This window comes from Pongo abelii, chromosome 13 (genome assembly GCF_028885655.2).
Source record: "Pongo abelii isolate AG06213 chromosome 13, NHGRI_mPonAbe1-v2.0_pri, whole genome shotgun sequence".
Lineage (NCBI taxonomy): Eukaryota > Metazoa > Chordata > Mammalia > Primates > Hominidae > Pongo > Pongo abelii.
In genome coordinates this window covers 66,037,728-66,109,816 of record NC_071998.2, presented here as the reverse complement: position 1 = coordinate 66,109,816, position 72,089 = coordinate 66,037,728, and positions in this window count along the sequence as shown.

Genomic DNA, 72,089 nt, shown 5'->3' with positions numbered 1-72,089 from the left:
GAATACACAAAGAAACGTTCTGATAACATGAAAAATTTGATGTTAGCTTACAAAAGGAAAAAAATAAAAAAGCAGAGAACAGGAAGCATTACACGAGGATGAGGGGCAGTAGGTGTAATAAATATCTTCCCTGATGATGTGTGCAATCAAGCCTTTTCCTCGATTTGTAACTACAAAAGCAAGATGGATTTTCTGACTCTCATTCACAGCAGTATGTGATACAAAGATAAAAACCCAACTACTAGAACACGTGCAGTTTAACTAAAACAACCACTTTGTCTTCCATAGGACCGAGGTGGCATCAATAGAAAGCAAAGCAATTCTCTGGATCTGAAGCATTCAAGTTCTGTTTAAAATTCATATAGCAGCTCTTGAATTCCTGACCATTTAAGTGGTCCCATTCAAATTCTCTTTTCCTGTCTGGTTGAATCCACTTAAACTGATAGCCAGTGCAATTAATCATCTCAAGTCAGTACCAGCACTCTTAAAGGGGCATGACGCAACATGATTTAATGCTTCCTCTTGGCCTCATCTCTTCTTTCTTTAAAGGTCACTCCTGGCCTGGTAGTTGGAAGTCCAGAGAGAATCCCTTCTGTCCCTTGAGGACAGTAACAGCACTGAGCCTTGTTAACAGCAGCTTGCAATCAGTCACTCCCAGTCTACTCTGGAATACTGGGGGACCAAATTCAACCAACCAAAAACTAGAAAGCCCTGCTTGGGTGGCAGGTGTGAAAGTTAGCTCTTCAATTTTGCACATCACTAAGTTCTCTTTAATACAAATGAAGAGTAACAAATGCATTAATTTCATGCCACAAGTTTGAATTTGCTTTCTGGTGCTGACAATGCCGTGGTTTCCAACACCATATAGAATCTCTTATCTTACAGGCTATATATTTTTAGCATATCCTAGATACAGTGACATTTACACAGAGGTAAGACTTTAGAGCGGTTCAATTCATGCAGGTAGGAAACAAAGCCCATGCTTGAGCGGTTTGCTTTTTAACTCATAGTCCACAGCTATTCCTGGAGCCTCTGCTCAGTTCTCAACTGAGATCTGCAAAGCTGTTGATGCTTTTGCCTGCCGGATGTGTCCTTTTTACTTCCAACAGTAATTCCTTGTTAACAGTCCTGGGAACATGAAGCCAGAATCCCACAGATCTTTTCTCTAGTTTCTTTTGTCACATACTGCTCTGTAATTTGGGGAATCTGGTCATGTGCAGCACATTTAGCCAGGGCAGATGTTTCTTGCCAGAATTCCCAAGGTTAAGATTTAAGAAGATTCGGTTCAGCCCCTTAACATTTATCTCCTCATATTTAGTCACTGAGTTTGGCAGAAACATCTTTTCCAAGTGTTCAAAGGAAAAATAAAGATACAGCTGAAAGCTCAATGCTTCCAATACTAATCATTCATTCATTTTACCTCTTGTAAAATTCTACACCCAAAGTGCTAAACTGGATACTATGAGAACTAAAATAAAGACACACCAACCTTCGCCGTCGACAAGTGAAATAAATGATTGAGGGGATGACAAAAGGGACAACAGACCATCCAACATGAAAAAAATGCCAAGACAGTAGAAGATTGTGGCTTCAAATTATTAACAGTTAGAGAAAGACTGAGGTCTCTGTGACTAGTCAAGAGACACTTATGAGAAAAGGTGAGACTGCGAGTAGGGAGGATTTTTCAGTTGGTGGTGCTTAGAGAAAAGAATGAAGTCCTGGTGACCATTAAGAGTTTTGGACTTGGATAAATCCGGGTCAAGTTCTGGCTAAGCCATATCCTAGTTGTCATTTTAAATAAATTGCTCAACCTCCCTAAGCTTTAGTTTCTTAATCTGTAAAATGAAAATCATAATATAAGTTGTATAGTATCGGTATGAGAAATAAAAGAGATGAAGCATAAATGTTAGCCAGTGTTATATAAGTGCTAGCTAAAGATGCAAGAGCAGGGATGCATGAGACCTAAACAAAAGCCATTTGTCAGCCTGATGGGGTCAGACACAACAATGCTGAGAGGTGATCCTGAAAATTTACGTCAAGGCCAATTAAAAGTGAGCCTTAGATATCCAGCCAAGGAATTTATGTTTGGAGATAGGAACTCATGAGGAGTCATAATTACGTGGGAAATATGATAAAATAAATGCTTTTGAAGTCAGGCTAGAGGGATGAAAAATGGTAGCCAAACTTTTTGACACCTTACTCTGTGCCAGGCACTGTATTAAGTGCTATAAGTGCTATCTGATTTAATGATGCTACAGAGGAAGATCAGAGAAGGGCTGAATCATTACGGAAAGCTAAGGGGCAATGGGATGAATATAGCAGTAAGGGGGTGAGAAGCTCAAGAGGCATGATGGCTATAGAGGAAGAGAGATGGAGACATATGGTAGATACCTGGAATGGGGACAGATGAGAGAGAAGGGTCTTATGTGGCTGATACCCTAAAGCTAGAGAGCATGATTCCTTAATTGAAATGAAAGCAATAGAAAGCAGATGTTGTGCCTAAGAGAACCTCCTGCTGACTCTCCTTTTTTTCTATCTTGGTTTAGTTCTTCAGCCTCCTCTACTGCAGCTTTTCACTTGCCTTTTTTTGTGTTGTTCGAAAGGATTCAGTTGAGTCCCTTGCATTTTTTTTTTTTTTTTGACAATGTGCACGTCCCAAAGCCCACTGCTTTTTTTTTTCTTTCAGTTGTTGGTTTTCACCACTCATCCTCCAAAGTGATGTAATGAAAAAAATGTTTTTGAGCTGAGAAACACTCTGGGCTTTTCATTCCACAAGAATTCTTTTATAGAAAAGTCATAAAGTAGTGAAAATAGAGGTTTTCTCCTGGTTACGTGGTAAGTGATAAGATGGGTCATAATTTTAATGAACATGTGGCACACCCAATTAATTATCCTTGGATGTGAATGTGACCAGGTGGGTTTGCCATAGCTTGACGGTGGATAATTTCAATCACTGCACTCCTGTCCTTGTATCTACAGTTGTCAAGAATCTAAATGACCCATACTAGATAAAATTCATTTCGTGTTTTAAAAAAACTTCACCTGCATATTTAAAACACTTAGATTTAAAGCCATACAGAGAAAATTACAGAGTACTGCTCAGTAAAATATGGGATTGAAGTATAGTAATGGAGAAAGTGGGGAGAAAAACAACTGGGAATTCAGAGCTACGGAAGTTAAAACTATCAGTGGAAACTCATGTTGTCATGGAAACCTGATGCAACTGAGGGGCCAAGAAAGCCACTGCTTGGTGATAGCACACGGAAAGGTTCAGATGCTATTCAGAACAACTGGAATTGTCTGGGCAGACGACTCTCCCAGAAATCAGTAATTGAGTTAGTGAGGCTCTAAAATTTACAAATAAGAGATCTGAATAATGAAAGTAAAGAAATGAGAATTTAGGTAGTCCCAACTAGGAAAAAATAAATAATAAATACCTTGGCACATGTAGTACTAAGTGGAAAAGAAATAGGTGAAAAAACCCAACTAGGACCAGTGGTAAAAAATTAAGGATAACACATAATTTATATGGAAAAGGGAAAATGGCAAAATCAGTAAGGAATATGCTGTCACTGTAGTATTAATTACACTATAGTGTGTTAATTATTAATATATTTATCTCCCCAAAAGACTGTGAGCTTCTTTAGAAAGGGACTGGACATGTTTATCTTTACAACCCGTGGGGCCAGCTTGGAGCACCCAACCAATATCTGGTGAATGGTAATAATCCTACTATTTATTTAAAAATGGACAGTGATACAGTCACAGTAGCAAGTATATAGCTTATTTCATCCAGTCCTCACCACCTCACTGATACCATATCACCATTTTTCAGGGGAGACAATTCGAATCTCAGAAAGGTTAAGTAACTTGTCAGTGGTCACAGAGCTAGGAAAGAGCCAAATGGGGATTCAAACCCAGGTTTATTCACCTCAAAGCCCATGTTCTTTACAATACGCTCCAATGAATAAATAAAAGAGAAGACACTTAAAAAGTGAACTGGGGAAGTTAGGCTAATTGGTATAGTGCTGTCATCATTAGGTTTAGAATTGAAAGGGAACCTAAAGACTGTCGGACCCTTTATTTCATGGATGAGGAGACTGGACTTCAGGGAGGCAGGGCAGTTTGGTCTCTAAAGTCGCATTTTGTGTCTTAAACACTCCAGTTCTGCTTCCAAAGAATTGCTCCCTGAGTCAGGCTCAGATACATTCTTCTAGTCTTTATGTGAAGGACTAGAAATCAAGGGTTTATGAGTGAGAAGAAAAATGAGAACACGTTGAAGCCAGCCTCATACAGTCAGTACAAAGCACATTATGGAGATCTGTGCAAACACAAGACTATTTTTTATTTCTAGCAGTCTAACTCCTCATGATGACAGCATGCTTCTTTGCTGTTTTTCCTTGCTTCAATTTGCTTTTAAAACCAAAGGTGATCTTTTTCTATTAAACTCTCTGATTTCCTCCTGTTCATTTAAATAGAATTTCTCTAGAAGTAAGTGTCAAAATTGTAGCGTGTTTTCCTGAATAACCAAAAGTAAAATAACTTTTAAAAATTTAAGGCAATCCACTTGTTTCTCCAGTGAAGAAAATGATGGTGCTTTTGTTCCATTGCTAGAGATGTAGGCGTCCCCTAAGAAACTTACCACTCTCCAGGGCTCTCTCATTTGTTGAGGGCTCATGAAGGTCACATTTATGAACAGAGAGAAAAGGTTGCAGCTGACAAATCCTATCTTGGCCTCTCACTGTAACCTGTTCTCCACTACCTTCGGCATATTTTCCAACTAGAAAAAACCTATTTATAGAATTCTCCTCATGGGAAATAAAAGATTTTTAAGAAGAAAATCTGTCCTTCAGGCTTATGGGCATCTAAAGTTAATGGATTGATTAAGGTTCCATAACCTTGGGCTTTATGGCATCCCACAGCCCTCCGCATTGCCCATGGCTAAATCAGCAGAACCGAATAACAGGATACTTACTGGGATTTTTGTGCTGATTGTCGGGGCTCTACTGTTGCTAGCTCCATTATTTACTCCCTTCCTTCACCCACTTTGCTCTCCAGGCAGCTCTAAAGTCAGCTTCCAGGAGCAGAACCAGGAATGACCCAAGAGTTTTTCCCAAAATAATGACACTAGCACTGAATAAAACTGACCTAATAGAGCTCTTTGGAGAGACAGTTTGAAAAATTTGTAAATTCCAGCCATTCCTAAAAAATGATCTTGCTACCACACATTTCACAGCACACAACCCTCAGTGAAATGCCGTAAAGCCCCATTATAAAACATCTTGCCATCGAAGGGGTTATGCCGCAGACAAGGCCCCACAAGGCAATACTTGAAGTAACTTGGAGAATAAAGATTTTGGATGGATGAAAGCAGAGAAAGAGATGCTAAAAGTGAAATAGAGAAGCTCTCTAGGTAATTCTGTAAGCTCCAATATTTACTAAACATCAGCCATAGTCCGGGTACTGCGCTATGTCTGGGCTTAGTGCCAACATACATAACACAGGCCCTCCCTGGGGGGTGCTCAGGGCTGAAAACTAGCTCTTTTTTCTCAAATGAATTTTTGATAATGAATGAAATAGCATATACTAAATAACTCAGAAAGTTGATAACAAAAAACTTTTGTATAACAAGTACAGTCATGGGAATCTGCTTTTCTCCCTATTTATAAGTCCACTTCACAGTTTTTCAAATGATATCACTTTTTAAATATCACCTTGGATATTTAAAAAGGAATTTCTCAAGTCCCAACAAATTATTCCATTCTTAAGTTATGAGTTTTATGAGAAAAATATATACAGGCATACTTCCTAGATAGAGCGGGTTCAGTTCCAGACCACTGAAATAATGTGAAAATCTCACAATACAGTGAGTCACACAAATTTCTTTGGTTTCCTGGTGCATAAAAAAGTTATGTTTACACCATGCTGTAGTCTATTAAGTGTGCAATAGTGTTACATCTTTAAAAACCATGTACACATGTTAATTTCAAAATATTGCTAAAAAGTGCTAACAATTATCTAAGCCTCCAGTAAGTCATAATCTTTTTACTGTAGAGGGTCTTGCCTCTATGTTGATGGTCGTTGACTGATCAGGGTGGTGGTCGCCAAAGATTAGAGAGGCTGTCGAAATTTTTAAAAATAAGACAACAATGAAATTTGCTGCATCAGTTGATTTGTCCTTTCATGAAAGATTTTTCTATAGCATGTAATGTTGTTTGATAGCATTTTACCCAATTTTAATTCTCTATCAAAATTGGAATCAAACTCCTCAAACCCTGTCACTGTTTTATCAACTAAGTTTATGTAATATTCTAAATCCTTTGTTGTAATTTCAGCAGTGTTCACAGCATCTCTACCAGGAATAGGTTCTATCTCAAGAAACCACTTTCTTTGTTCATCCATAAAAAGCAACTCAATGTGTTTGAGTTTTCTCAGGAGATTGCAGCAATTCAGGCACATTTTCAGGCTCCACTTGTAGTTCTAGTTCTTTTGTTATTTCTGCCATAATTTTAGTTACTTTCTCCACTAAAATCTTGAATCCCCAAAGTAATTCATGAGGGTTGGAATCAGCTTCCTCCAAACTCCTATTAATGTTGCTGTTTTCATCTCCTCCTGTGAATCACAAATGATCTTAATGGCATCTAGAATAGTGAATCCTTTCAAAAAGGTTTTAAATTTACATTGCCCAGATGCACTGGAGGGATCACAATCTATGGCAGCTATAGCCTCACAAGATATGTTCCTTAAAAAATAAGACTTGGAAGGAGGAATTACTCCTTGATCCATGGACTGCAGATTGATGTGTTAGCAGATGTGAAAACAATATTAATCTCCTTCTAAATCTCCATCAGGGTTCTTGAGTGACCAGATCATTGACAGTGAGCCATATTTTGAGACAAGTCTTTTTTGGGGGGCAGTACGTCTCAACAGTGGGCTTACAATATTCAGTAAACCACGCTATAAACAGATGTGCTGCCATCCAGTCTTTGTTGTTCCATTTATAGAGCATAGGCAGAGTATATTTAGCATAACTCTTAAGGATCCTAGAATTTGGGGAATGGTAAATGAGCATTGCCTTCAACTTAAAGTCATCAGCTGCATTAGCCTCTAACAAGAGAGTCAGCCTGTCCTTTGAAGATTTGAGGCCACACATTGACTTCTCTACCTATGAAAGGCCCAGACAGCATCTTCTTCCAATAAAAGGCTGTTTCACATACATTGAAAATCTGTTGTTTAGTGCAGCCACATTCATCAGTGAACTTAGCCATATCTTCTGGATAATTTTCTGTAATTTCTATTAATACATTAGCACTTCCTGCTTTACCTTGCACATTTATGTTAAGGAGACAGCTTCTTTCTGCAGACTTTATGAACCAACTTTTTCTAGCTTCCAACTTTTTTTCTGCAGCGTCCTCACCTCTATCAACCTTCTTATAATAGAATTGAAGAGAGTTAATGAATTGCTCTGGATTAGATTTTGGCTTAGGGGAATGTTGTGACTGGTTTGATCTTCTATCCAGATCACTAAAATGTTCTCCTTATCAGCAGTAAGACTGTTTTGCTTTCTTATCATTTGTGTGTTCACTGGAGTAGCGTTTTTAATTTCCTTCAAGAACTTTTTTTTTTTTTTTTTTTTTTTTTTTGCATTCACAACTTGGCTAAGTGTTTGGTGCAAAGGCCTAACTTTTAACCTATTTTGGCTTTAGGCATGTCTTCCTCACTAAGCTTAATTGCTTCTAGCCTTTGATTTAAAGTGAGAGACATGTGACCCTTTCTTTCACTTGCTGACTTGTTGGCTATTGTAGGGTTAATAACAGACCTAATTCAACTGGCCTATAGTTGTCTCTCAGGGGAATAGAGAGGCCCAAGAAGAGGAGAGAGATGGGGGAACAGCCAGTCAGTGGAGCAGTCAGGACACACACATTTGTTAATTAAGTTCACTGTCTTATGTGGGTGTGGTTCATGGAGCCCCAAAACAATTACAGTAGTAACATCAAAGGTCACTAATTATAGATCACCATAACAGATATAATAATAATAATGAAGTTAGAAATATTGTGAGTATTATCAGAATGGGACACAGAGAAATGAAATGAGCATATACTGTTAGAAAAATGATGCTCATAGAGCTGCTTGGAGCAGGGTTGCCCTAAAACTCAAAGTTGTTAAAAACATATGATGTGAAGTGCAATAAAGTGACGCACAATAAAATGAGATATTCCTGTACATCTGTATCTATAGCTATATCTAGAGAGACAGACAGACAGAGACAGAGAGGGAAGCAAGTGTTTCTATACATTGTATAGACGCAAAACATTTTTTAAAGACTAGTTTTTTTAAGAGTTCAGATTTTATGGTTAAAGAATAGAAGGTGGAAATGGGATGACTTTTTTACCTTCCCCATTTTGTACAAGAAAGGAAGGATTATGCCAACCTCAAGAGAAAAGCTCTTCATTGCAAAAAGCCTCTTGCTTTTCTCTCTACAAGTTCAGCTTCAGCTTCAATAGAGCTTAAACCATACATATGACAAATAGAGCTCAAGCAATTAAATAATTACTGTGTCTGCAAGCTCTACAGACAAGAGACGGAATGCTAGGCATCAACAAAAACTAAGTCAGAAGAAAAACTGCTTTCACTGAAATTATAAGATGCATCCTGTTTCTTGTCATTCTGTCCCAGCTAAAAGAAGAGACTGTCACTAATCTCAAAGAGAAAGCAAAATGAATGACACTTATGGTGTCCAGGCCTGGCCAGAGCATCTTAAGAATGAGCAAGAAAGCCACTTCATGGAGAAATTAAGCCTCCTCTTTACAGCCTCTGAAAAGGAACTACTAATGTTCTTTCTCTTTCTGACACACTTGTTCTCTTCTTGAGGGTTCATTTCAATCCTTACTGCTATTGTCATTATTTTTGTTCTTTGCCAAGAAAGTTGGATGAGTTAAAAGTCATTTTGGATTGAAGTTAAAGATCTGTTCTACTCCAAGTTTTACCTCACTTGTCTCATGTTATATTTTCTCTTTAGAAAGGTGTAAGTGGTGAACATAAAAAGAAGATTATTAGAAGTACTACAGTAATGCTTTTTATTTTAAATGAACATCAACTTTAAAAGTCTAGAGTGGCATTTGTTAAGTGTGGCAATTAGACTGTTGACATTAGAAGAATATGAGGATTTTTTTATAATAGCCTTATTGGGATATAATTTACATACCATACATTTCACTCGTTTAAAGTGTACAATTCAACGGTTGTTAGTATTTCCACAGTTACGCAACCATCAATACAATCAATTTTGGAACATTTTCACCATCCTCAAAAGACCTCCCCCTACCCATTAGGGGTCACTCTCTATATCCCCCCAACCCCCTTAGCCCTAGGCAACTACTGATCTACTTTCTTTTCTATGAATTTACTTATTGGGGACATTTTACATAAACACAATCATAATATATTTGGTGTTTTGTGACTGGGTTCTTTCACTTAGCAGAATGTTCTCAAGGTTTATCTATGTTGTAGCATGTATCAATACCGCATTTGTTCTTATTACTGAATAATATTCCATTGTATGGATGTACCACATGTATTATTCACTTATCAGTTGACAGACAATTTGGATTGTTTTCAACTTGGGGGCTATCATGCATAATGCTGCTATGAACATTTGTGTGCGAGATTTTTTTTGTGGAGACATATTTTCAAATCTCTTGAGTATATACTTAGGAATAGAATTCCTGGATCATATGGTAACTCTATGTTTAACGTTTTGAGGAATATCCAGACTGTTTCTAATGTGGCTGTACCATTGGGTATCCCCACCAGCAGTGTGTGAGGATTCTAATTCCTCCACATCCTTACCAACGCTTGTTGTTATCTTTTTCAATATAGCCAGCCTAGTGGGTCTGAAGTGGTACCTCATTGTGGTTTGGTTTGCATTTTCCTGATGGTTGGGATTATTGCTAAAATGTATATTCTTGGGGCACAACCTGACTCCGAATTATAATCTGAGTCTGCACTTTACTGAGACTCATGTATCAGTTATCTGTTTTTACATAATAAATATTTATTATTGCTTACAGTTCCTATGGGTCACATATTTGGGAGAGGCTCACTTGAGGTGTTTTGGTTTGCTGTTTCATAAGGTTAGATTAGACATCAGTCAGGGCTGCAAAAATTTAAAGACTTGACTTGGACAGGATGCAAAGTCTGCTTCATGGGCATGTAACTTGTGCAGTCGCCTAAGGCACCATGCTCAGAAAGGCCCTGCATGAAATTTAGTACCCTATTATTGCCATCTTGAAATTCGTAATAACTTTATATCTTTGAACTTGTGCTTTTGTGTTAGTTTACTTTGTATTACTATAAAGGAATAACCAAGACTGGGTAATTTATAAAGAAGAGTTTTACTTGCCTCATAGTTCTGCAGGCTGTACAAGCAAGGTATCAGCATCTGCTCAGCTTCTGATGAGGCCTCAGGAAGTTTACAATCATGGTAGAAGGTGGAGGGGGAGCCAGTGCGTCATACAGTGAGAGAGGGAGCAATAGAGAGAGGGGAGAGGTGACATGCATTTTTTTTTTTTTTGAGACAGAGTTTCACTCTTGTTCCCCAGGCTGGAGTGCAGTGGTGCGATGATCTCGGCTCACTGCAATCTTCACCTCCAGGGTTCAAACAATTCTCCTGCCTCATACTCTGAAGTAGCTGGGATTACAGGCACCTGCCACCACCCCTGGCTAATTTTTTATATTTTTAGTAGAGACAGGGTTTCACTATGTTGGGCAGGCTTGTCTCAAACTCCTGACCTCAGGTGATCCACCCGCCTCGGCCTCCCAAAGGGCTAGGATTACAGGCGTGAGCCATGGCGCCCAGCCGTGACATGCATTTTTAAACAACTAGATCTCATGTGAACTCAAGAATGAGAACTCACTCATTACTGCAAGGAGGGCCCCAAGCCATTCACGAAGAATCTGCCCCCATGACCTACACACCTGCTACTAGGCCCCACCTCCAACGTTGGGGATCACATTTCGACAGGAGAATTGGAGGGGTCACACATCCAAACCATGTCAACTTCAGAAATAAATTTCAATGAGACAAGAAAGCATGTGTTTACAAAGGACACATGTGCAATATGTGTGTCTGCTGTTCCTTGCTGCCCCTTTTACATATAGTAATTGTGATATCCCATGAATATGAAATTCCAGTGGACCCATGACATGTGGGAGTTCAGAGGGACTCAAAGCAAATACAAGGCTAATTATATCATGTTTATGACTGAGTAAGTGGGGGTATTGACAATTCATAGAGGCCACCCTTTCTGTTAGAACCAGAGCTAGCTAGGGCCAGGTGCAGTGGCTCATGCTTGTAATCCCAGCACTTTGGGAGGCCGAGGCTGGCAGATCTCTTGAGATCAGGAGCTCGAGACCAAACTGGCCAACACAGTGAAACCTCATCTCTACTAAAAACATAAAGATTAGCTGGGCATGGTGGTGGGAGCCTGTAATCCCAGCTACTCAAGAGGCTAAGGCAGGGGAATCACTTGAACCTGGGAGGCAGAGGTTGCAGTGACGTGAGATCGCACCACTGCATTCCAGCCTGGCGACAGAGCGAGACTCCGTCTAAAAAAAAAAAAAAGAGCCAGAGCTTGCTATGAATACAGAAAAAAGGCAATGGTGTTCTAAGAAGCTAAATGACCAAGAAACCCTATCATGTCCCTTCTTACCCAGCTTACTTCCCTGTTTTAGCCAACCACTAATGCTTAAAATATGCATAGAGGGAAAGGGTAAGACAGGACGACTATAGTTTATTTTCAGTCTTTTCTTACTCATCAGTAAGCTGACAGTAGAGAATGTTGGTTGAATGTGTGCTTAACAAGCAGAAAAAAACAAACATCCAGCTGAGTTAGTTTTAAGCAGTATTTCCAATGTTTTGGTAAGAGTAAAAGGCATATGCACGTAAGAGCTATGAAATAGGAATTGTGTAATTTTGGTGTTTTCACATCTGAGATAAATGCTCTCATATTTGTATTTTAAAACTGACATTGTGCAATATCATAACAAATGGTGAAATTCCTGATAATAATTTAAAAATTTAATTTTTCTTTACTTAGACATTAAGTGCAAAAGAAAAAAACACTATGGTAGGCAGAATTCTAAGCTGGCCGCATGATCCATCTTCTTTGTTATGCCCCATATAATCCCCTCCCCTTAAGTGTGGCCAAGATCTCTGACTTGCTTCTAACCAACAGAATATGGCAAAGATGATGAGCTGTCACCCTCATTATTGGATATATATGTATATTTATATATATAATATGCCATAAATATAACACATGTATATGTACAAACATAAAAATACATGTGTTATATTTATGGCATATATAACCTAATATTATATTATAGACTATAATGTAATATAGTCTAGCTGGCATGCACTAGAGATTTCCTCCCCTTGGTTTGAAGAAGCAAACATTTTAATGGAAGAAAGCTGAAACAATTGCATGGCTTCAGCATGCCAAAATCTATCAATAGTCCTCCTACAACTTGTGATGTGGTCCTTATTACAAGCCAGCTCATCAGGTGATTCACTTTGAAAACCTCATTTTAGAGGTGCTTTCCTAGAACCATTTATGGTGCCAACCATCTTAGGTTGGTTTCCAGGAAAGACTCTAAGGGTAATCTGTGTATAGGAGATTTACTTGGGAATCCTCTTAGAAACAATCCCTGTAAACAGTGAGGGAATCAGGACTGAACAGAAGGAGAAGTTGAAAAGCAATGTAGTTGCAAATGTGGCCTGAGCCACAACCATGGGAAGCCCTGGTGCTGAGATGGGCCTTTCCAGCTGTCCTGAATTGAAACAAGGACTCAGACCTCTGTGGCCTTGCCTAGACCAGTCACTGGATGTGGGCTGCCTCTGGACTGGGGGTCTAACCTTAGGTGAAGTGACTCTCTTTGGAAGGGCAACTCTTAGAGGAGGACTCAGCTATAAGCTTTCAGCAGCCGGCATTTCTGCTTAGCCGGGAGAATAAGTACATCAGCCCTCAAAAGGAAATCTGGCTCATGAATCACATCAACTATAACCAATTCATGTGTAAATTGTAGCGTGTAGTGAGGACCCTGTAACGTGGGAATGAATAAGACAGCAAGATTACCTAAAGCATGGTTGCACTGCAGAATCAGTTCATACTAACATGTGTATTATAACAATGCAGAGAAATTTTACAAAGAGTTTCAGAGTAGGCATTCTTATAAAAAGAGCATGCCAGTAGTTCTCAGGACACAAGCAATGATACCCAACAAAATCATCTAAAAATGCCTTCAGAATGCTCTTATAGCAGAAAACACGTCAGTCTTTAATAAAGTCTAGTGAAGGTAAGAATAATGTGTTATCCACCTAATACATATATACTGAGCAGAGCACTTGGGGTGAATAGCATGAGGGTTATCAATGTTAGTTTTTGAGGATAAATTTATTAATTCATTTAAAAAGTTAACATTTGACATACCTGCCATGTCAGCATTTGAGATTTTCTCTCCACCAAGGAATATACCTAGAAAATAAACATATTGCAAAGTTTTATAGTGTTTACATGGAAGGGACAACATATGTAACATAAGTAATGACGATTGTTGTAGTCATTACATGCTTCGCAAATTTGTATTCAGTTTCGTAAAAGAATAAAGCAGTCGTATTTTATTTAACATGAAAGTAATACAAAGAAAAAATATACATTTATAAGTGGTGGGGTGTGAGGATATGGTTCTAAAACAGAAAAAAAAAAGTGAATGGTTAGGACAATGTTTATCAATATGTGTTCAATAAATTATAGTGAATTAATAAAATAAATGTATTTTGTTTATTGTGTTGTTTCTGCATTAAGAGGAATAATTGGAACTCAAGGAGGCAGGAGTTATTCAAGCAGATTTGAATAATTAGGAGGCAGAAAAAGAGGAATAAGTGAAAAGCAGAGGAGGAGAATTAGCTCAGCCATGGACAAATTCTAGTTGAATTGGGTATGCAGCACATTTTGCCAAGCAAATTCTATCTCCCTTTTCCCCCCACATTATATTAGGCAATTTTTTAATAAGGGAAGGCCCTGTCTTAGTCCATTTGTGCTGCTATAACAAGATACCACAGACCAGGTAATTTACAAACAAAATTTATTCTTCACAGTTCTGGAGGCTGGGAAGTACAAGATCAAGACACTGTTTGGTGCCATTTAGTCTCCCTGTTTCCAAGGTGGTGGCTTGTTGCTGCACCCTCTGGAGGGAAAAGTGCTGTGTCTTCACAGGGCAGAAGAAACAGAAGGGGCAAAATAGGTTGTGAACTCCCTTCTCAAGCCCTTTTGTTAGAGCACCTAATCCTATTCATAACAGTGGAACTCTCATGACCCAATCACCTCAATACTATTGCACTGGGATTAAGTTTCATCATGAATTTGGGAGGGGACAAAAACGTTCACACCATAGCAATTCCTAATAGGATTGTTATGGTGTGAATGTTTTTGTCCCCTCCCAAATTCATGAGGAAATATAGAGTAAGTTGAAATACCTTGGTGGACATATCGGACAATTTGTCTTCTTAGCCATGGTTTTGTGTGCAGACTAATTTCACATCTCCTTCAAAGGATTGTTGCTATTTCACCTTCCTTGCTTTCGCAGACTCTTCCTTACATATAAAACTCATCTGACCTCAAACTCCTAGTAATTCCTTTTTTCTTTCTTCTGTTTAGACAATTTGTAAAGATCTAGTATAATAGACTTCATCATTGAACACACATAAAAATTACCTGGAAAGCTTTGAAATGTGTTAATATCTGGATCCCACTCACAAGAAATTGGCTTAGAGTGATCCTGGCCATTAGGATTTTTGAAAGCACATCAAGTAATTCTAAGGAATACAGCCAAGATCGAGAACAACTGGTTCAATAGACAAGTGGCATCTATGCCAAAAGGCACAATGCAGAGCTCAGTGGTTCTAAATTCTGGATGCAGAATTAAGAAACACTAACTTAACTTTCATGCAAATCTCCCTCCCACCAAAAAGTAGAAGTTTCACATAACAGAAAATTAATTCGAGTCTGATGTAATAAGATGGAGAAAATGATGTTTCTTGGCAGCTAATTTTAGATTTTTACTTAAGAAGAGAGTTGCTTTCTATTGGGATTAAAACACTGATAAATTTGTTAGAGATAAGCAAGTCCCTATGAGGCATGGTTGTTGGCTGTTGGCATCCAGTCTTTGAAGAAGATAATGCAACTACTCTGCCCAAGACCAGTAAAAAATGCATTTGGCCTTGAGGGTGAAGGAGGGGGAGGACAGCAGGGATAAACCAGTGAGATTACCAAAGCTGTGTAGTGAACAACGTGCAATGCCCCTCCCACTACCCACCCCCCGCAACCTGCCTGTTACCTTTTGAATCTAGTAAAGCCACTAAACCCACAAGATGTTTTGTGGGAGTAAATCTGTTTTGTGAAAGTTAACGAAAGGTTTCAATTTTGAGCATGAGTTGACGTGGGGGAAAGGAGAGACAGTGCAAGTGAACACAGGTACCAGGGATAGAGAGGACCATGAAGAATTAAAGATTTTAGGACCAATTGAAATTACAGGAGGAAGATCTTGGATTGTCTCTGGCCATGGAATGGGAAGAAGGGGGTTGAGTTTGAGTCAACATTGAGATCTGCAAAGGTCATGGAAACCTCAGTTTACATTTGGATTTTACTTATAAATTCTGCACAATGGACATAATACATAGCTTCTTGCTTCCAAATGGGTAATGTCTATCATTTATCCCTATATTTAGACATCCTTGTGATAAACATTTTGTATGACATGTATCCCTGCCTTTTTGTGAGGCATATGGGAATGGTGCTTATTTTCTACCTAGGAAGAGTTATAATATTCCATACTCTGAATTGTGTCATGTAGCTTGGATTTCCACAAGGTCACAAGTTTTAGCTGCTGTTGGGGCCAAATTTTGGCCACGAGTCACAACGTGGAGCCTAACTGAAATCCACAGATCCCCTAACCTCAGTATTAATCAGAAGTGGGAGGGCAGAAAGAGGAGGTCTGGCTGAGGTGCTGCTTGGGACTAACATTAACATGAAACCTTGGCATTTGAGCCAAATGAGACAAAGATGGAGAGGGAATGGAATGTTCCTGTCTTTAGGTGCAATTGCCACTGAGCTTCTGCACAGTTCACCCTGCAGCCCACCATCGTTCACTAATTGGCAGAATTTTCTCTTTGTTATTCTGCTCCACTGAAAACACACTGCAGGAACAAACTGGCTTGTCAAAGCACTGGTTCCAAGGACACAGTGACTCTTCAACCTGCAGGGCCTTTATGTTTGAAAAACACTGGGTATGACAGAAAGCTGTGCACAGCCAGGCGAGCAAGCACAGGGTTCAATAAGGATCTCACCTCCGTTCTGTGGAGTCTTATTGATAAGCCCCTGCTTTGCTGCTTAAAATTACCACACAGAAGGACAATCCCACCACGGCTTTGAACCAGAAATTTTTCTCCGTGTACATACATTGAAAGAGTAAGTTGCTTAGAAAGAAAACTGTTCTTGAAATTTATTTTCTATTTTGAAAGCAGTGGACTATTTGGTAGGGAAGAATATTCATTATTATTTTAACCTGTGTTACGTTACTCAGCTTTATATATATTTTAAATTTAATTATACATGTGCTTTGACCTACAATCTCATATATCCAACTATTTGCTTAACATGTACTTTGACTTCCAGACTCATCTATCCAATTGTTTACTCAACCCTTCAGTTTGGTTGCCTAATGGGCATCTCAAACTAAACATATCTAAAACTAAACTCTTAATTTTCCATACACATCTGCTCCACCCATCCTGTGAAACCTGTCTTCATCACATTAAATGGTACCTTCATTCATTTCTTTGCTCAGGCCAACACCTGTGATCAACCCTTGTACTATACACTTGAATCTTTTGTCTGGAAGGATCTTCCTCAAGATATCCACATATTTCATGCCTTCAGGTCACTCATGTCTTCTGCTCAAATGTCGCCTCATCAAATAGGTCTTCTGAAACCACCCTATGTCCTCTACCTTGTCATTTTTCATAGCGTTGTTACCATCTGAAAATTTATATATTTATTTCCTTTGTAAATAAAAATGTAAAGTTTTTAAGTAGAGAGACTTTTCTATTCAGTGCTGTATGAATACATGGGAAGATACTTATGTACAATAGGTCCTCAATAAATACTTGATGACTAAATTAAAGGACAACTAAACGAAATAACTGTTTGAGTGTAGATTAAAAAGATGATTATCCAGCGTTTAGCGTCCACCTAGAGACAAATTGTGGAAGTTGTGATTTGAGGAGACACAGTCAATGAACTTCAATAGGAATCTTTGTAGAGGAGTACTTAAATGATGATTTCTTAGAGGTGTTGTTTTCTTAGGCTATTCTCAAATCTAAAAGAAAAATAGACAAATACTATGGAATTTTATTTAAGAAACATTTGACATTTGCTTTGTGCATGATGTTGTGAGGGATGTGAACATAATGCAGAGTTCTTCTTTTAAGAATATTGCAATTTTATGCATTACCACAGCACTAAATTAATCCACTGACATGAAAAACCTTCAAATGTTTTATTTCTCCATTTAACAAAAAATAAACTATTTTTAAGTAATTACTTTGTTGCTACATTTTAAAATGAAACATATACTATAAACAATTCAAATAATTTGAAAAAGATATGAAAAAAGCAACAAATCACCTCAAATATCACTACCAGAAATTATCAGTGTTACTGGATGAATGTCTACATAGATAGAAGAAATTATAGAAGTCATGTGGAAAGATAGGGAGAAAAAATCAGTTGACAAAAATGGGATAGCACTACTTACAGTGTTTTAATAAGAAGTCATTAAAAAAATCTTAATTTGGCAGAAGAAAAGAAAATGAACTAAAGCAGAAGGAATTGTTAATTTTTACAAAATTTTTATTTACTACTCAAGATGTTAATTTGTGGAGGAGCCTTTTAAAAAAGAAATTGCACCATGAAGACCATTAAGCTGTGCTGAGTGTGTGTGTGTGTGTATTTAGCTAGTTCAATTCAGTTGTTGACAATATGATGCCCTGCTATGAAATAGAGAGAATAGCAATGCTGTTATCTTCCCCTTTTACATCTACTATTTGTTTGTTGTTTTATTGTTTTTTTCTTCTTTAGTTTTTTATTTTGTTTTGGTTTTTGGTCAGAGTTTACAATTGTCTTCTGTTTTGTAACCACGGTCTTCTCAGTTGTTATTCTTAGTTCTATATTAAGGTGGATCCATTGTTCTTAACAAGGACTTCCCAGTATCTAAATTCTTTACTTAATCTCCAGTTGACTGGATTTTGGCAACAATTAGGTTTTTTTTCCGCAGGAAAGGCTCATGAGTGCTATGTTTCTAGACTTTTATATATGAGAATGCCTTTTGTGTTGAAATTTGAATGGCAGCTGGCTGAGCCAAACTTTTCTTTCCCAGAGATCTGTGTGACTATTTCTGCACAGTCTCTGATACTAAATTCTACTATGAAAAGTCTAAGGACAACTTGATCTTTTTTCCTTTTGTTGCTTCAGAAATCTTCACTTGCCTGTCTTTCACTAGACTTTCTTTTTTAGAGAAGTTTTAGGTTCACAGCAAAATTGAACGGAAGTACGGAGTTCCCATGTGTCCCTTCTTCCCCCATGCATAGCCTCCCCTACCATCAACAGCCTGTCCCAGAGGGAAGCATTTGTCACAATCAATGAATCTGCACTGACACATTATTATTACCCAAAATTCACAGATACATTATTATCTCCCAGGTCCAAATTCCAGGGATTCACCTTGGTGTTGGGCATTCTGTGGGTTTGAACAAACATACAATGACATGTATCAACCATTATGGTATCTTATGGAGTAGTTTTTCTGCCCCGAAAATCCTCTGTTCTCTACCTATTCATCCATTCTTCCCTACAATCCCTAGTAACCACTGATCTTTTCACTTTCTTCATAGTTCTGCCTTTTCCATAATGTCATATAGTTGGAATCACACAGGAAGCAGCCTTTTCAGACTGGCTCCTTTCTCTTACTAATATGCTCTTAAGCCTCCTCCATGTCTTTTCATGGCTTGAAATCTTGTTTCTTTTAGCACTGAATAACTATCTTGATTTTTAAAGTTAAAAAACATTAATCGGAAGTATTTGAATGTTTTTATTCTATATATGTTTTCTTGGCGTAAGGTGTGACCTTCAGTTTTCGCTATTGTTTAATATTTGACACATGGAAACATAGTAATAAAATAAACTCCCCTAAACTTTTCACCTCACTAGAGATCAGATTTTTTCCAGGATGTTTGCCTCTAAAAATATTATTCTCTGCTATCCCAGCACTTTATATCACAGAGATGAACACTATCTTGAATTTTGTTGATCATTCCCTTGCCTTATACAAAAAGGTATCTATAAGTGTATACCTCTGAACTACATATTATTTAGTTTTGTTTGTGTTGCGATTTATAAAAATTGATTCAAATATGTGCAATTTTCTGGAACTTTTTCATTCACAATTTTGTTTTCAAGATTCAACTATCTTGTTCCATTGTGTGAACAGGACCTAATTCCATTCTCCTAACAGACAGGCACTTGAGTTATTTCATTTCCTTTACTATAAACAACACTTCTGTGAGCACTCTTTTACTTAGATCTTGCTGCACACATGCAAGAATTTCTCACAGTTCTGGAGGCTGGGAAGTTCAAGGTTACCTAGGAGTGGAATTGCCAGATTGTAGGTCATAAGAAGGTTTATCTCTACATAATAATGCCAACGTGTTTTGCAGCATTGTTACTAATTTACATTCCCACCATCAGAATATAAAGTATATGCTTATCCATATTTTTGCCAATGCTTGGTGTTTCAGACTTCCTACTTTTTGCCAGTTTTGTAGATGAAAAATAGCACTTTATTATGGTCTTAGTTTTCATTTTTCTGGTTACTAATAAGGCTAGGAAACTTCTTACATGTTTATTAGCCATTCATGTTTTCTCTCTCAGAGGATACCTGCCCACATGATTTACCTATTTTTCTGTATGATTGTTTTCCTGTTTTAAGACATGTAGATCTTTTAATACATTAATTATATTGTTTACAAACATTTTCCCACTGTTTTGGTTAGCCTTTTCATTCTCTTTATTGTAACGTTTGATGGACAGAAAGTTCTTGATTTTAATATGGGCAAATTTATCAGTCTTTTCTTTTTATGTTTAATGCTTCTACTACGGTCTATTTGTGTCCTCCCAAGATTTATATGTTGAAATTCTCATTTCAAAGGTGATAGAATTAGGAAGTAGGGCCCGTGGAAGGTGATCGGTTCATGGGTGTAGAGCCCTCATGGATGAGATTAGTACTTATAAAAGAGACCCAGAGGGACTACTTGTCCCTTCCACTGATGGGGACAGGAGGCAGAGATATTCTAGGCAGAAAAGGGTGGGTCCCTGGCGAAAGCTTGACCCTCAAGCCGAAAACCCTGATACCGCAGCCCAAAGTGAGAACTTACTTCCCTGTTTTCCTGCTCAAATGTTGCCTTTTCCAAAACCACCTGAGCCCCTCCCTGCCTAATCCTGTGCCTATAAAAACCCCATACTCAGCCAGCAGAAAGAGGAGAAGCAGCTGGACGTTGAAGGCTGTGTCTGGATGTCAGAGAGAAGTGGCTTGACTTCAGATGGACAGCTTGACAGGGTAATCTCAGAGAATAATCTGGCTGGAGATGGCCGGATTTCAGGGGAAGACTACCTTCCCATCCCATCCCCTTTTCACCTCCCCTTCCTGCTGAGAGCCGCTTTCATTGGCAATAAAATCCCCTGCATTTACCATCCTTTGATTTATTCATGTGACCTCATTTCTCCTGGATGCTGCACAAGAGCTAAGGTGCCCATAAGTGTGGATACAAAAGGCCGTCACACTTGACCTTTGCCCTCACTGGTGGAAAGCAGCTGCCTCAAGTGAAAAGGCAAAGGTCCCAAGGAGCTGTTAACACTTAAGCGTCTGCAGACAGCAGAGCTAAAAGAGCACTGTAACACTCCCTCTGGGGCTTTAGGGGTGGCAGGCACCCCGTCAGACACTGCTGTGGGGCCTGCAAAGGGTTTGGCTCCTGCCAATGCCCCAGAGCACTCACCCCAGCACCTGTACCCCTTCCCCTGGGCGCTCCCTTCAGTGAGGTGTGGAACGCAGTGGGTCTGGGTGAGTGGAGTTCGCCCCTGCTGGCACCGAAGTGGCTGGCTGGTGGTTACAGTGTTCGTGCACTCCAGTTCCTGCCTCATTCACTTGTATGCTCCCTACCATGAGGAGCTGAAAGCTGTAGGCTGGATAAACGAGGCACCACTATCGCGAGTCCCATGAAAGGGTCAAGGAAATATCCTACTTCATCTGGGGTCCCGTCTGGGATACATCAAAAGGGTGAGTAAATGAGGATCTGCCAGATCTGTCTCTTCACTGAGTTATGCCATTTGCAGAGGACAGGATGCAACCCTGCCACCTTTTTCTTTCAGGTGAAAGGAATGTTGGCTCTGTTTCCCTTCACAAGGTATAGCCATCGTGTGGAACTAGAATAAAGTCCCGGGCAATTGAAAGCATCTGGTCAAGGACACTCCTTGTTGTTGCTGGAAGGCCTCTAGACTGGCCCCCATCCCTGACTGCCTATTAGGGCATCTACGAAGACCCCCAGACTTTTCTATGGTATCTTTCCTTTCTTTCTTTCATGGTTTGAAATGGCTTGTATCCCTTCTTTTATAATGATAAGGGTATTGCTACAAAGTGCAGTAATGTTATTAGGTAGAATAAGCATTTGGCCCAGCCCCAGATATGTAATTCAGAACAATGTGATTGCCATCTCTTCTGAGAAGTGCCATCTCCACCCCCACCCCAACACCCTCAGGCACATGCGGCACACAGCGGCTCCCCTCCTCCCCTGCTCCCCTCCCATCCGGGGCACTTGGGCATGTTCACTGCATGCACGTGCCGCACTCAATGGACACATGCGGTGGGAGAGAACCGCAGCTGCTGCCAGGGCCCCAGGGCAGTGTCAGGGGCCAGGGGCCCCATGCAGCCAGTTGGCCAGTGTTTCTCACTCACTGTCCCCTCCCGTCACACACCCACAGAGTGTTTTCTCCCCTGGCTGAGGGCTTCAGCTCAGTCCAAACTTGGGAAAGGATACAGTAATTAAAGGAACCCTGTTGTATAGAGCAAGAGGTTCTTCCCTGCCTTAAACTGTATTTTTTTCTCCTTCCTTGTCTATGCAACAGAGTTCTTTTCCTACCTCAGCACTCTGCTTATGATGGGGAACCAGCAGAGGAGCGACCCCACTGGCTAATAACTACAAATTTGGCAAAGCCTGTCTGGGACTTAATCTAAATGAATCCATGTACCCCCGGAGACAATTTTTTGGTCCCAAATTCAATTATAAACTTTGGGTTGAAGTCCTAGAAGGGAAAACCATATCTGAGGGATCCAAAGCCAGGCAACAGGCACAGTGTAAATCGGCAGACTAATTCCTTCGATTAAGCCCCCGCTTCATGAAAGGAGATCATGCTCCACCGCATGGATAAGGCGTAGGGAACCCAACGGTTGCCAGAGTAGGAGGAATAGAGGCATTGGTGAGTGCAGATAATTACTATTCTCTAGGACCTCCCTGCTTCGTGAGTGCAGGCTGCAATTGCACCCATGGGTGACGTCCGTCTAAGGTTGCTGGGTCTCAGGGATAAAAAGATGGAAGAGAAAAGAGGGAAGCCTGTTTTCTCTTTCCCTCACACCAAGAGTTTTTGCTGAAAGAGGGAAGGCAAATGAGGGATGCCTCCTTTCTTCTCCCTCACACCCAGAGTTTTTGCTGAAAGAGGGAAGGGAAATGAGGATGCCTTCTTCCCTCTTTCAGAATGGGCAACCAACTATCTTCACCATCCTCAATCTACACTCCTCTGGAGTGTATCCTTAATCACTGGGACTGCTTTGACCCTCAGACTCTGGGGGAAAAATGCCTCATAGCTCTTTGCACAAAGCTTAGGCCAAATTATGATCTGCAGAAAGGACTGGCTTGGCCTCAGGAAGGAACCATTCATTTTGATACCATCCTGCCTTTGGACCTTTTCTGTAAACATGAGGGCAAATGGTCTGAGGCTCCATATATGCAGACTTTCTTTACCTTGCAGGCTAACCCACACCTTTGCCAACAGTGTAGGATTGATCCAGCCTTCCTGTTTGCCATCTCAGGAGAGGCTGCAAAGGGCAATCCCAGGGAACTAAAGAAACAGAAAGAAACAAACCCCAGAGGTACCTCCAACAGGGGAACCAACTCCCTTTAGCCCTGCTCCTCGAGGTCCATTCTATACTCCCTGTCCAGTTTTTTTCTCTCTCTCTCTTTTGCCCCTCCTAGAAATCCTCACCCTACACAAGCCCCAGTCTCACTCTTGGCCCTCCAACAGATGCCTGGTGAATTTGGTCCCACTAAGGTCCAGGTCTCCTTTTCTGTACAAGACTTAAGGAAAATTAAGTGGGTATCTTGGCAAGTTTTTAGATGACCCTGACAGATATATAGATTGTTTCCAGAATTTAAACTAAGTATTCGAGCTCTTCTGCAAAGACATTATGTTACTTTTGAATCAAACCTTAACACTGAGAAGCAGGCCAGTTTGCAAGCGGCAGAGAGATTTGGGGATGAGCTGTGTATCACGTATAGTGTCAGGGAAGGGGCCGAACTTTATCCAGCTGGGAGAGATGCAGACTCTAAATGGGATCCCAGTGACAAGATGGGAGAATGGAAGAGGAGATGTTTTCAGGTGTGCATAATAGCGGGCTTATGTAAGACTAGAACTAAGCTTCTCAACTATACCAAGCTATACATGATAGACCAAGGATTTGATGAGAATCCCAATGCCTTCCTGGAAAGGCTAAGAGAGGCCTTGATAAAGCAACACCTCTGTATCTCCTGATTCAGTTGGGGGACAACTAATTCTAAAGGCTAAATTTATTACTTAGGCAGCCTCTGATATCAGGAGGAAGCTGTGGAAACAGGCCCTGGGACCAGATGGTACTTTAGAGAACCTCCTGAAAGTGACCACCTTGGTCTTTTAGAATAGGTCACTGGAATAGACTCTTGAATTTATTATATCTGAGTAAAGTCCTGGGAAGCTGACAGAGTTACCTCCAGCAACTCAGCTAAAAGAGCACCAAAAATACCAATGTGAAGAGATCAGGGACCTCAAGCTAAAAATCACAAAAGATAAGCGTTAATAATTAACCTTCCACGGATAGTCTTTTTATGATCTTGCCTATGATTGCTGTCCTTACCTTCATTCTGTTCTGTACCATTGGGTACAGTAATGTTTTCAGAATGATTAGTATATTTTGCTTCTTATTTCTGTTATCCTTGGCACTAGATTCTTTCCTTTTAACCCCTTGTTGTATAATACACATATTTGATCCATGCATACTTAACCTTGTAAAACTTGTGTCTTCTTGCCTAGATGCCATCGAACTCCAAAGAGTCGGGAAACCAGTGCTTTGGATGATGGTTCCCTTTTGCTGGGGACCCTTAGGTAGACTTCTGGGAGGAATCTGACAGCTCGTTCTCCCCAAAGCCACACCCCCTGTTAGCAAGAAGTAGCTAAAATCAGGCTTCGTCCGTATTCTAGTGGCAATTAGATGTGCCTCTTCAGTCAGGGGAAATGATGGGGGCAGGAGGCAGAAAATTTCTAGGCAGAAAAGAGTGGGTCCCTGGCAATAGCCCCATTCTCAAGCCAAAAGACCTGAAACTGTGGCCCAAAGTGAGAACTTCTATCCCTGTTTTCCTGCTCAAATGTTGCCTTTCCCAAAACCACTTATGGCCCCAACCAGCCCTGATCCTGTGCCTATAAATACCCCAGACTCAGCTGGCAGAGAAAGGAGTAGCAGCTGGATATCGAAGACTATGGCTGGACATTGGAGAGAAGTGGCTTGACTTCATAGGGACAGCTTGATGGCATAACTTCAGAGAGGAAACTGGCTGGAGACAGCCCGACATCAGGAGATGAGCACCTTCCCACCCCATCCTCTTTTCAACTCCCCTTCCTGCTGAGAGCCACTTCTTTGGCAATAAAGTCCCCCACATTTACCATCCTTCAATTTGTTTTTGCGATCTGATTTCTTCTGGACACCAGACAAGAGCTCAGGTGCCACGATTACAGATAAAAAGGCTGCCAAACTTACCCTGTGCTGGCGGAAAGCAGTCACCTTGTGCAAAAAAGCAGAGGGCCCACTGAGCTATTAACACTTAAGCTATCCATGGATGGCAGAGCTAAAAAAGCACTGTATTGCACCCTCTGGGGCTTCTGGGGTTGTGGGCACCCTGCCAAGACACTGCTGTGGGGCCTGCATGGAGTTTTGCTCCTGCTGACACCCAAAAGCACTTGCCCTGGCTCCTGCACCTGCTCACCTCCATGCTCCCTCCTGCAAGGGGTGGAACACAGGGTCCCAGTCAGTGAAGTGAGTTTGTTCCTGCCAGTGCCAAAGTAGCCGGCTGGTTCTAGCATTCATGCTCTCCAGTTCCTGCCTCATTCACTTGTATGCTCCCTCCCATGAGGAGTTGAAAGCTGCAGGCTGGGTAAACGAGGCACCCCTATGGCAAGTCTTGCAAAAGGGCAAGGGAAATATCCTGCTTCACCATCATGTGAGGACACTGCAAAAAGACTGTCTATGAACCAGAAAGTGGGCCCTCACCAGACAATCTGCTGGTGCCTTAACCTTGAACTTCCCAGTCCCCAGAACTGTGAGAAATAAATGTTTATTGTTCATAAGCTACTCAGTGCATGGTATTTTGTTATGGTGGCCTGAACAAACTAAGATAACTTCTTCATTTAAGAAATGTTTTCCTTATACCAAAATCAAAGAGGTATTCTCCTGTATTTCCTTCTAAATGCTTTAAAGATTCGCCGTTCACATGTGAGGCTTTAATCTATCTGGAAATTATTTTGTGTATGGTATAAGGTAGGGATACAATTTTATTTTTTCCCATATAAGAAACTAATTGTCTCAGCAGTGTTGTTAGATAGTATTTCCGTAATATATCAAGTATTGATAAACGTGCATATATTTCGGGGCTTTCTTTTCTGTTTGTAACACAGGCTGCCCCAATACCACATTACCATAATTAGTAAAGCTTTCTAATAAGTATTGATGTGCATGGGGTAAATCTCTCTCCCTCATTGTCCACTCTGGGATTTTTGTTCTTTGATATGCCTTTTAGAAATAACTTTTCAATTGTCTAAAAATTCAATTTTTTTTTTTTTTTACTGGAATTCTATTGACACTATAGATCAGATTAGGCAGAATTTAAATCTTTATGATATTAGATCTTTCTATCTGTATATCTGATAAATTTAACAAAGTAAGTCTTCTTTTATGTCTTTCCATAAAGTTTTACAATTTCTCCAAACAGATTTGGCACAATTTGTTAGATTCCCAAAGATCTTATATTTTTTCATTGCTATATTAAATGTCATTTTTTAAGAAATAACAAAGTTTTGTTGATATTTAAAAATGCAATTGATGTTTGTATATTGATCTTATATATACTCATTTTGCTCCATTCTCTTTTTTATTCTAGTAAATAGTGTAAATCACCAATCTAAAAATAATGAGCATTTTATTACTTTCATCCTGATCTTTATGCCTTTAATTTTTTTCTTCTTTTCCTCCTAAATTGACAAGGGGCTTTGGTAAATGTTTAATATACACAGTGATAGAGCACCTTATTTTGGTCTTAATTTTAAAGGGAGTGCTTCCAACATTTCTCTATTAATAATGAAGTTCGCTTTAAATATTTTTAGATAATCTTTGTTGAGAGAAAAATATTTTCTTCTATTCTCAGAGATTGCTGAATTATTTTTAAGCTGAATACATGTTGTATTTTATCAAATGATTATTCTGCTTCTATTTAGTTGGTATGTGACTTTTCTTCTTTACTTCATTAATGTGATGAATTACATTTACTTTTTTCTAATGTTAAACCACTCTTGGCATTTCTGGGATGAACTCAGTTACATGTGTGATATAATAGCTTCTTTTTATTCTACTAAATTTAGTTTGATATCTTGTTTAGGCTTTTTCCAACTATGTTTATGAAGCAAGTAAATAAGGTTATGAGCAACCTGCCAGGCTGTGTTTTACAATTAGTATGTATTGCTAGTTGAGTGCAATACTTGTATGGGAACAGATATTTACTAGCCATTCAACAGATACTTTTTATATTGATAGTGAAAGTAATAGAGTTGACAGAGTGTCTTTTCCTACTGGAAAAATACCACTTTAAGATTATGGTTTGGAAGATAAGGGAAGTCTTCTCTGATTACAGAGCCCATCATAGATACAATAATTACAGCAAGTCTACATGTTTCCAAATAATGTCTACACAGCCAATAGAGAATAAAAGCATTTCCAAGCCAGAATAGTATTTCTACGGCTGTAAAATATCACAATGAAAATTATTTTTGGGAATGGAATGTCCTTGTTCACAGAGTAGAATTCTCTGACTTTAAATAGAATATTGTATCCCTCTAAGAATACATTTCACTGATAGTCCCAAATGTTGCAGTGGAAATTAAAAGGGACAAGATAATTGACAGTTCCCTCAATTCAGCATGTCACTTGTTACCACAATAATTATACCCACTGTTCTCCTTATATTCCTTACCTTTCACCTTGACACAAACATCATAATTTGTACATTTTTCTAACTAATTTTAGATATGAAATACAACAGAAATAATCTCATTTTAAGGTCGTTATAACACTTCCTATAATAACAGTATTTTTTCATTATTTTCTTTTATTTAATCATTATTGTAGAACTTAATATTGTTCTATCATCACATTTTGCAATTTGTCATATTTCTTTATGACTTGATTTCACGTACCAAAAAGTGTATCAAAATCAATCATTTGAAATGATAAAGCAACTTCAAAATAGATCATTTAAAATTTTCTGCATTGCAGAAAACTAAATACACATCTAAATGCATGTAATGCAAAAGGGCACATTAGTACGGTTTGAGAACTCAGATTATTTTTACAAGTAATATTTACCCAGAAATTAAGAAATGGCAAGAAAAATAAAAAGAACAAATGGGCCATGAAATTTTCTGTCTTCCAAAAGGAGAGGATTTCTCTCATTATTATTCTCTCAATGAATTATTTTTACCCTTCAGCATATATGAGAATTTTAAAAGCTAACAGGTGAATTGCTTTGCCATGATAAAAATAGAAAGAGAGCTGTGCATAGGAATGTGTCTTAGGCTGTTACTTTGATGAAATGGCCTAAACCTGGAGATATAACTGAACATGGAACATGATGAAAGTCATTTAAATTCCAGTACTGAAACAAAGGCTAAGAAACAAAAAGGAAAGCCTTCAAATGAGATGTAATATGAGGGCTGATTTTGTTTATTTCTGAGGTATATCATATGAAGGGATGTGTCACATTATAGTGTTTGTCATGATCGACTGTCATAGTTAATGTTATTTTCAAGAGTCTTGTGCTATATCCTTCTAAGTACGTGATTCACTGTGTGGCAACTCCAATCTTGAATGCTAATAATCCACATTTCTCTCACTGATACTTTTTATTTGTCATTTATCCAACATATTCATTTCTATCTGACTGTGGGGGAGAACAATGACAGCTATTCCAGAAAGAATAAAGTTGCAGGTAAAAAAGATTTTTTTTTGTTTTAAAATATTGAAGGCAGTTTGAGGCAGTGAGGGTAATTGCCCAAATGAGCGTTCACTTTAAAGAATCAACTCATGTTAAAGTAGCTTCTTATACTTTCTGCCCATCTAGAATAGCTTTGGGGTATTGACAAACCTTCACGGATAGCCCATGACACATAGCAAGAGAATGAATTTTTGAAAGAATTCACACATTTAAATTAATATTGGCCTCTAACTCTGCAGGAAGCCATAGAATTTTAATTTGGACTTTATGGGCTTGTTCTGTGCCCTCTACAATTCCCCTGGATTTTAATGAAATATTAGAGCTGATAAAATAGTAAAAAGCATTGACCTAGAAAGAATATTGAAAAGTCCATTTTTATATTTCTTATTGGTAATTCACCTATGGTCACCTATGTATTTCATTAGTATATTTAACTGGACATATTACAAAGGCCAGGGATAAGACAGCTATACGTACTCCTGATACCATGACACTAGGTAAGCCTCCAATAAGAGATGCTACTCCTAGGCAGATGGGAGCACGAAGAAAAAAAGTTCTAAATTAACTGAGTTAAATTCTGAAGTTACTGAATTATCCCAGAATGTATGAAGGTTATTTTTCCCTGTAATCAGACAGAATAGAGTTTCAAACAGAGATTAAGTTGAGTTATAGACTAATAAAGAACATTATTTTCTTTCCCACACATGAATTACTGGCCAAAAAAATGAATACCCACTACATTTTCTTTGGCTTGTGTATTAGTTATCTGTTGCAGTGAACAAGTTATTCCTAAATTGTGGCAACTTAAAACAATTATAAATATTTATTTCACATAATTTCTGTGGCTCAGGAATACCAGGGTAGTTTAGCTATGTGGCTCTGAATCAAAGACTCTCACGAGATTGCTGTAAATATGACAATTGGGAAAACAGTCATCTGAGGGATTGACTGGGGTGGGAAGATTTGATTCTAAGACAGCTCTCTCAGTCATTGCCAAGTCAATACTGGCTGCTCGCGAGAGGCCTCACTTCCTCACCACATGTACCTTTGCATAAAGCTGCCAGAGTGTCCTTATGTCCTAGTGGCTGACTTCCACTCAAGTGAATAATTCAAGAGAGTGCAAGGCGGAAGCCACATTTCCTTTAGTATCTAGCCTCAGAAGTCACACACCAGCAATTCCACAATCTCCTATTGGTTCCAACTGGTCAATCCTATTTAACAGGGGAAGTGAGCCTCACTGGGGGAAACTTAGAGGCTGCCTGCCACAATTTGCAAACTAGAATGGCATATTGTTTAGAAGGCATTTCAGGAGTAACTACAAACATGCAAATGATATTTCAAAGAATATGCATTCAGATCAGCATACCCAGCCAAACAGTCTGAGAACTCAGTGTTGTATTGTTTTCTTGTTGGCACATTATCTGATAAAAATAACAGGCTTTTCAGTGGTACATAGCTGTTATTTTTCCACTCCAAAATGTAGTGCAAATGTCATTTTGCCAGTCCTCACACAATGCTAAAGCACAGGTTCCTTACTAAAAGTCACAGTATGCTAGAGAATAAGGCTCAGACTGAAATTATTTCACACACATGAAGTATTTTGTCTACGTTTTGTTGTTACTCCAAATAAGAACCAATGAAATAAGAGAATGGAAATAAATGTCTGAGTAAAAGAGAGATGCAATAGTTGCACCTGGTTGGCAGTATTATAAAATATAGCCTTCTTTTCCAAAGTAAAATAAGCAATAAAAGAAAGAGAATTAAAAACAAAGATGAATCTCCAACAGGGCCATCTAGTTTAACCTCTTAATTTTACAAATGAGAAAACTAAGGCCTAGCAAATTTAATTGACTTGTCCAAGGCCACACAGTAAATTAACCATTATATATTCAGAGGAGATTTCACAGGCCTGGGGCTCTTTTCCCCGAAATAATTTTGAATTTCTGAAACATTGAAGAACACGTCAAAAATACAAAGTTAAATCAAAACAGTTATTTATTATCAACTAGATAAATAACCAAAGTGATTGCTTGGTAGACGGCAAAGATTCTCAATAATTTTGGAAACATAAATTTGGTCCAACAACTTTGCATTGTGAAGACACCTCAAATCACTGGAGGAAATCTTTGTTTCTAACTTGAAAATTTCAACTTGAGATATTGTTTTAAATTAAAGAAACATTTTGGCACTCCTAAGAAGACATTGCTACAAAGTAAAATACTTCTGTTTCTTTTTCTTTTAAAAAATGCTCTCATGAAAATAATGAAAGTTCTTTAATGTAGGAAGCGCTAATCATAGAAAATAATTTTACATCGTGCCAAAAATTCTGATCAGATGAAACTGTTATTTTGTAGCGGAATGTCTCTTTAGTTGGCATTTTACAAGTGTGTTTTAGGAATTGTTTTCCAAACGGCAATGTGACTCATTGCCTGCTTTTAACTCTGCACTGTCTGCTTCTCTTTAGTGTGCAAAACTTTCTGATTGTTATAATTTTATTTTCATGCCACATTACCAGGGAAATCATTTATTTCCAAACAAACCATTGCTGTCAAAAGGCAGAGATGCACTGTTTATCTTGGCTTCTAGTGAATGGAAATAACTCATAATAGCCTATGGTATGGTTTAGAAATGTCGCTGCCTCATATGGAAACTGAATGAGCATAACATATGCTAAATGTCATATCTTAGTTTCTAGGAGGTAAAAGAGGTGTTTGGACTAATTGATTAGAAAATGTGAAAATTAATGAGCTCTGTAGATGAAGAAACACAGTAATGATACACATGGACACGAATTTCTTTACATAGTAAAGCATTTACTGAAATGTACCTACCTCAACTGAGTAGCTGCTATTGATTGTGGATGGTGCTGTTGTTAGGGATTTAAGGTTGAGTTTGGGTTTTAGGGCTCAGATTCTATTACTTACCTCTCTATCCGCCAAGTTGTATGCTAACAGTATTAAACACAGAAGGAAATACGGCCAAATATCTTAGAAAACACTAACTAATGAAGACTGCTCTAGCAAAGACTTTGTAGCATGGCTAATGCCAAGAGGATTAAATAAGATCTTAGCCTATACCAATATCCACCCCTTCACCTCGACTGCATTGGAAAGACAATTCAAAATACATTGAGCAGGGTCAGTGTCAAGAAAACAAGAAATTTTAAAAATATCATGTAGTTTTTGCCAATTCTTACTCTTTAGCTCCCTAGGCTACCAAGCCCCCACTAGCCTGGGCTGTTAACACATAGGAAGGTGCCATGTGAGATAAAATGGAGCAACAAAGAGAGGGGTGGCTTTCTTCTATGGGAGGAAAGGCCCTGGTACAGCCTGCCTCTGTCAAGTGGATCAAGATCCGTGCCCAAGTGGCCCTACTGTTTGAGAACAGAAAGCCCCAGGGAAGGCGGGGCATGGTGGCTCACACCTGTAATCCCAGCACTTTGGGAGGCCGAGGCGGGTGGATCACCTGAGGTCAGGAGTTCAAGATCAGCCTGATCAATATGGCAAAACCCCATCTCCACTAAAAATACAAAAATTAGTCGGGTGTGGTGGCATGTGCCTGTAGTCCCAGCTACTCAGTGGAAGGCTGAGATAGGAGAATCGCTTGAATCTGGGAGGTAGAGGTTGCAGTGAGCCAAGATCGTGCCACTGCACTTCAGCCTGGGGATAGAGCGAGACTCTGTCTCAAAAAAATAATAATAATAAAAAAAGAAAGCCGAAAGCCCCAGGGAAGAATGCAGAAAGTAAGTGTGATCAAGGTGCCTGCCATCAGAAGCAGGAGAAAACACCAGTAACTGATGCTCCTCTGCTAGCAATGCAGTGAATCCATCTACTAGTGAACTGTAACCCAATGAAAGCAGGGCTCCAATCAAAAGAAAAGAAAAAAGAAAGAAAAATATATTCAGTCTATTAAGAAAGTTGCAGTTGGGGCCATGGATATTTCTTCTTATATTTCTCTGACTGAGAAAAAGAAAAGAAGCTTGGGAAAAATTTGATTTTCCCTTTGGGCAAGGCTGATAAATTCAAGGGAGAAGGAGCCTCCCTTCTTATCGGATATCAGCGTGCCTCTTAAGGAATTTGGAATCTGAAAGCTCAGGTTCAAACCCCACTGCTAACTAGCTGGATAAACGTAGGTAGTTATTTATCATCTAGGAATCTCCATTCCCTCTAAAAACTATGAGTATCACTTTCCATTAGCTATGAGGGCCAAAAGGATGCTCCCTGTGAGTTTAGTTTGAGAAATTCTTTGGGCCAATCCTGAACGGTTCTGGGAGTCTCTTAGAGGTCTCCTGTCTCCCAAAGGAAGAGGTGACAAACAGGACAGGATCATGCACTAGTCTTGCAACATGAAGCCTATGTGCCTAGGAGAAGCTACTGATTTTAGGGGGGCATATTGAACAATATTTCTAAGTACTCCTGGGTTTTCCCAGGACTAGATTCTACCCTGATTCCTTTAACTGTTCCAATTTCCCTAGGTTGGAACATCTGTGGAACCCCTGTGACTAAGGTGTGACTCTTCCTACAGCTCTAGGGAAAGACCTGTTTTCCCCTTGCAGTTGTTGGCTGGATTTCACCACAAAGACAGTGCTGCTGGCTGGCTAGTCATAACAGTGTGTCTGCCAGGAAATGCTATCATCACCCCTTGAGTGTCAGTCACAAGATCACATGCCCCTGGTTTAATGCCATGTGCACTGTGGCTTAGCTTCTTCTGGGGCCACTGCATACCTGGGTTAGCCCTGTTGGCTGTGGCCCACATGTTTCCAGTTTTCTCTCTGATTTCCCCTGGTTTGCTGTTGAAGTTAGAGCATGCCACCTGTCTAAGGCTGTGGTTCACCAATCTTGAGAGGTCTACAAAAGTGAAGGGCCTGACTGCATTGTAAACAGCGCAATAGCACCAGTCAGGGATGGACAGTGGTGATTCTACCTAGGCAGTGCTCTCTACCTGAGTACAATATAGCTCAGACATATGTATGGCTTGCTTTTAAAGAAGGCAAGCTCTTTCCTCTACCAGGAATCTCCTTGCCCTCAACAGCAGGTCTAGGTCTCCTCTGTTCAGCCCACCCAAGCAAAGATACTTTCTTTGTAATAAGTACCTATTACATGTTTCTTTCATTGATCCCACCATATTCTAAAGATTGCTTTTCTTTTTTTTGTAATAAGTACCTTTTACATATCTCCATTGTTTCACTTATGACACCATAATGTATTAATCACTACTGGATTTAAGTCTATTTTTCAATTTTGTTGCAATTTCACAAGGCCAGGACCCTATATTAGCTATCTTTGTACTCTTAGTACCTATCATTTTGCCTCAGGAATATTGGGCCTTCAATAAATGTGTTATATCAGTGGTCTCCAAATGTTCCGGCACCAGGGATCAGTTTCGTGGAAGACAATTTTTCCATGGATTGGGGAGGGATGGATGGTTTCAGGATGAAACTGTTCCACTTCATTAGATTCTCATAAGGAGCAGGCAACCTAGATCCCTCATACACACAGTTCACAATAGGGTTCGTGCGCCTATGAGAATCTAATGCTGCCATTGATCTGACCGGAGGCAGAGCTCTCGCAGTAATGCTCACTTTCCTGCCACTCACTTCCTGCTGTGTGGCCTTGTTCCTAACAGGCCACAGACCTCTAACAGGGGACCCCTGTGTTCTATGACTGGGCACATAGATGGATGAATAAATGAATTTTACAATTGCACAGGTATGATGGCATATAATGTACAAGATCAGTACCTGTCCGTCGCAGACTATCATAGTAATATGGGAAACCATTATCGAATCCCAATTGATAGGGCAAGATGTTACAGCTATGACACGGATTCCCCTGTTCTATATTTTACATCTCTGAAATGGGGAGGCATCTCTTAATCCCTGCTGGTCAGATAGCAGTCAGGATGTGGGTGCCATGGTGTGTGCATGCATCCAGAGTAGAAAGGTGGGTGTCAGTGGTTTGGATGGAATTTCTGGAAAGGTTGGTTGGGAGCATTTTCTTAAAAAATGCAACATCACCAATACTCATGATGCTGTAGATGACAGTTTTATGTGAAAAAAAATCATGATATCTACTGCCTTGGGTCAAAGTTTTCCAGAGAGTTAGTATCTGAATGTAAAGAAGTTTTAGGAATACTTTAATCAATTTAATTTACTTATGTTTTTCTTTTTAAGAAATGCATAAGAGTGCTATATCATAAAAATTTGTGCCTAGACAAGTCTAAAATAGTTCTTTTAATAAGTAGAAAATAAAAACTTTAAGTGAGAGAAGGATATTATATAAATTTAACTGGCAGTTTTCTTACTTTTTTGGTAATCTTAATGTTTCTTATAGTCAATGACATTATATTCCATGAAATATGGGGTACTTGCTGTAAAATTAGTGATAGTTTTCCTCTTTTGGGAAACAAATGGGATTAGTAAATTGTAACTGTTACCTCTTTTATTGAAGCAAATGTACACTGAGATCTGCATGTACCTTTCTCAGAAAGATGAATTTCACACTGTGGCAATAAACAGAACACATGATGTTTGCAAATTTCCTGGGAGAAGTTTCTCTATCCAAACCTGGTCTCTGTCGTTGTTTAACGATGCTGCTGAAGAAAAGAGGACAGGCCCAGAGGAACCACATTAAAAGCAGTCGAATGTTTTCCTCAGCAGTCAATCATTTCTGCCTCTCTATGCTTCCCAGCCCCCGCCCCAAAAGGGAAGTAACCAAAAAGGGATAAAAGGCCCTGTCATCAGTCTTTCTAACTTTGAGGCAGACATGAGGTTGTTGCCAAATCCTCTTTTTCTTCACATATTGTTAGATAATGAAAAATAAAAGGAAAATAACAGTAACAAAGGAAAGAATCTTATTAGCAGACAGCTAAACAATGAAAAGGAAGTAGAAAACCCTTTGGAGAGTCTCTGGTGTCTCTTCGTGTCCTGAACTTTCTGCTTTGCTGCTAATGTTAAAGAACCAAAATTAGACCTCACCTAAGTGGAAGCCAACGCTGATATTTTGGCAAGGGCCCAAAACACATAAAGGGGTACTAGGACTGCTATCCCTACACTTTCTTCCACTCTCAACCTGCTCCATGACCTTCCAATTCTTCCCCCATCCTCCAGTTGCCCTCCAAAAGAGAGGGAAGCAGTACTGGCAGGGGATAAATGATATCCTTTGCCCATGTTACATGGATGATGCATATGACAGTGAAGAGTCCTGGATGTAATGCAGCCAGTCCCTGCCCAGTCCCTGCCGATCCAAACAGAGGAAAGATGTGACTAGAGGAATAAATTAAAAGCTCCTTCTCATGTGGATGTCCCCAGTGTGCAATTACAGCAAGGTCTGTAATTTCTAGCAGTATCATTTAAGTTCTTGCCTTTTCAAACGCTCGTGGTAGATTGTAAGAATGCTGATTTACCACCTTTCTTGGCCAGTTGTCTCTGGAAACGCTCACCCTACTCCACCTGATGCTTAATAAAAAACTGGTGTCCAAAAGGGTTGGAGGTTCATCTTTAAATTCCACATTTGATCCAAGAAGAAAAAAAAAATAGTATTTGTTGTTTGGGGAGTCCAAAATAAAGAAAGCAGGAAAGAGAAAAGAGAACATTTGATATCCCAGGAGTGCCAAGTCCCAAATCCTCTCCAGCAGCGTCCTCCAATATCTGTAGTCCCTGTCATGTTGGTGGCCTTTGCTCGGGTACCCAGCTAGGCTCTAAAATTGCATAAACATGTAACTATGTTGTTTTAGAGAGAAGCAGCTACACATGCCACTTTAAAGAAATTTAATTACTGTATCTTTTTCTTCAAACATGTGGGGTTCTGTGGAGAGTTGGACACCACCCTGGGTAGGTTCCACATGGCATGGCAGCTGCTGTGAGCAAAGGGGAGGGTGTGTGCAGGCCGTGAGGTAGCGTCTCGTCTAAAGGAAATGAAATACTGCATGCAGAGGGCTTATTAAAAGCTTCATGCTTGAAAAATCCGTAGTAAAGGCAAGTCTTGGGAAGCAGACAGTTTCCCCTTTTGCTGGTCATGTTAACTTTATAGTTGGAAATGTGAATGCAATTTTGACATTTGTATGGGCTTAGCGGGGGGAAAAAAGATAGCGAAGCATGAAGCCGGTTTTTATTGGAAAAACATGGCCCAGAACAAAGCTTCTCAAGGCATGCTTTGCCAGTGATTAAGGTGCAGTCTTCTCTTCCGTGGGTCCTGCATCCCACATTGTTACAGGTATAGTAAATTAAAAAAAAAATACAGCAGCTCAGTACTAGCAGGGGCCGTGGCTCTCCTTCTAAACCAGCCCTACAAAATGACCCTAGAATTTTTTTTTCCAAGATATTTCAGGACATTATAGCCCCAGAAGCAGCAAGACAGCTTACTGTGTCCCTCAAATGTAACTTTTTAACAACTTAACTAGCTTTATTTTTTTATTTTAAAAATAAATGTTATGTTTAAAATTTTGGGATTAGTAATTCATGTATGTGGTACAAAATTCAAAAGGGGCAAATAACTGAAATGAAAGTCTCTCTATACCTCTTGATTGTGATTCGGCTCCCTTAGAAGAAACCCGTGTTACCTTTCTTGCAGATAGTTCCAGAACTCTATGGTATATACCAGCATACCCGATACAACCTTTTCTTGTTCGTTTGTTTCTTTTATGGGATTTTTTTTTTCCATTCAAAGAGGTTTGATAAACAAATGTAATGAAGTTGCTAAAATGGATAATTTTTAAAACAACCTGATGAAATGGATTATTTTACAAGATTCAATCAGATTTTTTAAAGATATTAGCATGTGACTTCCCAACTTAAAACTATTTTTTAAAAAGTATAGATGCATTCATGAAATCCACACCAGATAAATTTCAATGAGAGAATTTCTCCTGCTCCTCTTATTTTTCTTGAGATTATGCTTTCTATCAGCAGAAATTTTTCTCTTATTTTCATAACAATCTTTATATATTCTCACTGATGTTCATAACTTCCTCCTTTATTTAAAAATTTAAGTAATCTTTCAAGGGTTTCTAGATGGAGATGGCAAAAATCATGATTTTGTACATGGGCCAACAGAAATCACTTACCTCTGGTCAACTCTAGCTGATCATTGGCAAGAATGTGAGAAATTGCATTACCATGTAAAAAGATCACTTGGCTAGGATTTAAGTGGACTCTGATCTATTCATTCAAACCTCATTTGTATCTGGATCGCAACAAGTCTTCAAAGCTCTCTGGCCCTTCTTTTCTTTCCATTTTTTTTGTTTTTTTTTTTTTTAAATAAAATGAGAGGAAATCTCAATGAGAGATTTCCTGCTGAAGCATTCTGTTTCTTGCCTTACACTTTCCAGGGTTTTGCCCATGTGATTCTAGTCCCTAAAGTCTCAAATTGATTAATGCAACAAGCTCCTTTTCCTCAAGTTAAAATAAAAAAGGTGAGCATGGTCAGATTGAGATTTGCTAGACAGTTCCTTATTTCTTGACAGAAAATTGAGAAATTCAAAGAAACATTCTCAGATGGTGCCAATTCATTTTTGTTTCATTTCATCATGTAGGCCTTTTCAGCCTTAGTGCCTCCAAAATTTATGTTTCATCCTGAAAATGGGGTGGGCCCTATTCTTGGTACAGATGCAGGTTACTGGGCACATCCCCAGTTCCTGGGTTCTGCCACCAAGCTGGAGTAGGACACTGACTTCTTCTGTCCAAATTTGCCTCACCAACCAGCCTGCATTCTGGGTGACTGAACCGAGCAGAGCTGTGTATGAGGACCTAAGACAAGAAAGGCCAGTGGGCTGCAGAGACTGGAACTGAGAGGCATGTGAAAAATTCTTTCCAGGGCTAGTAAGCAAGGCCAGGAACTCCACACCTGGCCTTGTGAAGGAGTAGACAAAGATGTATAAGTATGAGGCAGCATATATTTTGTTCCACTAACAGTCCCCTTTGAAACTTCTAATATGTGTTTCACTCAATACATTTGCATTAAAGGCAAATTGTATCCTAAGCATTATTCTAGGTACCAGAGATATAGCAACAAAGAAATCCCTCACACACACAAAAAAAATCCCTGCCCTCATGGAGCTCATATTCTAACGCTGTGTTCTCTTTTTTTTTTTTTTTTTTTTTTTTTTGAGATGGAGTCTCACTCTATTGCCCAGGCTAGAGTGCAGTGGTGCAATCTTGGCTTACTACAACCTCTGCCAGCCAGGTTCAAGCGATTCTCCTGCCTCAGCCTCCCGAGTAGCTGGGATTACAGGCACCTGCCACCATACCCAACTAATTTTTGTATTTTTAGTAGAGATGGGGTTTCACCATCTTGGCCAGGCTGGTCTTGAACTCCTGACCTCATGATCCACCCGCCTCGGCCTCCCAAAGTGCTGGGATTAAAGGCATGAGCCACCGCGCCCGGCCCTCTTTATTCTTTTTCTAACTTAAGGCAGTGTCTCAACTAACTCCTTTCTGTTGATGTAAGATACTCCTTTTTGTTGATGTAAGATACCCTACTCTTCTAACTTTTACAGCCGTACTTGTATTTTGTACAGTATCAGAATTTTTAACTTTCATATTCTGTTTTTTCAAATATAAATAGGTCTTCCATGCTTTGTTTAAATAGTTTCATTCGAAAGTCAAAAATCCGTAAACAGATTTACATTATCATAACTATGTAAATGCTGCTAACTGCAGAGCCAAGAAATGTACTGGAATTATACCTCCTTCTCTTAAAGGTCTCATGGCATGACCCCTGAACCAATTAATGGAGAATATTTACATTCCAAGCACCAGGGTAAAATAAATTCTCTGTTCTTGTACCTAATGAATTAAATGTTTGAAATCATATCATGGCACTGACAAAGATTCTCTCTGCGGACAAACCCTAGCCATGCTCTTCTGAGCTATTTCTCAGCTGGGCCTCAACCTTGGACTACAAAGATTTAAGCAAAAAAACTCACAGTTTCTAACAGCTCAAGGCCACATCCCCAGGATGACCCTATCCTCCCTTAAAAGCACCTGCCTGAGAAAACTCAAAGCTGCCAAAATACTTGCTGCTTATTTCAGCCAACACCTGAAGAAAGACCTGTCTCCTAGTCTCTGTAGGATGGTAGGAGCCTAACTTTCCAAAGTTCCAGTTAGCAAATCCATGTGGTTTCACTTGGACTAATGACCACCATGCTCTTCCTGCTTTGTGTAATTTTTCACTTCCTTGACTCTGTTAGAGCTCCTCTCAGTCTCCCTTTTTAATGCCTAGTCATCACTGCACAGGTCAAAATGGAGCTCAGCTCCCCTCCTGTTAGTAGTTACTGAATAAAATCTGTTTTCACTACTTTAACAAATGTCCAGCTGTGTTTATCTTTGACACCACATGAAAAAATTGTGACATATTTTCCTTTATTTCATAATATCCAAACCATAAATTCTTGCATAACCTTTTGTTTTTCCTGAAGTCTGTACTTGCTTTCTTTTTTCTTGTTGATAGAAGAATGATGCACCCTCACCTTCTTCTCAAGCTTATCTTGACTTTCAATCATATTGTCCAGGGCATGGAGTCCTGCTTTTAACCCAATGATGTGCCTCCCTGAATCTGTATTTCCCTGTTCCAGTTTTCTTCAAGGTCATCCCAGATGGGATTTCCTAAGATGGGACCTTAGGAGGCCCTGAGACATGTACATCTAAAAATATCTTTATTTTTTCTCTCATACTCACTTGAAATGTAGGCTGAATGGAGAATTATAAATTAAATTAAAACATAAAAACACAAGTCACAGGCTAGGAGAAAATATTTGTGATACATATATTTAGAAAAAGACCTAATCCCAGAATATATAAAGAACTTCTAAAAATCAATAAGAAAAAAAAAAAAGAGCAACGGAATTTTTAAAAATGGGCCAATACTTGAACAGGAACTTCACGAAGAAGATAATCAAATGACTAACATGTATTTAAGAAGTTGCTCAATTTCAGTGCTCATCAGGGAAAAGCAAATTCAAACCACAATGACATGTCACTGTGCACTGACCAAAATGGCCATTGAAGATTGAGGATGGCTAACCAGAAGCAGCTAGCGTGTGCTGCTGTCACAAAGAAAAGAAAAAGGAACAAGTAAATACAACACCTTCGGCTGAAGCATCCAGGTGCACACATTGGGATTCATCAAGTAAACAACTCGATCCATGTAGAATGGAGAAAAGTAAGACAGGATGACTGCCAATCTGGGAGTGACATGGAGCCAGGGGAGGTCCCCGTCCTGCAGGGAAATGGTGAGTGAGTGAGAGAGAGACCCAAAGGATCCACACTTCTTCCACAGATCTTTGCAACCCTGGGGTCGGGAGATCCCCTTGTGAACCCACTCCAACATGCCTTCAGGCTGACATGCAGAGCTACGTGGAATCTGGGCAGAGCTACGTGGAATCTGGGCAGAGCTACATGGAATCCGAGCGTAGCCACCGGCACACAGAGAGTCCTGGGAGGCTTGAACCCCTAGGCATCCTGGCAATAGCAGCTGCAGCTCTGAAACAAGGGGAGGTTAGGTTCCCTCACACACCCCCAGGAAAGGGGCCGAATCCAGGGGGCTGAGCAGCCATGGTCTGCAGGCCTCACTTCCACGGCACCTCATGGGCTAAGACCCACTGGCCTCGGACTCCAGCTGCTCACTGCCAGTATTCTCAGGCTGGCAGCAGCTCCACATCTCCCTGACACAGAGCTCCCAGAGGGAGGGATGGGCCACCATCTTTGCTCTTTCATTGCCTTTGGGCACTGGAGATCCCGAGGTGAGGAGGCACTAAAGTGGACCCTCTGCACAGTACAGCCATCCTGTTTTGTATGCCGGTAGCTCTGGAAAGTACAAGGTGACTAGGGATTGGCAAAGACTCACAGCACAGTGCAGCCACCATACAGAAAAGCGGCTGGATAATTTTTTATGTAGTTCTCCAATCCCATTTCTCCCCATTGAGAAGGACCTGCCAGCCTGGGAATCCAGCTGTCCCCTACCAGTCTTCTTCGGCTGGCAGCAGCTCCTCACCTCCCTGAAGTGGAGCTCCCAGAAGAAGGGGAAGTCTGCCATCTTTGTTGTTTTGCAGCCTTGGCTGTTGCTGTCTTCAGTTCTCTGGAGAGTCCAAGGTGACTAGGGACTGGTGTAGACTCACAGCACAGTCAGCCACCCTATGGAAAACTGGTTGGACTGTTTTTTATGCAGGTGCGTGATCGCATTTCTCTTTACTGGGCAGTTCCTCCTGATCTGGGACTCCAACCACCCTCCGCTGGGGCTATTGGGCTGGTAGCACTTCTGTAACTTCCTGGAACAGAGGTTCCCAGAGGGAGGGGTGGGCTGCCATCTTTGCTGTCTTGCAACCCTCGCCTTTGCTGCCTCCAGGCTCTGGAGACTGCAGGAAATAGGAGCTGGAGTGGATCCCCATCACAGTGCAGCCACCTCACAGAAAAGCGGCTAGACTATTCCCCATGCAGGTCCCTGTCCTCACTTTTTCTCACTGGGCAGGCCACCTGACTGCCGTCTCTCCCCACCTCAGCAAAACCACCCTGCCCTGGCCTGAACATTTCGATCAGAAGCAGCTCTGCATTCCTCTAAGGAGGAAATACCAAAGTCAACCCGTAACCCCTTTGCCATTGCAGCTACGGTTGTACCGCCCTAACTGCCCTTGGACTGGGCAAAGAACAAAGGGTCTAGTTGCTACACTGGCACATCCGGCACACCACAGCCACCATATGGAGAGGGAGTCCAATTCCTCTTCCCTGGATATCCCCAGCTCCCACTTTTCACTGGGCATCTTCTTACTTCACCCCAGAATAGCTGCCCCACCCACGGCTGAGCATACACACTGGCAGTGGCACTGAGTGTTCCTGGGGAGAGGCTCCCAGAGGCAACCAGCATACCCTCTGCCACTGCCACAGCAGCAGTTCTGCCCCTGCTGCCCTCAGTCTGGGGAAGAAACAAACAGCCCAAGGGCTACACTCAAGCTTACAGCATGCCGCTATCACCATACAGTGAGGAGACCAGCCTCTCCTCTCTGTAAGCCCTCAACCCCCAGCTTCCCAACAAGTAGAGCACCCAGCTCAGGCCAGCAGTGCAGCTACCCCATCCTCTGGTTGAACACCCCCAGTAGCAGTGGCTCCACGTTTATCAGAGGTGGAGCTCCCAGGGGCAACCAAAAGTCCCTCTACCACTGCCCCTGCTGCCCTTGGACTGGGAAGGAGTAAAGTCTCTAGGTGCCTTATCCATACTTCCAGCAAGCCACAGTTGCCCTAAGGAGAGGAGGCCACTTTGTCTTCCACAGTTCCCACCCACTCCCCATGCTCATCACCAGGCAGGCCTCTCCCTCATTCCCCCTCCTGCCTTTGGCCCACAGTGCAGCACCCCCATCCTGGGCAAATCACACTGATTGGTTGTAGCTCTGCATCTCTCTGGGATGGAGCTCCAGGAGACAAGTGAAAGACCCTTGGCAATACCATTGCTAAGGTCCCTTCCTCTGTTGCCTCCAGACTGGGGAGGGAACATAAACCCTGAGGTCACTCCAGAGCTGTGATGCGCAGCCCAGGAGGGCCAAGCCAAGATCTGCAGCCAGCCCTCAAGTGGGAGAGGAGCCCACACTTTCAGAGCATTGAGAGGGAGCATGGTTGCAACTGTGAGGAAATACAGAGGAGCAACACAACTGAGACACAGCCCATCTACTGACCATTATGCTTAAGTGCCACCTACCGGAACACACCCCAAAACTTCAACTCCAAAAATAGTTTGCTAACATACCAGCCCGTGAAACCAAAGACAAGAAGTCAAATACAAATAAAAACCCTGCACAAACCTCTGGCCTTCTGAAAATATCCAGAAAAGGAATCTACTGACTGTACTCGATTTATACCACAGTTAAAGGAACACCCACACACAGAGATGAAAAAGAACCAGCACAAAACTCTGGCAACTCAAAAGGCCAGAGTGTCTTCTTTCCTTCAAATGAGTGCACTCATTCTCCAGCAAAGGTTCTTAATGAGGCTGAGATGGCTGAAATGACAGAAATCAAATTCAGAATATGAATAGGAATGAAAATCATCGAGATTCAGGAGAACAGCAAAATCCATTTCAAGGAATCCAAGAATCATAATAAAATGATACAAGAGCTAATAGACAAAATAACCAGTATAAAAAAGAACCAAACTGACATGATAGGGCAGAAAAACACGCTACAAGAATTTCATAATGCAATCCGAAGTATTGACAGCAGAATAGACCAAGCTAAGAAAAGACTCTCAGTGTTTGAAGACTGGATCTCTGAAACAAGACAGCCACAAAAACACACACACAAAAAAGAATGAAAAGGAATGAACAAATCTCTAAGAAATATGGGATTATGTAAAGAGACCAAACCTATGCTCATTGGCATCCCTGAAAAAGGGAGAAAGCAAGCAACTTGAAAAACGTATTTCAGAATATTGTCAATGAAAAGTTCCTGAACCTCCCTAGAGAGACCAAGATTCAAATTCAGAATATGCAAAGAACCCCTGCAAGATATTACACAAGAAGACCACCCCCAGGACACATAATCATCAGACCCTCCAAGGTCAAAATGAAAGATAAATGTTAAAGGCAGCTAGAGAGAAAAGTCAAGTCACCTACAAAGAGAAGCCTATCAGATGAAGAGCAGACCTCTCAGCAGAAACCCTATAAGCCAGAAGAGATTGGGGGCCTATATTCAACATTCTGAAAGAAAAACTTTCTCCAACCAAGAATTTCATATCCAGCCAAACTAAGCTTCATAAGTTAAAAAGAAAGACAAGCAAATGCTGAGGGAATTCATTACCATCAGACATGCCTAACAAGAGCTCCTGAAGGAAGCACTAAGTATGGAAAGGAAAAACCATTACCACTCACTATAGAAATACATTTAAATATACAGACCAGTGACACTATAAAGCAACCACACAAATAAGTGTGCATAATAACCAGCTAACAACATGATGATAGGATCAAATCCACCCATAATAAAACTAACCTTGAATATAAATGAGCTAAATGCTCCAATTAAAAGGCCCAGAGTGAAAAAGTAGATAAAGAAGCAAGACCCATTGGCATGCTGTGTTCAAGCGACCCATCTCATATGCAGTGACATCAACAGGCTCAAAATAAAGAAATGGAGAAAAATCTATCAAGCAAACAGAAAAGAGAAAAAAACAGAGGTTGCAGTCCTAACTTCAGATAAAACAGACTTTAAGCCAACAAGTATCAAAAAAAGACAAAAAAAGGCATTACATAATAGTAAAGGGTTCAATTCAACAAGAAGACCTAACTATTCTAAATATATATGCACCTAACACACGAGCACCCAGGTTCATAAAACAAGTTCTTAGAGATCTATGAAGAGACTTAGATTCCCACACAATAATAGTGGGAGACTTCAACACCCCTCTGACAGTATTAGACCATCAAGGCAGCAAATTAACAAAGATATTTAAGACTTGAACTCAGCAGTGGATCAAATGGACCTGATAGACATCTACAAAATTATCCACCCCAAAGCAACAGAATATACATTATTCTTATCACCACATGACACACTCTAAAATCGAGCATACAATCAGAATAAAACAATCCTCAGCAAATTCAAAAAACCTGAAGTCATACCAAACACACTCTTGGACCACAGTGCAATAAAAATAGAAATCATGACTAAAAAATTGCTCAAAACCATGTGATTACATGGAAATTAAATAATCTGCTTCAGAATGACTTTTGGGTAAATAACGAAATTAAGGCAGAAATCAAGAAGTTCTTTGATACTAACGAGAATAAAGACATAACATACCAGAATCTTTGAGACACACCTAAGGCAGTGTTAAGAGGGAAATTTATAGCACTAAATGCCCACATCGAAAATTTTAAAAGATCTCAATTTAACAGCCTAACATTACAACTAAAAGAACTAGTGAAGCAAAAGAAAAGTAACCCCAAAGGTGGCAGAAGACCAGAAATAACCAAACTCAGAGCTGAACTGAAGGAGACTGAGACTCAAAAAACTAGACAAAAGATCAACAAATTTAGGAATTGGTTCTTTGAAAAAAAATAATAAAATAGACCACTGGCTAGACTAATAAAGGAGAGAGATGAAAATAAACACAATTAGAAATGACAAAGGGGATGTTCCCACTGACCCCACAGAAATACAAACAACCATCAGAAAATACTGTGAATACCTCTGTACATACAAACTAGAAAATCTAGAAGAAATGGATAAATTCCTGGACACACACATCTCCCAAGACTGAGCCAGGAAGAAATTAAATCCCTGAGTAGACCTATAATGAGCTTCAAAATTGAATCAGTAATAAATAGCCTACCAACCAAAAAAAAAGCCTAGGACCAGATGGATTCACAGCCAAATTCCACCAGATGTACAAAGAAGAGCTGGTACCATTCCTACTGAAACTATTCCAAAAATTGAGGGGGAATGGCTCCTCCCTAACTCATTGCATGAGGCTGACATCATCCTGATATCAAAACCTGGCAGAGACACAACAAAATAGGAAAACTTAAGGCCAATATCCTTGATGAACATTGATGCAAAAACCATCAACAAAATACTAGCAAAACAAATCCAGCAGCACATCAAAAAGCTAATTTACCATGATCAATAAAGCTTTTTCTCTGGGATGCAAGGTTAGTTCAACATATACAAATCAATAAATGTGATTCATCATATAAACAGAATTAAGGACAAAAAACACATGATTATCTCAATAGATACAGAAAATGCTTTCAATAAAAGTCAACATACCTTATGTTAAAAAAAAAAACCCCTCAATAAGCTAGGCAATGAAAGAATATACTTCAAAATAAGAAGAGCCAGGTATGACAAATCCACAGCCAACATCAACTGAATTGGCAAAAGCTGGAAGCATTCCTCTTGAAAACTGGCACAAGCCAAGTATGACTTCTCTCACCGCTCCTATCAAACATAGTATTGGAAGTCCTGGCCAAAGCAATCGGGCAAGAGAAAAAAATAAAAGGCATGCAAAAAGGAAGATAGGAAGTCAAAATATCCCTGTTTGCTGATGACCATGATTCTATATTTAGAAAACCCAGTAGTCTCTGCCCAAAAGCTCCTTGAGCTAATAAACAACTTCAACAGAGTTTCAGGATACAAAATCAACATACAAAAATCAGTAGTGTATTAGTCTGTTTTCATGCTGCTGATAAAGACATACCTGAGACTGGGAAGAAAAAGAGGTTTAATTGGACTTACAGTTCCACATGGCTGAGGAGGCCTCTGAATCATGGCAGGAGGTGAAAGGCACTTCTTACATGGTGGCAACAAGAGAAAATCAGGAGGAAGTGACTGAAACCGTGATAAACCCATCAGATCACATGAGACTTATTCACTATCATAAGAATAGCACGGGAAAGACCGACCCCCATGATTCAATTACCTCCCCCTGGGTTCCTCCCACAACACATGGGAATTCTGGGAGATACAATTTGAGTTGAGATTTGGGTGGGGACATAGCCAAACCATATCATTCCTCCCCTGGCCCCTCCAAATCTCATGTCCTCACATTTCAAAACCAATCATGCCTTCCCAACAGTCCCCCAAAGTTTTAACTCATTTCAGCATTAACCCAAAAGTCCATAGTCCAAAGTCTTATCTGAGACAAGGCAAGTCCCTTCCACCTATGAGCCTGTAAAATCAAAAGCAAGCTAGCTACTTCCTAGATACAATCAGGGTACAGGTGTTGTGTATATACAGCCATTCCAAATGAGAGACATTGGCCAGAACAAAGGGGTTACAGGGCCCATGCAAGTCTGAAATCCAGTGGGACAGTCAAATTTTAAAGCTCTAAAATTATTGCTTTGACTCCAGATCTCACATCCAGGTCATGCTGATGCAAGAGCTGGGTTCCCGTGGTCTTGGGCAGCTCTGCCCCTGTGGCTTTGCAGGGTACAGCCTCCCTCCCAGCTGGGAAGTCCCTGTTTGAGGGTAAAGGGTGGGAGGAGGGAGAGAATCAGAACAAATAACTATTAGATACTATGCTTAGTACCTGGATGATGAAATAATCTGTACACCAAACTCCCATGACACAATTTTACCTGTATAACAAACCTTCATATGTACCCCTGAAGCTAAAATAAAAGATTTTTAAAAGAAAAGATCAATAATACCAGATATTGGAGAAAATGTAGGTCATGTGAAACTTCAGAATACATTGCTGATGAAAGGGTGAAACTGAAATACCACGTAGCAATTTCTCATACATTTTAACACAAACCTACCTATGACAGAGCAATTCCAATTCTAGGTATATAATCAAAAGATATAATTAGTATTTCTCAAAATCTTGTGCAACATTGTTATTGAGGACTATTTAATTATTTCTTAACAGCTTCAAAGTAGAAACAACCCAATGTCCATCAATAGGAAAATGAATAAATGAATCATGCTATAATAATGTAATAGAATACTGCTCAGTAAATGAATGAACTTCTGATCCATTTAACAACTTGGATAAACATTAAAACTATTATAGTAAATTTTGAAATCAAGACATAAGAAGTATATACTATATGATTAAATTAAATTTCAGAAACAGAAAAAAAAATCAACTGTGATAAAAGTCAGAATTTTGATTACCTGAATGGTGGGGAGTGACGGGTATTGACTGGAAAGGAGCATTAGGGCAGTTTCTGGAATGATGGAAATAGTCTATATCTTCATGAGGTTGGTCGTGACACAGATAAATATTCATCAGACTGTACAATTAAGATTTATGTATCTTACCCCATGTGTTATATCACATTTTTTTTTAAAAAAAGCAAAAGGATTCTAGCTTGAAGATGCTTTTCCTTCAGTACTTTGAAAACTTTTCTTGTCTTCTAAAATCCATTGATGTCGCTAAGAAGTCTTGTGATGGTCTGATTCTCATTCTTTGAAGTCAACAAGTTTATCCTTTCTAGAAGCTTGAGGAATATTCTTTAAACTTCTTGTTTTTAAATTCCATGAAGATGTCTCTAGACAGCAATCTTTTTTATTCATCTCATTTGCCCCTCAGTATCTCTTTTCATTTCAAATCCTTGTGCCTATCTTTATCTTTGGGATATTTTTTCTATTAGCTTTTAAAGAAATTTCCATCCTGTTATGGATTGAATTGTACCCACCTCCAAAAAAATATGTTGAAGTTTTAACTCCCAGTACCTGCAAATGTGACCTTATTTGGAAATAGAGTCTTTGCAGATGATCAGGTTAAGATGGGTTATTAAGGTGGGTCCTAATCCAAAAAGATTGTGTTCTTACTAAAGAAGGAAATGTTGACATAACACAGACATGTAAACGCAAGGAATGCCACAAGAAGATGAAGGCAGAGATGGGGTGATACTTCTGCAAGCCAAGGAACACCAAAGACTGCTGGAAAGCCAACAGAGCCAGGAGAGAGGCACAGAACAATTCTTCCTCAGAGCCCTCAGAAGGAGCCAACCCTACTGACATGTTGACCTCTGACTTCCAGCACCCCCGGAACTGTGAGACGATAACTTTTTATTGTTTAAGCCACTCAGATTGTGGTACTTTGTTATGCCAGCCCTAACACACACTTCTTTTCATTAAGACCTATTGTTCTTAAACCCTTCCTAGTCAGAAGATAAATATTTTTGAATTAAGCCTCTATGCTTCATATTTATTTCATTTTTATGTTGTCTTCTTATTTTTCTCTATGTTTTGTAGATCCTCTGCATTTATAGCAATTATACTTAATACAATTTTTAGGCATGCCAACTGGTTCTGTGTCCCTATTTCACAGCAATTTGATTCTATTTTATGGATATAACAGCTTCTCGAATCTTGTTGAGGGTACCAAAGGATTCATTTAAAAGTCCTCTTCTATTTTCTGAATTATGTCTATTTTCTCTGATAACTGTGGTCCTTTTCTTTCATAGTATTTGTTTTCCACATGTGTTTGCTCCTCCCTGGATGAGTCATATTAGTAATGTGTGTGTCTGCTTCCTCCTCTGTTCAGTAGGAAATTTTTATTTTTCCTCAGTAGTCCCCTCCTTGGCAGGGGAGTCAACCTGTAAGATCTTTGTAGGAGGGTCAGACAGTTTGAAAAATCAGCTTTATGGACAGTGGGCTATAGGTTGAATGCCAGAAAGAGGAACGTCTTCTTCTGAGGGATCAAAAGAGTTTCAAAAGAGGGCATGGCTTTTCCTGGATTATCTTTAGAGAAGGATCCTGGAGTCAATAGCCAGGCTGCATGAAACTCTGCCTGGATCAGGGAGCAAACAAGGCTGCTGGGCACAGCCCTTTATTCCATGCTCCCCTTTTGACCTCTTCTGCTCAGTCCTCTTTTATCATTCCTGTGACTCCACACACTTAGCCCCTCCAGGCAGGTGGATGCTTTTCCCCATTCCAGGCCCCCATAGCACATCCTGTGCTTTTCCACTCTATTTCATTTGTCTACATGCCTCCAACCACATTTCGTCTTCTGGAAATCTCTTGCAGTCTCTCATCTACTGCAGTTTCCCTTCTTATTCTCTTTCCACTCTTGAAAAAGCTTTTATTATCATTTTAATATATCCTCTAGAGGGAAGGAGTTGATTGTGCTCAGTCTATCTTGAACTGAAATGTACGTTATTCCTTTTTTCAAAAGTAAATTAATCTATTTAGAACAACCTGATAAGATGCTAAATATGATTTAGGATATTACCCAATAGAACTCATTAATGCAGCACTGTCTCTTTATTGTGGATGATTCCCAAATCTCTACTTCTACTATCTTTCCATCTTCCCATGTACCTGCTGGTCATTTCCACATCTTTGTACACTTTTTCCCTCATGTGCCCTAATCCAAGCCCCTTGTCTACTGCTTGGGTCCCTCAAAAACCCCTTTTCCTGTCATGGCAGCTCCCTCTGTTTTTCTACTGGTTCTCCCCACATCCACAAAGACTGTATACTTCCTTTATAGTTAAGGATTCCTCTAATCCTGATTTTATTCTGTTTTGAGTGAACTCTCTCATTTAACTCAGCTTGTGCTCAGAAAACATAGGCGATTAAATATAGTAACCTGCATATTGACTGCCTTCCTGCCAGGAGAAGGGCAAAGGAATCACGTCTCTACACCAGCAATATTTTTTCCCTTTACACAGATGTGCTGCTATACCTTAGCTGAACAGGAAACTTGTGCTGATTAAACATTTAAAGAAAAGAAAATATATTTGTCAAGGGGAATAATTTAAACATATCTTTTTAAGGGTTGAATGCAAAATGCATATATTCTTAGAGCTAAAATGAGTTTCAAGTCCGGTAGATCAATTCCAATCTTTCCTGCTCTGGAGCCATTCTGCTAAAGTCCCAACCCCATCTCATTTCATTCCTTTCTTTATGTAAATACGGCACTACAAGAGCATGTAATATCGAATCATCACCATAGATAAAGACAGGATCTTCTGATAACTGAAATATATGTGGGTAGACATCATCCACACACCCCGTCAAATGCCATTGTGCCTGGGAGGTTTTAGTGCTTTTCTTATGTTTTCAATATCAGCTGTAACTAGAAACATAAAATTGCTATCAGACTGAACTCATGATAAACCTAGTTCAAGAATTTAACTTCTTTATGTTTTAGGTAATACTCATATATCTACTGATACACGATTGTACAATTTACACACAGACACTTGGAAAACGCAACTTGCTCTTACGTTGTAACCTGTGGACCTCTTGGGTAAGAATAAATTGACTAGAGAACAAATCCGAAGTCTGTTAGGGAGGAGGAAGCAGAGAGAGGGGTGGTGATGGAAGGAAGGGAGGTATTTATATTCAGTGAAGTTTTGATGTTAAACAGAAAAGCAATCACAGATGGTGTCTGATTACAGTTGGATTACTGCCAACAATTCACAGGTAGATACCACAGGAAAAACGAAATGTGACACCCATAAGAACATCATTCTCAAACTCCAGTGCCCTTCAAAGATTCAGGATTATGCTGTTTCACTGTTGCTGATTGATATAATTCTTTTTAAGAAACCTCACATACCAAATTTGAATGTATTGAATAGGTACGCTAACCAGCACATATTTCTGCACAGAAGAAGCCCCTATTTCACAAAGTGATTTTACAAAATAGTACATTTCTTTAGAAATTTAAATTCTAATTTATTTACAAAATTAATTTTTCATGCAGCCTTCAGTTCATTCGATCACTCCTAAATGTTTGATGATGACTGCCAAGTCATGTTTAAAAGACACATCAATTTATGTAGAGAAAGACTAATATATAAATCAGGACAAGCCAAGATCCTGATTTAACATGGTGTCCTTTTGTTTCCACCTACAAAGGTGACAATAATTCAATTTTTGCCCCTCAATCAGTAGGGGGCTGCTACTTGGCAACTGATAGCTAGGTTTATTGATGACATCTTAGATTGCATCTTGATGGTCTGTGATTCTCTAGCTTTAAGATGTCTTCACAAGTAACTCAAAATGGAAAGCCAAATACCATATGTTCTCAGTTATAAGTGGGAGCTAAGCTATGGGTACACAGAAGCATATAGAGTGGTATAATGGACACTGGAGACTCAGAAGGATGAAGGGGGTGGGATGAAAGTGAGAGATGAAAAACTATATATTGGGTACAATGTCTGCTACTTGGGTGATGAGTGCACTAAAATCTCAGACTTCCCCACGTGACAATTCACTAATGCATCCAAAAACCACTTGTACCCCAAAAGTTATAGAAAGAAAAAAATAAGATAAAATGTCTTCACAAATCCCTGACAATCCACTGAAAATCAGAAATATCTAATTAACCAGCTGTTTCTCCATTGTTCATCAATGCAATGAAGTCAGCTGGTTTCTGCTGGAATACGATGGACTTAAACTAAATATCGTCAATTAGAAGGGTGTTGGATTTTTTAGACAGTAAAAAGGAAGGTCATTTACTGCAAAAGAGAAGTTCAGAGTCCTGAGATGCACTCTCAATTTCATCAGGGTCATGTTTAAGCAAAAAGAACAATGACAAACCACCTTCCATTTCTGTGGAAGGAAAACCAAACTGTTACTATGAGTAGGGGATAATTAACATTGATTCATATAGACTATTCTATCCTGAAGAGCACAGGACTAGAGATTGAGATCCAGGGCCAGACTACCTGGGTCTAAATCCTACATCTGCATTACCTTCTTATAAGCATGATATGTGTTTTAAAGCAGTTACTTAACCTTGCTGTGTCTCAGTTTCTTTGTCTTTAGTGGGGATAAAAATCATGCCTGTGTCATATGGTCATTTTTGGATTAAATGAGTTAAGACAAAGTGCTTGGGAAAGTGTCTGGTATAACAAGAGCAACTTAAGTGTTTGCTGTCGTCATTATGACAAATACCTGCTCTATGCCAGGTGCTTTTCATTAATGATCCCAATCAGTCCCTCCAGGTGGATAGTAGATATTATTAACTCTATTTTGCTTGATGTGAAAAAGGATTTCACCAGCCTGGGCAACATGGTAAAACCCTGTTTCTACAAAAAAAATACAAAAATTAGCTAGGCAGCATGGTGGCATGTGTCTGTAGTCCCAGCTACTCAAAAGGCTGAGGTGGGAGGATCACTTGAGCCTGGGAGGTCAAGGCTGCAGTGAGCCTGAATGACAGAGTGAGACCCTGTCTCAAAAAAAAAAGAAAGAAAAGAAAAGAAAACAGAAAGAAGGAAAATGGATTTCAGAGGCGATTTCAAGTCTTTCTAATTCCAACCCATCTCTCATCCCAAGCAGCTAACTAGCTAACTGGCTGATTTTCTCACTTCTCAACTAGTTTTCCTAGCATTCTATTAGAAAGTCCTGGTCAGACTTGGACAGCCACCCCAAAGATGCTCCATCTGCTCCCATCACCCTTACAGGGGAAGCAGCTAGTGCTGTCACCCAGGGCAGGGCAGCCAGCTCTGCAGGGAAGCCAGGGGACAGATGGAATGATCAGAGAGCCCTGGTCCCAACAACTTTCTCTTCCCTATTATCAGAGAGGCTTCCCGCAGTGGTTTCCAATCAGGGGTGTGATTTTCTTTTTCTTTCCCTTTCAAAACGCTTTAATTTTTTCATACCATATTTAATATTTCATTGTTTCATGTGGATGAAAGGAGAAAAGCTTGTTCTGAAAAATATATAACTCCTCTTTCAACAGAAGAGATCCATCCCAGAGCAGTGTTCACAGCCAGTGCTGCCAACTTCAAAAATAAACGGTTCTGATATCTTCAGAAATCACATTTTCATTTGTTCTCTGAAGAGTGGAGAGTACTTTTTAATAAAGCTCTAGTTGTGATAAATGGTTGGCTCAAAAATAGCAGGCAAAGGCTCAGCCAGTGCAGTGTCCTAGGAGCCATCACAGTGAGTAATTTGCCTATATAAACAGGAGCACCAAGGAAGTCTTTTGTAAGACTCAACTATTTTTGGCTGGGTGACTTCATTTTCCGTTATGGTCTGATCTCACCAAAGGTGATTTTCTTGCAATTCAGACTGGCTGACTCTGGCACAAACATACCCGATCTAACCTCAGGTCTAAATCAGAAAAGCAGATATTCATCTTCCCCATCATATTACAGTATTTTTAAAACACAGTGTCAACCTAGCTTGCACATATTTATTTGTAACAAGGCTTAGAGCTTGGAAAACCTTTTGGTTTAATTTCTTACACACAGTGATTGGATATAAATTAATTTTTATGACAGAAGTATACATGTTTAAAATCAAAAGCAATCTCTTGCTGCAATAAATGGGGCCTCCAGATGTTATCTCAAGCAAAGAAGAGCTAGGAGAAGTTAAGTTGGCTATATAGAAAAAAAAATGACAAATGTCTTCAACTTACCTCTCTGAGCTCCTCAGACCTTCAATCCAGCTCTCCACCATAGGTGACTGGAGGCAGGTGGTCTCACAAAGGGCTCTGAGGTAAGTACTAATCATTGACCTAAGTGCAGCTTGAGCCTTCTGAATCACAGGTGAAGTCCTTTAGAATACTGCTTCATGTGGGGGAGTAGAAGTGTCTTTATAGACTGAGAATTGATTAAGGAAAAAAGGCCATGTGACCAAGCTAGAGAATGCCTGATAACAGGTGCTATTTGGGCAGACAGCAAGAGAGAAGGTGTAAGGGTGTTGCCTTTCCTTTTACAGGCACTGTTGAGAGAGTGCTGAGCTCTTTTCCAGCTAGAGGACCTGACGTACAGAAGAATACAGAAGAAGAGGCCTAGTCCATGCCTCTCCACTCCTCCTGCCCCCTACACATTAATTAGTTAGAACTCTGTGCCTTGGGGATCAAATCTCATTAGCTTGCAAAATGTAGAAGATCATTCTCAGTCCCTAGCTCTAAAGAAGGAGGATGTGGTGGATGTTTTCTTTCCGCTCTCTAGATGTACTCTCTGCCTTCTTCTCTCTGCCTTGTATCCTGGGAGATGAAACTGTTATGAATTGTATCAGTGGGCTCCCTTGCCCTCTGGTTCCAATTGGGCTTAGTTAATGGGAAGCATCAGCAAGAGACAAAGGAACACAGAAGATAAGTGAGATTGAGGTATTGATTCCCTGAGCCCTTCCCTGTGGGGTCACTGCAGGTTGGCTACCTCCTTCAACCCACAGCACAGCTCCTGTTTGATCCATCTTCCGGGGATAGGGATCAGCCTTAGAAAGGACACTTTCTGACCGTCCCACTGTGACCAGACAGGAGGAAGCAAAGTTACATGTGATGTAGTTGTGGGTAGGAGTGTCAGGAAATTGAGAGAGCTCACATGATAGCATCCTTTCATCCCACTAAAGAAGGAGGCAGATGCATTCTTGATACACAGGAGAAGGAGATAGTAGAGGTGAGGGTTGAAGGATATGGGAAAAATTGGAGAATTGACACAGGCATAGTATGATTGAAGGCATCTTTAAAGACTGTATAAAATTAGAAAACATTATTTTGTATGGTGTCAAGCTCCATGTGTAGCCCTCAGAGCCACGGACGTGGGAGCAGAAATGGCAAACATTCAAAGAATTGTAAAGTTAGGAGTTCACCAGGCAGAGGAGCTGGGAAAAAAAGACACTGAGGACTCGAAGACTTTAGCAAGAGAGTGACTCCAAAAATTTGCCTCAGGGTCATGATGGGAAAGAAGATGATGTGGAGATGACACTTGAAGGAACAAGCGAGTGGAGATCACAAAGAGACTGAAGAGCAGATGTGGTGAGAATAACAGACAGAAGGGGACGAATATGGAACTGTGACTAGGAAGTGTGAGGTTTGGATGGAGGGAAGTAGTTCCCCAGGAGGACAAATTCTAGGGTATGATCACATAAATGGAGTGGAAGTCATTAGAGTTCAAAAGGTCAAAATTGGAAAGTGTTTTTCATCCAGAATGATAACAGATCAGAATGACTGATGCCTAATCTTCAGTAGCTTGGAACAAATGAAGGGTAGGTGGTTGATGACAATGAAGGTAGAAGGTGGATGATATGAACTTCAAAGGAACTTGTTTTTGGGCATAAGCAGGTGGGGTAATGGTCTAAAAGCAATACCAGGGAGCGGGACGGTGCCCACTCTACCTCCTGACTCTAAAGTATGTGGAGATTGGTCAGCTGCCTCTCAATAAAGCTTCCAGGAAAGCAGCACTCAGGGGAGGACCAGGTTTCAGCATAGACAGGAGATGAAAGAAACATTTAATGATGAGGTCGAGGAAGTGGAAAAAGTCATTTGTCATGGATCAAGCGTGCAATGGAATAAATTAGGATGAGGAAATTAGAGAGAAGTTGAGTTGAAAGAGAGATGGCCAGAACAGCATACTTTTTAGCCAGTGGCCTCTGTAGAGATGTAAGGAATGATGGATTTGGTTAGCCTTGTGTGATCCAAATGGACTCAGTACAGCAGCAACCTGGAAGAAGGCTAGGGGAAAGGAACACACCCGGTTCTCTCTGGGAGAAGTTAGATCAGACTACAGGATCGATTGATCATGGAGGAATTTCTCATTCAGTGAGCAGGCTGGGTGAGGATTAATTAATCTGTTGAGTACTTACTACAGTGGTTCTCAAACTTTTTAGTCACAGAATCCCCTTTATAGTCTTAAAAATTATGGAGGCTTCCAAAGAGTTTTTGTTTGTCTGGAATATATCTATATTTACCATATTAGAAACTAAAAGTAAAAACGTTTTAAAATATTGATTTATTGTGTTATTATAAAATAGTAACAAACCTATTTCCTATTAACATAGCTATCATTTTGTAATAAAAATTAACTTTTTGAAAATATTTGTTTCAATGGGAAACTATGCATTGTTTAGACGACATTCCTTCTGTGTTACCAATGTCTAGTCTTTCCTTTCTTCGAGCTGTTTTATAACTGTAAATTGTAGATGGCTATTAGACATGCAAATTCTGTTTGATAAAGACTAGATTGGAAAACCCTCTTTGCCCCTATTTACTATTTATTTTAATCTACCTTTACTCCATATAAATTTGAGTTTAGCTTCTTATTTGAACTGTTTGTAATATCTGCCTAATTCCCTCATTGATTAATGAGTTGAATAAAGTCGTTAGCCCATGTTTATTTTTACATCTGTATGAGAGTCATGATTTTACTTTTCTTTTGAAAATTATCTTCTAACAAATTGTATTTTCTAAAACAAAAAAGTTAATGAGAAGAGTGGAGTTGTTTTGTACTTTTGCAAATCTTTTTAATGTCTGGCATAAAAGAAGACAGCTGGTTTCTCATATCTGCTGCTACAGTCAATCTGCTGTAGATATGTTGTTTTAGTTGAAGTATATGAAGAAAATCTGGCCTCTCACAGATATGTATTTGGAAAAGTGGGTAGAATTTTAATAGCCTTTTCAGATAACTGTGGATATTCTTCTTTAATACTGCATCAAAACTTGCCAAGTTGTATTTTTTTACAGGTTAGTTGCGATGTCAAATCTGAAACCATTTTGATGAATTTTAACTGGACCGTCTTCCACTCTGAAAGGATCTGTTACCCATGCATGATTTTCTAACATCATGCATTGGTCACTTGGAAAGTATTGGTTCACTGAGTTATGCATATCTTCCAAATGTTGGCACATTTCATTATATAATAGAAAAAAATCACATTGTTAACATCACCATCAATTTCATTTTAAAAGGCCTTAAATATTAGGACTCTGTCAAACTTACAGGTGGATGTGTTTCTAAAATGCCAATTTCCACTTGAAAGCTTGAATTTTATCATTGGCAACAAACACAGTGAGTTGTTTTCCTTGAAGTGACAGGCTCACTCACTCATTCTCAAGAAACATTTGCCAAATATTTAAGTCTAAATAACCATTGTTTGCTTATCAGTAATTCAAGTAAAAATGGCATTTCACAAAAAGTGGCTGGTCTAGGTTACAACTCAAACAAGTGCCTTTCCTCAAGATAACCACCATACTTCAATATGCAGCAGAATTATTTGATGTGTACTTCTCATTTTGCTACAGACTATTAAAAAGACTTACACTCAAGGTTTGAGATTTAAAATTAATAATGTTTACTGTTTCACCAAGGATACTCTAAAGTGAAACTGACATTTTCTTTTACAGTGAGTGGGTGGCAATGAAAGATCTAACTACTACTAGCTTAGCAGCACTGCCTTGATTGATTATAAGGTGCCAAGTTTTATCCAGTATTGCTTTTGCATCATCCGTGCAAATTTCAATATGGTGAAAAGATTAATAATGTTTTGATACTATTATGAAAGTACTTTTGTGTTTGCAGACCCCTTAAGAGGGTCTTAAGGACTTCCCCAGGGTCCACAAACAACTTTGAAAATGATGGTCTTCCCAGAATCTCTTGCATATCTCCTTTACTAGAGGAACTTGTACCTCTGAAGTGACTTCTTGGCTGGTGTGTGAGCTGCTCTGGGATGAGTTCATCTCTCTTTCTCTGGGGCTTGGCATAAGTAAGTTAGCACTGAAAGTTTTTTAGAAGAAGTTCACCAGAGTGGGGCTGAAAAGACAGAGGGATCAACTCCACCCAAGGAATCAGAAAAGGTTTAAATAAGATGACATTAAAGTGAATTTTGAAGGGAGAAAAGGAGTTTGACTGGTGAAAATGGCAGAGAAGAGCATTGTGGGTAGAAGGAACATAATACATTCATGAGACTTTTGCCATATTTCGTTGATTTGCCAGATGAAGACACCCATTAAGCTGATGGACATTTAAGCCTTGTATTGTGATACACATTTAGGTTAGAGAGAGATTTGAGAACCATCAAAATATCAGCATTAGTTAGAATCATGGCAGTGGATGTAATCCCATAGGAAAAGTATGTAGAGTGAGGGACAGTGAGGGTAGGGCGATGGAAATCTTTCAAAAATCTCTTCTTTAAAGGTGGACAGAGGAAAATATAACAGCAAAGGAGTCTTTTGAAAAAGACCAGTCAGAAATTGGGTTTGGGATTCTGCAGAGAGTAGAATCCTGGAATCAAAGGAGGAAAGAGTTCAAGGAAGAAAGTGGTGTTCCAAAGTGTCAAGAAGCTCAGGGACATCAATATTGAAAACTGCCTATTAAGAGTTGGTAATGATGAAATGATTGGCAGCCTTTGCTTGGACAGCTTAATGTAAGCGCGAGGTCGGTCAGAAACCACATTACATGAAGTGAAGAGTGTGTTCGAGGATGATAAGGGGGATGGGAGGAAAGACTGTTAATGGCCCTTAAGAAACTTGGCTATAAAGAGAAGGTCAGCGTAGAAGAAGAATATGGTTTTAGAGGAGTTTTTCTTTTTTTAATGTAGGAAGTATGTGTATATTTATAACCTATGGGACATAATCTATAATAAAGAAGACAATGAAATTAAAGAAAAGAAGAACTAATAATGAATGGGTTTTGAAGGAAGAGCGAGGATAGCCTCCAAAACGTAGTGAAAAGGCCGGGCACTGTGGCTCATGCCCATAATCCTAGCACTTTAGGAGGCTGAGGCAAGCGGATAACTTGAGGTCAGGAGTTCGAGACCAGACTGGCCAATATGGTGAAACCCTTTCTCTACTAAAAATGTGAAAATTAGCCATGTGTGGTGGCACATGCCTGCAACCCCAGCTACTCGGGAGGCTGAGGCAGGAGAATCGCTTGAACCCAGGAAGCAGTTTGCCGTGAGCCAAGATCATACCACTGCACTCCACCCTGGGCGACAGAGCAAGACTCCGTCTCAAAAAAAAAAAGCAAAATAAAACCAACCAAAATGCTAGGAAGTGATACCTCTTCTCTGAGACTGGGGACAAACACAGAAACAGATAGTTAAGTTTACATCCGTAGAGCAAGAGAGTTGAATATTTTCACATCTGGTAACCTCTGTTCTCTTTATAAAATAGAAAGCAAGTTGTCTGTTTGCAGTGAGGTTAGTGGAACACAGGAAGTGTCCTAACCTGGATTGCTGAGAATTCCTCCTCACACACCTCCACCCTCACACACACACACAATGAAGTAATAGAAAATTAGTGCTTTATCATGTGTGTTTGAGGGTGAGAGAGGAGGAATTCCCACAATTCCGAGAAAGCAGAAGAGAGAAAAAAGGGAAGCAAGACAGGGAATCGTGTCCAAGAATAGTCTAAGAACAAGGATGAGAAACACGTTACTGAGATAGTTGTGTTTGCTATCAAGTATAACTGATTATGTGACCTTCTGCAGAGGTCCATCTGCAGAAGGCTGTATGAAGTATCACAGGACCATCCGGAAGGGAGTGAGAATGAAGAGGAAATCATTTTTCTAGCAGCTCCTATCTCCATTGGTTAATGGTTTGTCCCAGAGAGTGTCCACTCCCCCGCACTACTAGTTTGCTAATACCTCAGTGCCTAGCAGGTTCCCAGGGAAGCCCCAGGGTGGGAGGTGAGCTACTGAGTCCATGCGAAGATGGTGGGTGAAACTAAGAGCAGATGGTTGCGGTGGTGGCTGGGGCAAAGCTGGGGACCCACGACAGAGGGCAAGCCGAGAGGTTCTGGCATGATGTGTAAGAGGTGCCTGAAACAAGAAGTTAACTAGAAAATAATAGTGAAGACTTCAAAAGTCAACTGCCCATTCTAAAAATGAGCAGCACTGATGCACATTAGATTATATACATTCATATTGGCAATAATTTGAAAGACTAGGTTATTTTCTCCAGCATTATCAAGTAGTCCAGATATAAGAATGATGTAATTATATTTTAGGGTTTAGAGTGGAGATTTCTTGGATACGATTAGTAGAAGGTAATAGGAGATGATGTTGCAAGTGAGAAATGAAATGACCCTTCATAAAAATTTGAAGAAGGTGAAAAAGGAATCATGTCCAAGAGTAGTTCAATAATGTCAGAGGAATGGACTGGAAGTCCTAACATACATGAAATCTGGTTTAGTGGGATTGAAAGGACATGAAATTTAGGTTATGGAACAGCACATTGGAATTTACTATTTTGGAAGTAAAATTCACTTTGGTGAATTGACAAGAGCCATTCTTGAATTATAGGGATGAATTCATAAAGCAGAATCAGAATGAAAATCCCTGACTTTAAATCAAGGATGTTGGATATTAACCACATGGAAGTCTCTCAGGATGATAGTAAGAGATGAGGAAGTGAAGTGAAGCACGATGCCAGAATTATCAGGGAATGTAGGAAATTGAACTTGAGGCTGGTAGATCCAGTGACCAGAAGGTAACATTCACTAATTCTATTGTCTAGCAGTGCTGAGTATCAACAGCATGCAGGGCACCACACTAGGTGGCGGGAACATGGATGAGTGGAGAGTCCTCATAATCCCATAGGGAGACAAACAGGAAAACCAATACTGTACTACAATAAGTTGTGTGTTTTAATGAAGTTACGTACATCATGCTAAGGAAGTCATAGTAGCTGAGTCTTGAACCTAAGTCTGGAAGATTAATTGAGAGTTTTGCAGGTGAAGAAAGAAGGAAAGGGAATTCAAAGCAGAGGGAAAGACATAGTCAATGCCACTAAGAAGCAGATTCAGCAGAAAGAGACCAATAATTATTGATGAATGTGATTATTTTGACAACTTAAAAAATATAATGATTATGTGTTGACTGTTTAGAAATTTGTCCAATTTTAAAATTTTTGTTGCACTGTACACATCTACATATCAATATGTAATTTAATTATAAAAGTAATTCACACCCTTCATCTGTTTGTTTTCTTGGCATTCACATGTTTTAGCTCTCTGGAGCTCTGAAGAAGCGTTACAGAAATCAGTTCCAGGTCCTCCATCTGGTCTCAAACCCCAAAGGGTGTGATAGGAGATAACAGGTCTCCTCAGGACAAGGACTGGGTGCTCTGGTCTGGGATCAATAAATTACAAATGTCCACTCTAGAGTACTGAAGATGAGCATAAGAAAGTTGTAAATGAAAATCAGGGTATTATCTTTAGAATTGTCTGCCTATTTTAAATGGTATACACTGGTCATTTCCCCTTTCTTTTATTACTTTTGGAGGAAGATTAACTCGTTGTATTTTTATAGCATTGGTAGCACTTCCAGTTTTTAAAGAAGCAACAGAAAGGGGAAATGGCCTCATAAACTGTCATTACGACATGTACTAGCCCTTTAAAATGGTCCTGTGAATAAGTGATCAAATAGTGAGGACCTTGAGATGTTTCCCTGCCTATAATGCTCACTAGCTGATGTGCTACCAATATCATTCTCTTACATTCAGTTTTAGATCAAATAGTGAAGACAGCACAGGATAGTGATGAAGTCCAGTAGGCTTGGGTTAAGGGTTAAAGTCATGAGCTAGGTACTGGCTGCAGGACTAAGCTAAGAACTGGCTACAGGCAGGTCTTTGTCATCCCAGAAATTCAGTTTCCTCATCTGTAAATTAGACCTAGGCTTAGCTTTGATGGGGTGGATCCGAGCTCCCCAAGATCAAAAGCGTCAGTCAGCAGGAGTGCCCTTACAGAGCTTTGACGCATGCTTGTGGAGTGCTTCCTGGAGCTATAACTGGTCCTCTATGGACCTTCCCAACTGTCCCCTGTCTATGGTGTCCCTGATCCTGGGTCCTCCTGCTTAGCTGCCACATGACCCACCTGTGTTCTCCATCTCCTCCACCTAAGAGGCTTCAGAGCCTTCATCAGATTCCCAAAGGGACCTGTGATCCAGAAAGGGTGGGGAAAACACTCACCATGCTGTCTCCTCAACAACGACACAACCCGTTTCCAACTGAAAAGCATGGGGATAGGTAGGTGAGAAAGAAATCTTTTCTATCAGTGAAGTTAAAAAGTACAAGTTGAGGAGTGTTGTCCATTACATTTCACCATGTACAAAAGCAAATGTACTATTTTCAAGAAGGTTGTAGAGCTGTTTTCTTACTAAATCATACTGTCTCTCAGTAAATTTTTCTGAACTTAAGCAAAGTCCTGGCAATAATATTTTGTAATCCAGAAGAAAATCCAAAATATATTCACACACTAGATCTCATATCATTGGTTTTAAGGATATGATTGCTGAAGGATTCAATCTCTCATCACAGAGAGGTAAAAGAAAATTAAATGATTCATGGAATTCTCTCCAGGGACATGTTTCAAATATTTCTCAGTAGTATTTCACTTCAGGTAAGTAACTTACATTCTTTACACCTCAGCTTTCTTATCTATGAAATAAAAAGTTTGGATCAGAAGAGTGTTTTTCAAAATATGCCTATGAAACTCTCTGAGCAGAATCATCAAAATTTCTATTTTAATTGCAAATTTTCCAGGTGAACCTCAAAAACATCATACTAAGGGAGAAAAGTTAAACACAAAAGGCTGTATATATACTGCAAGATTACATTTATATGAAATTCCCCAAACAGCAAAATTACAGGGCTGGAAATCAAACAGGTGATTGCCTGGGGGTTATAAGTGGGGGAGGGAAAGGAGATGGATTGTAAAGGGGCATGAAGAGCTTTGTAGGGTGATGCAACCATTTCATATCTTGATTGTGATGGAGATTTCATGGCTGTAAACAATTATCAAAATTTGCCAAGCTGTACACCTCAAGGGAGTTAATTTTGCTGTATTTAAGTTATAAAGCAGCCAAAACTTGGCAAATTCCTGGGCCTTATCGGAATCTGAATTTTTAACAAGCTCCCTCAATGGATGTTTTACTCACTAAAATTTGGGAATTGCTGAATTTAATAATTTATTAATCTCTTATAAATTTAGAATTCCATAAAACTCCACATTGGGTGACAGTGGCAGTGTTACTTGATGTCAAAGATAGATGACAAAGGATATTTTTAGCTGTTATGCAGACTATGAAATATATGGAAAACTAAGAACTCTAGAAGTTAAAAAAAATTCTTTTTAAGGTTGGCAAACTTCTATCAACAGAACAGATTTAGAAGAAGATTAGGAAGAAGGACTTAGCATGGGGGATAGGAGAACTTCTGGGGCTGGTTATGTTACCTAGTCCATGCCTGGACAGAGATCCTTTGCCTCTGGCTACATGTACACATTCTTGAAATTCAGAAGAATGCAGGTTTGGAGAGCAAGATGAGCCAAAAACAGTTACTAGTATTTTTTTTTTCTTTCTGTCCCTATAAGCATCGTTCTCATTCCTGTTAGTCTGAGTTTTTTTTGTTTTTTTCTTTTATTTATTTATTTATTTTGAGACAGTGTCTTGCTCTGTCACCCAGGCTGGAGTGCAGTGGCACTGTCTCAGCTCACTGCAACCTCCGCCTCCTGGATTCAAGTGATTCTCCTGCCTCAGCCTCCTGAGTAGCTGGGATTACGGGTGTGCACCACCACGGCCTGGCTAATTTTTGTATTTTTAGTTGAGAAAGGGTTTCACCATATTAGCCAGGCTGGTCTGGAACTCCCAGCCTCAGATGATCTGCCTGCCTCAGCCTCCCAAAGTGCTGGGATTACAGGCATGAGCCACTACGCCCGGCCTGTCTGGGTTTTAAATAATTTTAGTAAGCTAATGAATCCTTTTCCAAATCTCTCAGGCCTATCATATTGTTAGAGATATAAAACACAGTGGGCTGTCCGAAGTTCCCTGGAACACTGCTAATTATCCTCAGAAGAGCTGAGCACAGAAAGGCCTGGAATTCTAGCTCTTCTGCCATGCATGTGGATTATGACATCATCCAAGTTAATTGATTGCATTCCTATCTACCTTTCCGTTTGGGACCATGTATTATTCAGAATATTTTTTTGTTGTTGATACAAAACAAGAAGTGCTCACGCTTTGGAGCAGTGCCTTGGTGTCTGAGATCACGTTATTGATGGTTAAGTGCTGTCAATTACTGGGGAGGGACCAGGAGCTGCCAGTGGTTGCCTGGAAATGGCCTTAAAGTGGGCAGAGGAGGCTATGAGAAGATCCAAAAACCAAAGAGGATTTCAACACTTGGAGCATAACAAACGAACGATTCTTCAACAAACAAATGCTATAGATAGAAAGAGTCATGCAGTAAGGCCAAAAGGGGAAGCAATAAGCTAAGAATGACCAGGCTCAAATATAGAAATATAACCCAGGCCACTTTGGCTAGCCAAGGAAAAATGCTTCATAGATTCACTCTCTCCCACCTTCTTTTGCTGCCTAACTGCTTGTTTTTGTCCTTCCTTCCCCATTCCTCTCTCCCTGCCTTCTCCCCTTTCTTCCTTGATTCGACATTTAAACGAACACCTTTTGAAAACAGGTCCAAAATGGGACTGGAGAAATGCAATGAATATGAAAGTCACAGTTCCTATGGAAAAGCTCATAAGCTGGTGAGAGAGCCCAATGGATGAACAATGACAATTAAACATAAAAAGTGCTTTAGTGAAACCAAGTGCCACAGGAGCCCGAGGAGCAAGCACCTAGCTCTTCCTAGGAAAGCTTTCTTACCTTATACCAGTGGTACTCATAGAATGGAGATTTGTGCCTCCCAGTAGACATTTGGCAATATCTCAAGACATGTATGAAACAAGGACAAGATAGCAGGCATAGAAAGAAAGAATCTTCAGATGGTGATGTAGCTCTAATACTTGTAGAAGGAGAGAGAGAAGAAGGCTGAGCCCCAGACTGCAATGCTGCCCTGTAAAAGTCTTGGTCAGCCTGAAGAGGAATCCTTGAGTAGGGATTGTCCACTATAGGAGTCATATGTTGGGCAAGAATGGCCTGTCCCTAGGATCCCAGCATGCTCGGTCACTGGCTGAGAGCTTCTGGGAAAGACAACAGTCTTGGCATGAATGCATGGTGGATATGGAGATGTGGCCGCAGAAGCTGTCAGCTAACAATGCTCCTCTCAGCAGGGTCTCTCTAGATGGGAGATTGCCTGGTGCACCCCCATGACCACCACAAATAGACTGTGTGTTGCTAAGCAAGAATTGTTAAAGGACTCCCTCTTTACTCCAAAAAGCTAGGCTGTACTTCTCCCCTGATGAAGGAGGATGTGTAACACCTGCAAATCTTCCAAAAGCCTTTTTGTTGATACAGCTACTGCTCTGATGTTTTGTTATTTGTCTATACAATAATGGAAGAAAGACTTTTCCTTTTCTGTTGCAAATTAAGTGAAGAAAATTTGTGATTATATGCCACTCTGAGACTACAGTTTCTGCCCCTGGAATGTTAATAAAAGGGATCAAAGCATGCACACGTGCACACAGCCGCACACAGCCACACACAGACACCCACACCCACCCACCCACACACACACGTTTTTTCTGAAACGATTACCTATCGCCTCCACAGGGCATTGGTTATAATTTATGGAAACTACCTTTCTGTGTGCAGGCCATAGACAAATGATAAGTTTGAACTCCAGGGTGCAGGATCTTTTGGAAGTTCAAAGAACGCTTTTTTGGTAGATAATGGAAAGCAACACAGGAAATATCTGATATTTTGTGTCATTTTATTTAGAAGAATACAAGGTGGCAGTGACTCTTTGACTAGCTTCAGTCTCTCTTGGTGTCTTGATTTTGGCAGGTCCTAAAATATCACGTCAGGGGAGCCATCTGCCTTTTGTGCTTGCCCCTTACGAAGAAAACACGGTTCTTCTATTATGTTGTTGATTGCACTGGAGCCTAGTGAGTTCCTCAGGAAATAATGTGAACATACTCAAAACAGAAATCTGTGGTCCCAGCAACCAGCCAGAGCATGCTGTCCGTGGAATTAATGCAATCAGCCCTCTCGGTTACAAAGAAGACCCCTTATAGTCAACAGCTGGCATTTGAACACGTTCGCTGTTTAACAATAAGGAGTCATGCCAGTGTTGTGGATTTAAGAACAAGATGTGGAATAGTGTGCAATCCTACGTGGAATTTCTTAAAACCCCACTGCCAAGAGTAACTCCTTTGAAATAGAAGAGAGACAGTAAAATAAAGAACGAGAGATACTGTTTTTAGCTCACTTCCCATCTTTGTGTGTGTGTGTGTGACATTTTGAGGAAAGTAATTCCAGAATTAAACCTCACAGTGAAAGTGCTTTAGTTGACACCCGGCTTCAGGAAATTAGAAAAGGACAGAATTCATTCTGCCAGCAAGCTCATCACATTAATTCATAAAATCCCCGTATCGAATAACCCCGTATCAGGCACTGTCCCTTTGGGGAACATCATACAGGAGCTAGTTTATAGGAAAAAATTCTAAGTTTCCAGCTCTCATATGTCAGACATAGCCAGAAAGCTGAGGAAGCAGGGGCTTCTTATATTGTTATTTTTCCAGAGGATTTGATGTATTTATTTTATCTAGACATGATTTTTGGGAAAAAGATAAGCTACTGCATTATGCCTTATCAATGTCAGAAGAGTTATCATACACAAACACTCAATAATGACTTTAAAAAGCGATTATGAACTAGTTCATTTCTCAATGCAGCACACACTACAGTAATAATCCAAATTGCCTGTGACTTATGAGTATATTTGGCAACAACCACTAGTTCCCACTGTAGTGTGAAATTAACACCACAGACTGTAGCTGTGGCATTTATTGAGCACAAGGGAGCTGATTATAGCCTCATAAATTCAAAGGCAACCTCTGCTATTACTTAATTAGAATCAGTATCTATGCATAAATTACAGTAGCAATAACTAGTACTGTTACAGTTAAAGATTTGTCAGCTTCCTTATTATATAACAACCCCTTATTTTTCCGCATAAACCTATAATTTAGGGAGGTTACAAGTTGTCTGTAAAAGTTGTTCAGAGGGGAAAATTGGCACATGGCATCTTGGAGGCCAGTAGTGTTTTGTTTCTAAGTAAACTTTTAAAATATTAATCTTGTGCTGTTGCTTTTTTTTTCTTAAGAATAATACCACTAAATCCCTAATCCGCCCCTAGTAATAAATTGTTTTGGCTACATATGCATGTTTTTAGAGTATAAAACTTCATTTTAAAACAAGTGTTGTCTTAGTACTTTTTCTTCGGGGATCCTTTTTATTTTTAAAATTATTATAAAATAAACTTTACACACACACACACACACACACACACACTTAATGAACATAGACTATTATCCTCCTATTTAAGTTTTATTCTCTGCTAATGTGTATAATACATTCACACAGTTGAAATCAATAGGTACACTTTCTTTGGGGTCCAGTTTTTTAATTTTTTGGCTTAACATTTTCTTGCACACACGTGGGCCTCATCAACATAGCCCACAAATGGCTCAGTATTCTATCAGATTAATCTTCCAAAATTTATCAGAAAAATAAAATCATCAGAGTCAAATGATAGCCTTGCATAATGCAAAGATATACTCCAGACAGAAAGGTAAGTTTTAGCCATGGGAAGAGACAAATGCGATAAATCATCAGGAAAATAGTTGATCAGGAATGTGGAACAGGTCCATGAAATAAAATGAATCCATTAATTTGTTGGCACTATACTGTGTTTTTAAATATCATTTGGATAAATTAACTATTTTTCAACTAGATGTTTTTCTGCTGTGTAGATGCTACCTAATTCATTTACAAAGTTAGAGCCACATTATTTACAAAATGAGAAACTGCATACAAAGAGGCAGGATAGCTTGCTTTTTGCTTTCAGTGACACTCGATAATCTTTTTATTCTCAAGATAGATATAGTTTACCCTTCAGCAATACAATATTTCTAAAAAAAAATCACACTTTCACATTTGTCTCTGTATAATTGTTTTAAAACATACCGGGCTGATAATTTGAAATATAGTCTTTATTATTGCTAATATTAAATTACTACCATTGTTATTATTATTAGACATTCCAAAAAGTGCTTTTCCAGCCTGCCTTTCCTTGATCGTTGTTGCGGTGTAGGTGTCTTAATGGTAGGAACATAAAGTAAACAATTTTTTTTCTCCATATCCAGAAATAATTGTTATTTATTCTGGGCAAGTGAAAACATAAACAGCTATTGTCAAGCCTGCACTGGACTGTCATCAAGCATGGATTGTACAGGCTTTTAAAAAAATTAACTTCAGGGGCAGATTTTAACAAAGAAACTCAACAATAAATATCACACTCAGTCTGTTTTGTCACACCTAGGGTTTACCTGACCCTATGACTTAAGACCAGGCTGAGCCATCTACAGATCATACAGATAATAATCATCAGGCATGCGCTTCTGGATATTGTATCACTACACATTGATGCCCGCACTCATGAATTTGGCTGCCTAAATGACAGAATTGTGTTGGCTCTGTTTATTTCCATCAAACACTTATAAGCTCTTATGATGACGAATGGGGAAAACATTGCTGGACAATGGCAGCTATAATAAGCGTACGGGTATGAAATGCAAAGACATTACTGTAGACAAACTCAATTTATCCAGTGGGAGGGCAGAATATGAACTTTTGCCTACATGGAATAATTTCTGGGCTTCTGATATGATCCTGCAAGCTAAAAAGAAGGCAAAGAGCTTTCTTATTTTATATTTTAGGTTAGAAGTCATTAAGTTAGACACTGAAGCACAATTGCAATGCTGAGAGGAGTGCATTTTAAGAAATTTAGATCATTGTACATTTTGGAAGGAAAAGTAGAAGAAGGTTAGATTTAGTTCACCTTTTGAGTCAGTAAAATAATTACAAGCATTTTGTTTGTAATAATGGCAAATGTTGGGGTGTATGTCAACATAAACTTGCATCCACAGCATCACCTCCTTTTACTTCCTCCTTCCCAAATCTGCTGGTGGTGCTGGGATGTGTGTGACGATTCAAATGGCAGAGGCCTGGAGAAGATAAGAGAACTGAACGCAATGGCAGCGGGAACGGAAAGAGGAGTTTGAGGAGGAGATGTGTACAGAAGAAAGCAAGACTGGGAAGAGATTCCTCACAGAGTAAGACTTTGGAAAAACATAGAAAAGAAGACATCCTCTCAGAAGATTTGTGTGATGGAACTTCAAGGGACTGCCAGGAAAGATCACCTCCCTTTTAAGGCTGGTTTTGAGACCTATTTGTGTTTCTACTGGGTACAGCAGCAAGCTGAGATGAGCCCTAAGAGCTACATACAGGTTTATATTTTAGGATGGATAGATTTGGGATTCTTTTCTTTGTGCATATTTTAGCAGAAAAACATATTAAAAAAGAGTATAATGAGTCTATTTTAGAGTTTCAGTAGAGTTGCTAGATTTAACAAAAATAAATGTCCAGTTAAATTTGAATTTCAGATAAACAACAAATAATTGTTAGTATAAATATGCCTATTATTGCATGGGGCACACTTATGCTAAGAAATTTGTTATCTGAAATACAAATTTAGCTGGATAGCCTATATTTTTACCTGCTAAATTTGGCAATTCTACTGTAGGGTGGAGTAAAAGATAGGCAAGGGGGAGAAGGGTGCCTCATGATCATTATCTTCTCTATTTCTGAAGTCAGAACTTAATTTGGCAGTGTTCTCCCTCTGGTTTTAAAAAATGAGAATTTTTTTTTTAAGCGATGGGTTCTCACTCTGTTGCCCAGGCTAGGGTGCAGTGGCATGACCATAGCTCACTGCATCCTGGAACTCCTGGGCTCAAGTGATTCTCCCACTTCAGCCTCCCAAGTAGCTGGGGCTACAGGCTTGTGCCACTGCACCTGGCAGAATTTCTTTTAGTAAGAAATATGAATGTTTGTTTACTAACAACTAGACATCTGCTAGTAACATGTTAATATAAAATGATTAAGGCCTGAATACATAAATTTAGGAGAATAAAAATCAATTTTTTCAAAAGGTGATTTAATATAGTTTATCACCAAGAGCCGTAAAAGCTCCAAATGACTTGCTAATTTATGTAAAGTAGAAATTCTATGATGTGACTTTGTGAATTTGCCTAACTATATATCTTCATTTACTAAATTTCTAAATCCACAATATGCTAGAAAAATTGGTTGTCATGTCAACTTTCATGTGCTATACTGAGAAACTTTATTTTGTCTTTTTTTTTTAAAGCCAATTACATAATAAAGTCAAACAAATTTGACTGCAGAAAATGAAGAAACAGATACTTTATAGGTCTTCTAATGTACATGGAGTAGTATTAACCAGCCACAACCAAACATATCCCTTTTGGCACCTTATTACCAAAGATGTGACATATTGAAAATAAACTATTAAAAGATATTGCCTTTGCACTCCTTGCTCAAAAATTATATTGAATTCATATTCATTAAGTGGCCACAAAGTACACTCATCTGTGCTATACTGAGTGTCCTTCAGGTAAGATCACTGATTCTAGGAGTACTTGGTGCATGAAATTTCTGCATATCTGAAATACTTTTTTTCTCATGAGGCTTCAACCTCAACTCACACTAATATTTTTTAATGGATGACAGTGTTCATCATAAGTTAGCGACAAAATTTTTCCCCTTCAATAAAGAAATGCTACCTATATATCTTGTTGCCAGATATTTCAGGTCAAGTTTTACTGCCAAACAGTCCAAATGCCATTATCTTTTATGAAGATAGTTGTGAACAATAACAATAATAATAATAATAGGCTGAAAATGATGATATCAATAGCAGATACTTACTATTTGGGTCTGCCCAGCATCCCTTCCCAAACATTCTTTTGGTAATTCTACCTCCTTTCCATTGGGAACTACTGTTTCTTTCTCCATATGACTTTAGTGAATGCATCAGTTACAGTGCACAACACACTTACACACATGCACATACACACATCTCAGAGACTGGCTCAGTAATGGTCAGATTTGATCACTGCATAATACTTTTAGAAAATTATTCAAAGGGATACTTTTCTAAAGCTCAAACCAGCTTTAGAAAAACCTAAGCTTTGGAAATATATCCCTTTGTGAATGTGTCTTCAGAGACATGAGAGACATTTCATAGATACTCAGAGAAAAATATATTTTCTTTCCTCTGTTACTAAACTGAGATTAGTCTCTGGTCATGTCCCTGTCCCTCATTTAATAAGTCATCTGCAGCAGAGATCATAAAGCCAGTGGACATTAGGGAAGCAGAGATGACAGACATGCTCAGAATTCGTGGAGCCTCTGAGGACAGTTCTTCATCT